Here is a 71,896-nt window from a genome sequence, read left to right as displayed (position 1 = left end):
GAAGAAGAAACTAGGGTTAGGGTTTGTGCACTCATTGTAAGCTTGTAAGCTTGTATTTCTTTACTACCCTTTCTTCTTCTTGTATTGAGTCTTGTAGGGCTTCTCCGCCCTTGGTAGTTACCATAAAGGAGAGTTTCATTAGTGGAGGGTGCGTGCGTTGTGTGGATCCTTGGATTAGTCACCTCCCTTGGAGGTGGATACCAAGTAAAATCCAAGTGTTAGCGTGTTTGTATTTGTTTCTTTGTATTTCTGCTGCACATCCTTGAAGAAACAAGCAACGCCGAGCAACGAGCACGCGAAGAGCTATTCACCCCCCCTCTAGCTACCTTTTGGTCCTAACAATGACCATCCCTTCCATGCTTGTAAACGATCTCAGGATCTCGTCTCGGAGGCATAATATCTAAATACAGTCCAAATTATATATGTAACCAATATGCAATTAAATCTATAACATTAAATAATTAGCTTCTAAGATCTTATACGCATGCATGTGAAATCATAAAATCATTTAAAGCGGTAAAATCTTATAGACTTGGAGTTTGACGACTTGAACTTCCTGGAGCTGGCAGTAGATATACTTTTACAAGAACTTTGACTTTGATACCAACTGTAACATCCCTAATTTCCAATTTACTTAAAATCATTGTGGATTTTTTTTTAAAAAAAACCTTCAACCCATACTATATATTTATAAAGTAAATACTTAAAAATATTTAAACACATGCATCATTAAAATAATTCAACTGAAATAACTTGAAATCTTAAACATAAATAGAAACAGTAAGGCTTCTTAAAATCCAACCTAGGTCTAACAATCTAAAATAAAATAGCATAAATAATGTAATAATATTTTTTTCCTCTCCAGAACCAATCTTAAGCATAAATAGTATAAAGGTCATTTAATCATCAAATCTGCAGAAAACTTGTAAGGTCCTCGGAATGTATACTACCTACCCAGTCCAATCAAGCGTCCGAGCCTCCAATCTCATCAATGCTATCCTCACCCGCATCATCCAAACCTAGTGAGTCTAACGACTCAACATGTCTTAACCATTATAGCAAGTAATACATATACATGCAATAGTGAAAGATACTCTTACATAAAATAACATGAGCTTAAAAACATGAGCATATGCATATATCATAAAAATAAGGGATATCGTGAATCTTTTACAAAATCGTAATCATAGCATAATCCTAAACATGTCATATATCATAGGATATAGCATTTATCATAAAACTTTTTAAGGTGAAGTTTGATCATTGAAAGTGACTAGCTAATCAGGAGGGGGGGGGGGGTCGATTGATCAATCTCAGCTGTAAAACTATGGTACCAGACGGTGGGGTGTCAGCAACTCTCGTCACTAGGTCGTGGTCTAAAATAATAGAAATTCGATATTGGGATCCCTATGGGGACTTCTGCTGTAAATGGACTCCTTCTGGGGCCTTCTCCCTCACGGAAAATCCACAAATCATAATTTGTCACAGTCAACTCACAGACTTCTGTTGGGACCGAAAAGTAGCTAGAGGGGGGGGGGGGGGGGGAATAGCTCGTCGCTCGCTAGGTGCTCGACGTTGCCTGTTTCTTCAAATATGTGCAGCGAAAATACAAGAAACAAATCACACAACGCTAACAAGGTTGGTTTACTTGGTATCCACCTCACAAGAGGTGACTAGTCCAAGGATCCACACCTACTCACGCACCCTCCACTAATAAAACCCTCCTTTTCGGTAACTACCGAAGGCGGAGAAACCCTACAAGTTCACACTACAAGAGGAAGGGGAAAGAATACAAAATACAAGCACAAAGCTTACAATGAGTACAAGAAAACCCTAACCCTAGCTTTCTTCCTCTTACAATAGATCCGCCTCTTGACTTGGAAGAACCTCCAAGAACTTCAAGAACTGGCATGGAGAGCTCTGTGGAGTCGCTGGTGAAGATCTGAGCTCTGTCGTGAAATCAATGCCGAAGGAAATGAACGCCTGCAGCTTAAATCGACGCTAACGGTCGAATCCCGATCGATTGGAATGCTCCCAATCGATCAGGGAGGCTTTGGATCGATCCACGGATCGATCCAGAGCGCCTCTGTGCTCTGGAAAAACGCTTGGATCGATCCACGGATCGATCCAGTGCTTATCGCGCGAAGCAGCAGCGTCCCAATCGATCCACTGATCGATTGGGACCTCTGAATCGATCCACTGATCGATCCAGAGGCTTTCTGTGCGCTGGGAAACTGCCTGGATCGATCCACTGATCAATCCACTGATTGATCCAACTCTTGGTTTTTCCCCAAAACCAAGTCCCAAGCCTCCCAAACCAACATTCGGTCAACCTTAACCTGTTGGTACGTCATGCCTAGCATCTAGTCACTTCCTTGACTTGCTAGGACTCCCTCACTAAGTGTCCGGTCAATCCCTTTGACCCACTTGGACTTTTCTCTTATTGCCAAGTATCCTGTCAATTCCTTTGACCTACTTGGACTTTTCTTCATCATGCCAAGTATCCGGTCACTCTCTTGACCTACTTGGACTTTCACCTGATGTCTGATCAACCTTGACCCATCTGGATTTTCCCCCGTGCCTGGCTTCACTTACCAGGACTTCCATTTTGCCTAGCTTCACTCACTAGGACTTCTCTTCTGCCTGGCTTCACTCACCATGTCTTTCACCTAGCTTCACTCACTAGGATTTTCCTCTGCCTGACTTCACTCACCAGGACTTTCACCTAGCTTCACTCACTAGGATTTTCTCACTGCCTAACTTCACTCGCTAGGTCTTTCACCTGGCTTCACTCACCAGGACTTTTAACCTGCCTAGCTTCACTCACTAGGTCTTTCACCTGACTTCACTCACCAGGATTTCCCTTCTGCTTGGCTTCACTCACCAGAACTTCTCTTCTGCCTGGCTTCACTCACTAGGACTTCTCTTCTGCCTAGCTTCACTCACCAGGACTTTCACCTAGCTTCACTCACTAGGATTTCTCCGCTACCTGGCTTCACTCACCAGGACTTTCATTTCGCCTAACATCCCAGTTAGGACTTCTCAGTCAAGTATCCGGTCAATTCTTGACCTACTTGACTCTTGTTCAATCAACCTTGTATTGTCAAACATCGAAACCCAAACCAAGACTCAAGCTGTTGGTTGCTACTCGGAAAACCTAGAGGTTCCACTGTACAAAAATTTTGTACAAAGGTCTGAACCTTTTCCTAGCTACCATGTGTTCTTTTAAATTAAATTTTGGATCGCCTGCGGAACTTAACACTTTTGATCCAAAACTTAATCTATATGTTCTTTTAGGTTTAGACTTGGATCTCCTGCGAAACTTAACACGTTCGACCCAAATCACCTTAAGTTATTAATTCTATTAAATATTAATTTCCATAATTGGTTCCCAGTACTGACGTGGCGAGGCACACGACCTTCTTGGATATGGGAGCAACCACCACCGACTAGACAAAACCTTTTAGAGAAATATAATATTTAATTTCCTAAAATAACTTTAGGTTAACCGAAAAGAACAATCAAATCACAAGGAAAAGAAAAATCAAAAGAACACAACATCGAAAAACATATTCGAAATTCTAGAACGTAAGCCTCTTGTATTTGGTATTATTTCCATAAATAACTAGCATGATGCGGAAAGGAAAAATTACTAGTTATACCTTGTAGAAAAACCTCTTGATCTTCTACCGTATTCCTCTTCTAACCTCGGACGTTGTGTGGGCAACGATCTACCGAGATGAGAAACCACCAACCACCTTCTTCTCCTCCAAGCAAGGTTCGGCCACAAAGGAAAACTTCACCAAGGAGAAAAACCAAAAATACTAACCAAGTTCCAAGAGATGCTAGCTTTCTCTCCTTCTTCTTCTTCTTCTCCGAGTAGTATCCGGCCACCACAAGAGCTCCAATGGAAGAAGGAGATTCGGCCACCACAAGAGGAAGAGAAAGAGAGGATGGCCGGCCACACCAAGGAACAAAAGAGGGAGAGAAAACAATAGAGGTTGTGTCTCATGAAGGCACCCCTACCCCTTCTTTTATATTCCTTGGCCTAGGCAAATTAGGAAATTTATTTACAATAAAATTTCCTTAATTTCCTTGACATGATTTATTTGAGAAAAATAAAATAAAATTTCCCAAATAAACTCTAATGGCCGGCCACATCAATGAAGGAAAAAATTAGACAAGTTTTAATCAACAATTAAAACTTCCTAATTTGTTTCCGGAAATTTTAAAAATAAAATTTCTCTTTAAAAATCTCTTCATGGCTGATAAAAGGAAATTTCTATAATTTTAATTTTATCAACATGTGGATAATTTTTAAAGAGAAAATAAAATAACTCACTAATCTACAAATAAGGAAAGAGATCTAATCTCTTTCTTTAATCTTTTGTAGATCTTTTACAAGAGAGATATTTTAATTTTAATTCTCTTTAATAAATTATTTCTTCCACATAATAAAAACTAAAATTAAAATCCCTTTTTAATTTAATTTGGTCGACCCCCACTAGCTTGGGTTCAAGCTAGGGCCGGCCACCCAATTTTATACCTAGGCCGGCCCTAGCTTGGTTCCCAATCTAGCTTGGCCGGCCCCTTATTGGTGGGTATAGAAGGTGGGTATAGGTGAGTATAGAACTCTATAAATAAGAGGCTACGATAGGGACCGAGAGGAGGAATTGGTTTTGGTCTCCCGATAAAATTAAGCATCCCGTGTTCGCCCCGAACACACAACTTAATTTTATCAATAATAATTCATTCCACTAGAGAACTATTATTGAACTACCGCACCAATCCCAAATTACATTTTTGGGCTCCTTCTTATTATGAGTGTGTTAGTCTCCCTGTGTTTAAGATATCGAATGTCCACTAATTAAGTGAGTTACTGACAACTCATTTAATTAATATCTTAGTCCAAGAGTAGTACCACTCAACCTTATCGTCATGTCGGACTAAGTCCACCTGCAGGGTTTAACATGACAATCCTTATGAGCTCCTCTTGAGGACATTATCAACCTAGTATCTCTAGGACACAGTTTCTTTCTATAATCAACAACACACACTATAAGTGATATCATTTCCCAATTTATCGGGCTTATTGATTTATCGAACTAAATCTCACCCATTGATAAATTAAAGAAATAAATATCAAATATATATGCTTGTTATTATATTAGGATTAAGAGCACACACTTCCATAATAACCGAGGTCTTTGTTTCTTTATAAAGTCAGTATAAAAGAAACGACCTCAAATGGTCCTACTCAATACACTCTGAGTGTACTAGTGTAATTATACAGTCAAGATAAACTGATACCTAATTACACTACGACCTTCTAATGGTTTGTTCCTTTCCATTTTGGTCATGAGCTACTGTTTATAATTTATAAGGTACTGATAATATCATCTTCTGTATGTGACACCACATACTATATTATCTACAATATAAATTAATTGAACAACTACAACTAAATGTAGAAAATTTGACCAAATGTGATTCTTTATTCATAATGAATGTTTACAAAGCTTAGGCTTTCAGTATACACTCCAACACAAGCTTGGTCAACCAGGTCAACCTTGACCTGAGAGATGTTGCACCAACAATCTTCCCCTTTTTGATGTTTGACAATACCATAAAAACACTTACAATACCACATGTAAGTTAGGCTAATCCCATAGCCTCATTCTTCTTCATGCCACTAGGTAATGAACACATAAGTTAAGCTCTCCATTCTCCCCTTAAGAGGGCAAACTCTCTCTAGGTAATGAAAGCCTAACTTACTCCCATTCACAAGTCCTTTCATTCTCCCCCTATTGGCACACATCAACCCATCTTTGAGCACACATCAACCCATGCCCCAATTGAAAACTCTCCCCCTGAAGAGTTGCTTATCATGGTTCACAACTTCACTCGTTGTGATCAACACGATAATGAAGGGCCCATTCCCTTCATTATCAACAATGCTCGCCCTGGAGCAATAACAAGGTCCAATGACCCAAATGAAGGTCCCATACCCTTCATTTATCCTTAACCCTACATTCTTCCTCAATGTAGGCAAATGCCCATCCTTGAGCATTATCCACTTGAAACCAGTTGAACAATGAGGATATCCACTCCCCAGTAAAGTCCAAATGCTCAACCTTGAGCATTTTCTCACACAGAAGGTTAACCACCTTCCAAGGTTCATGAAAAATAATTTTTATGTCTTTAAAGAGTCCCTCCCCCTAAAGACATGGTGATAACTTCTGTCATTGTACCAACAATGACTTGGAATCCCTAAACCTTTAGGAAACCTAAATTTCGAAGTTGTGACGTTCAAATATTCAAAATTTGAAACAACCTCAACCTAAACTTCAACATAGTCTTCCTTAACCAATCCATCCTTGTTTTCAACATGAAAACTCCCTTTTTATGTATACAAATGTATTTTGAGGGGTTTGGAATGGTTACCTAGACTAACATAGGTTTAAAATGCTGAAATCAGCCAAAATCAACAACTTGGATCGATTGGAGTTGGGTTCCAATCGATTGAACCTTGCTGAATCGATCCACTGATCGATTCAGGAGGGCTGGATCGATCGGTGGATCAATCCAGCGAGCTTCTGCTCGCGAGAATTGCCTTCTGAATCGATCCACTGATCGATTCAGACACTCCAATCGATCCATGGATCGATCGGAGCTCTGATAGTTGCTGAATTTCAAATTCAGCCAACTTCAGAAACCCCTAGAAAATTCTACAAAAATCCAAAAATCATGAAATTTCGTGTAGACATTATTTAGGGCATACTTTATCATGGAAAAATAGTTTTCTATGAAAATATATCATATTTTCAAAGATTGACACAAGTTTGAAAACTTGCTAAAACTTTAGCGTTTTCTTCAAGTTTGTGTCTAACTATTCAATGGTGATTACTATCAAAAGATAGCCTTCACCAAGGTTTTCCAAAAGCCTTTTTAAAATAATTTTCAAAACCAATATCCCATCACATTCCTTGGGCTTAATGCACATGACTTGTACATTAGCTTTCCCAATGATGGGAAAACACATAACTATGTGTTTTGATGAACCTAAAACTCAAAAGAATGCACTAAATCAACATCTTGAGTTTTATTCATCTTCCTAACATCTCACTTGTATCTAATGTGCACTAAAACACATACAAGTCATTTTATGTGTCTTTGTGAGATGTAAAATTTGGTTTTGCCCTAATTTAGGGATCATGCATATCTATCTGGGCATTTTGAGTGGTAAACATCCACCAAGGATGTTACTTGTTGATTCACTTGTTAAACAACTGCCACTTGTTTATTCCACTTGTTAAACAAATGCCACTTGTTGAACTAATGCCATTTGTTCTTAATTTAAAGAAAATAAAATAATGCATGATAATGTTATGGCATACATAAAAAAGAAATAGCTTTCAAAAGAAAGATTCCTATAACTACATGATGTATGTATGACATAACATGATATTTTTGTATTTTTCATAATAAAAGAATGAATGCAAAATACAAACCTAAATATGATGTCATGGAATCTCATGGACAAACAATCATGGCAAGATTTAGCATAAATAAAGTATACCTAGATTACCTATCTAAGTATCTTTAAACCTTAGCTAAACTTAAAAATTAAACCTAGATCACCCTAAATGCTTCAAGAAAATGCCAAAACATAAATTGACATTTCTAATTCTCTTGATTAAATTATGCCAATTGAAATCGAGCTTATTCCTCAAATGTTGGCATATTTCACAAGAGTACCATTTTAAATTAAGGCTTAGATTTGCCTTAAATTACTAAGCAAATACCAAAATCCCAACTTGGTATTTCTTATGTCTTTCCTAAACAGTGCCATTTTAAAATAAGATCAAGACTTCTCAAATTTGGCACATTTTACTCTTTTCGAAGAGTAAAACAATAATCCTTTTCATTCTCAAAGATTAATAATAATCTTGAAAATGCTCCTTGAGTGTCAATTTCTTCAAAGTTGGGTTAACTGTTAGGGTGTATACTAAAAGCCTAGCTTTTGGTATAAACATTTATCTAGTAATAAGAATCACATTGGTCAAATGTCTACATTTATGATAAATGTAGTTGTTCAATTAATTTATATTGTAGATAACATGGTGTGTGGTGTCACACACAGAGGATCATGTTATCAGTACCTTATAAATTATAAACAGTAGCTCACGACCAAAATAGAAAGGAACAAACCATTAGAAGGTCGTAGTGTAATTAGGTATCAGTTTATCTTGACTGTATAATTACACTAGTACACTTAGAGTGTATTGAGTAGGACCATTTGAGGTCGTTTCTTTTATACTGATTTTATAAAGAAACAAAGACCTCGGTTATTATGGAAGTGTGTGCTCTTAATCCTAATATAATAACAAGCACATATATTTGATATTTATTTCTTTAATTTATCAATGGGTGAGATTTAGTTCGATGAATCAATAAGCCCGATAAGTTGGGAAATGGTATCACTTATAGTGTGTGTTGTTAATTATAGAAGGAAACTGTGTCCTAGAGATACTAGGTTGATAATGTCCTCAAGAGGAGCTCATAAGGATTGTCATGTTAAACCCTGCAGGTGGACCTAGTCCGACATGATGATAAGGTTGAGTGGTACTACTCTTGGACTAAGATATTAATTAAATGAGTTGTCAGTAACTCACTTAATTAGTGGACATTCGATATTTTAAACACAGGGAGACTAACACACTCATGATAAGAAGGAGCCCAAAATATAATTTGGGATTGGTGCGGTAGTTCAATAATAGTTCTCTAGTGGAATGAATTATTATTGATAAAATTAAGTTGTGTGTTCGGGGCGAGCACGGGATGCTTAATTTTATCGAGAGACCAAAACCAATTCCTCCTCTCGGTCCCTATCGTAGCCTCTTGTATATAGAGATTTATACCCACCACATACCCACCTTCTTACCCAACCAATAGGGGCCGGCTAAGCTAAGCTTGAAGCTCAAGCTTAGGGCCGGCCAATCCTAAAGGTTGGCCTTAAGGTGGCCGGCCAATAGCTTGGAGCCCAAGCTTAGGTGGCCGGCCACATCATATTAAAAAGGATTTTTTATTAAAATTATTTCTTATGTGGATATCATAGTTTTAAAAGAGAGTTTAAAAATTAAATCTTTCCTTTTAAAAGCTTTCTACAAAAGATTAAGAAAAGATTTGAAATCTTTCCTTATTTGTAGATTGAAAGGAGATTTTATTTTTAAGAAAAACTTTCCTTTTTAACCATGATAATAATTTAAAAGAGAAGTTTAAAAATTAAATATTCTCTTTTATTAGTTTCTACAAAAGATTAAGAAAAGATTTGATATCTTTCCTTATTTGTAGATTGAAAAGAGATTTTAATTTTTAAGAGATAACTTTCCTTTTGGAAATTATCCACATGTTTAAAAGAAGAATTTTAATTTATAAAATTTCCTTAACCACCATGAAGGGAAAATTATTGGAGAAATTTTTTATAAATTTTTGGAGACAAATTAGAAAGTTTTAATTAATTAAAACTCTCCTTGTTTATAGCTTGATGGTGGCCGACCATGTAAATTGAGAATAGGAAAATTGTTTTTAATTAAATAAATTTTTCTTTTTCATGGCAAAAGAATTAAGGAAGTTTTTAATTAAATTTCCTTATTTGCCAAGACCAAGGATTATAAAAGAGGGGGTAGAGGTGCCTTCATGGGTGATCAACTCTATTATTCTTCTCCTCTCTTTTCCTCCTTGGTGGCCGGCCCTAGCTTCTTCCTCTTCTCTTCTTCTTATGGCCGGCGGCAACCTCTCTTGGAGCTCTTGATGGTGGCCGGTTCTAGCTAGGAGAAGAAGGAGAGAAAGGTGGTTTTGTTTCTTGCATCCCTTGGAGCTTGGTGGTGGTGGCCGGACCTCTACTTCTCTTGGAGAATTGTGGTGGCTGAAACTTGTAAGGAAGAAGAAGGTGCTTGGTGGTTCTCATCTCGGAAGATCGTTGCCCACACAACGTCCGAGGTTAGAAGAGGAATACGGTAGAAGATCAAGAGGTCTTTTAGAAGGTATAACTAGCAATTTTTCCTTTCCGCATCATGCTAGTTATTTATGGAAATAATACTAAATACAAGAGGCATACGATTCTAAAGTTTCGAATTCATTTTCGATATAGTGTTCTTTTGTTTTTCTTTTCCTTGTGATTTGATTGTTCTTTTCGGTTAACCTAAAGTTATTTTAGGAAATTAAATATTAGCTTTCTATAAAAGGTTTTGTCTAGTCGGTGGTGGTTGCTCCCATATCCAAGAAGGCCATGTGCCTCGTCACGTCAGTACTGGGAACCGATTATGGAAATTAATATTTAATGGAATTAATAACTTAAGGTGACTTAGGTCGAACGTGTTAAGTTCCGCAGGAGATCCAAGTCAAAACCTAAAAGAACAAATAGATTAAGTTTTGGATCAAACGTGTTAAGTTCCGCAGGCGATCCAAAAATTTAATTTAAAAGAACACATGGTAGCTAGGAAAAGGTTCAGACCTTTGTACAAAATTTTTTGTACAGTGGAACCTCTAGGCTTTCCGAGTAGCAACCAACATTAACTACCCTTCTTCTTAGAGTTGACACTCTCTAACCCATCTATGGGGTAGAGAAGATGCTCCTAGGAACCTAACACCTATTGGTGCTCCTTGGATGCTCTAGGTATTCACTAGGGATAACTTCCCTAGATACCTTCCCAGTGACCTTGTTTGGTTTCTTGGAAGCCTTGGTCACTTTTTCTAGGTCAACTCTAGGGATAGCCTCCCTTGTGACCTTGTTTGTGACTTTCTTAGACTTCTTAAAAGCCTTAGTCACATTTATTGCAAAAATACTCTTAGGGATGACTTCCCTAGTATTCTTGACTTGACCACTATACGTAGGGTTAGTTCCATAACTATACGGAACCCTATGGTACGAAATTTCATCCTTCTTAGCCTTAGGTTTGTATCCCAAACCTCTATGGCCATTGGATGACTTTGATACTCTTAGACCTAGATTTTTACCCTTAGACCTTTGTGTCATATTTGTGATTTTTCTAAGGGAATTTTCTAATTTATCAAGTCTTGACCTCAAGACTTGATTTTCCTTCCATAATCCCTCAACCATAGATTTTTCACTAAAATCATGATTTTTCTTCTTCTTAGGTACATACCTAGAATCCTTAGGGTTCTTACCTAAGTTTCTATCTACCTTTCTAACCCTAGATTGAGAGGTTTTGGCATGATAAGCTACATGATTTTCCTTAATGCTATCATGCTTCCTATTTTCATGGTAAATAGCATTAAAATGATATAAATTTGACCTAGCATGTTTTTTACCATTTTGCAAGGGAATAGGCTCAATAAAAGATACCTTCTTTTTTACCTTGGAGGCTCCCCCTTGAGTTGAACTTCTTTCATGAGCCTTGGCCACTTTCTTCCTATTAGGGCATTGACTTCGGTAATGCCCCTTTTGATTGTAAGAGAAGCACACAATGTGCTCCTTGCTCTTCTTTGTTCCGGGAATGGTCTCCTTGAGCTTCTCCTTGCCCTTTTTTTGCCATTTGGCCCTTTTTCTTGGCCAATTTGGGGCACTTGCTCTTGTAGTGCCCATGTTCCCTACATTCAAAGCATATAATATGATTTTTATTATTAATTGAAATGTTTATACCTTTTTGTGTGGGGATGGCACTTTCTCCTTTGAATCCGGAGGTAGAAGCTTCCTCTTGATCCGAAGATGATACTCCTCCAATAGATTTGACTTGACTCGTGGAGGTGGAAGCTTCTTCATCCTCTTCTTCTCTTGACCCGGATGTGGAGGATCCTTCTTGCTCTTGATCCAGTGTCAATGAAGATTGCTCCCCCTCAATCCTAGAGGTGGAGGCTTCACCTTCTTCTTCATCCCCTTGTGCATGAAACAAGGAATATACTCCTTCCTTGCTTTTTTGATTGCACTCCTTTGAGGATGAAGCTTCTTCTTGGACTTCTTCTTCGGAAGTTGAGCATCTCTCAACTTCGGAGTCCTCCTCTTGGTCTTGCTCCAATGAGTCACCCTCTTTGGATTCCTCTTGGATTGGTACAGTGGAGGAGATCTCTTGAGTTTTTGCCAATTTGCTCCATAGCTCTTGGCATCTTCAAAATCTCCAATTTGCTCCAAGATGTTGCTTGGCAATAAATTGACCAAAAGCTTGGTCACTTTGTCATTGCCCTCACATCTTTGGAGTTGCTCCTTATTCCATTTGCTTTTCTTGAGGACTTTGCCCTTGGAGTTCCTTGGAGCTTCAAAGCCTTCCATAAGAGCAAACCATTGCTCTATCTCCACCATTAAAAAGTTTTCGATCCTTGATTTCCAAAGATCGAAGATTGTAGATGTGTACGGTGCAGCTACCCTTGTGTCAAATCCAAGTCCATCTTGGAATTGCATCTTGAAGTTGAGCTTCTTGATGAAGCCTTCGACTTGTAGAATTTTGCTCCAACTTCTTCACCCTCTAGCTTTGCTTGTTTTGTTTGCCCCTTTCGGCGATGATTCCGGTGAAGAGCGACCTCGCTCTGATACCACTTGTTGGGACCGAAAAGTAGCTAGAGGGGGGGGGGTGAATAGCTCGTCGCTCGCTAGGTGCTCGTTGTTGCCTGTTTCTTCAAAGATGTGCAGCGGAAATACAAGAAACAAACCACACAACGCTAACAAGGTTGGTTTACTTAGTATCCACCTCACAAGAGGTGACTAGTCCAAGGATCCACACCTACTCACGCACCCTCCACTAATAAAACCCTCCTTTTCGGTAACTACCGAAGGCGGAGAAGCCCTACAAGTTCACACTACAAGAGGAAGGGGAAAGGATATAAAATACAAGCACAAAGCTTACAATGAGTACAAGAAAACCCTAACCCTAGCTTTCTTCCTCTTGCAATAGATCCGCCTCTTGACTTGGAAGAACCTCCAAGAACTTCAAGAACTGGCGTGGAGAGCTCTGTGGAGTCGCTGGTGAAGATCTGAGCTCTGTCGTGGAATCAATGCCGAAGGAAATGAACGCCTGCGGCTTAAATCGACGCTAACGGTCGAATCTCGATCGATTGGAATGCTCCCAATCGATCGGGGAGGCTTTGGATCGATCCATGGATCGATCCAGAGCGCCTCTGTACTCTGGAAAAACACCTGGATCGATTCACGGATCGATCCAGTGCTTATCACACGAAGCAGCAGCGTCCCAATCGATCCACTGATCGATTGGGACCTCTGGATCAATCCACTGATCGATCCAGATGCTTTCTGTGCGCTGGGAAACTGCCTGGATCGATCCACTGATCGATCCACTGATCGATCCACTGATCAATCCACTGATTGATCCACTGATTGATCCAACTCTTGGTTTTTACCCAAAACCAAGTCCCAAGCCTCCCAAACCAACATTCGGTCAACCTTAACCTGTTGGTACGTCATGCCTAACATCTAGTCACTTCCTTGACTTGCTAGGACTCCCTCACCAAGTGTCCGGTCAATCTCTTTGACCCACTTGGACTTTTCTCCTATTGCCAAGTATCCTGTCAATTCCTTTGACATACTTGGACTTTCCTTCATCATGCCAAGTATCCGGTCACTCTCTTGACCTACTTGGACTTTCACCTGATGTCTGATCAACCTTGACCCATCTGGATTTTCCCCCGTGCCTGGCTTCACTTACCAGGACTTCCATTTTGCCTAGCTTCACTCACTAGGACTTCTCTTCTGCCTGGCTTCACTCACCAGGTCTTTCACCTAACTTCACTCACTAGGATTTTCCTCTGCCTGGCTTCACTCACCAGGACTTTCACCTAGCTTCACTCACTAGGATTTTCTCACTGCCTAACTTCACTCGCTAGGTCTTTCACCTGGCTTCACTCACCAGGACTTTCAACCTGCCTAGCTTCACTCACTAGGTCTTTCACCTGACTTCACTCACCAGGATTTCCCTTCTGCCTGGCTTCACTCACCAGAACTTCTCTTCTGCCTGACTTCACTCACCAGGACTTCTCTTCTGCCTAGCTTCACTCACCAGGACTTTCACCTAGCTTCACTCACTAGGATTTCTCCGCTACCTGGCTTCACTCACCAGGACTTTCATTTCGCCTAACATCCCAGTTAAGACTTCCCAGTCAAGTATTCGGTCAATCCTTGACCTACTTGACTCTTGTTCAATCAACCTTATATTGTCAAACATCGAAACCCAAACCAAGACTCAAGCTTGGTCAACCAGGTCAACCTTGACCTGAGAGATGTTGCACCAACAACTTCATCTTTTATATATATATATCATGCATTATATTATTTTTCATAAAACCAAACATATATCGTAATGATATATATCATTAAATTTCATAAAAATTTCATAATCATTTAAAATAAATATTTTTATCATACTTATGATTACTCGGGCCACTGTCGGGATTTTTAATTTTTTTTAGGCATAAAATGACAAATTTGGCCTTGAAACCCTAACTTTCTAATTTTACCCTTTAACTCTAACACTTTGACTAGAGCCTATCCAAATCCATCATACAACTTTAAAATAAACTTCTAAACATTATTTTGACATAAACCTGAACCTCTCAACTAAATTTCATAATTCGTTTTAAAACCTGAACGGGAGTCTCGATTTTGACCTGCATCGACTCGGAACTTTCACCGAATTTTCCCAAACTCGAATCGTGCCTTATTAAAACCTATCTAAACCATGTGGGACATAATTCAAATCCTACAAACACCATTTAAACTCCGAAATATTCTTTGCCCCAGAAAAATGCCTCGACCACTAATATTGTTGGACCGTGTTGGCCGGCTAGAAGGGGGGTTGAATAACCCTGCAAAAATAAAACACAACCTTTCTCGAACTATCAAATAAACACTTGCATAAATTAAATAAACAGAAAATAATAAATAGAAAGAGGCTTACAGACTTGACTTGGTTACAACCAAGGAGATTGTTAATCCAAGGAATGAAACATGCACTATAATATCTCCTTCAGGCGGAGAAACCTCTTACAACAGTGAAAGCATAAAAAAAACAGAAGCTAAACTAGTAATGAAAGCACACAAGTGTTGAGAGGGGATAAACTTTTATCCCCTTTGCAACAGATCGCGTTTGACGCGATCCTAGTCAAAACTTGATTCCGGGCGCTCGGAATGGCTCTGGGCGCCCGGACTGGTCCGGACCCTCTGCTCCAATGTTGCTTGCCTCAATCTGGGTCTTCCGCTCTGACTTCGCTCGGTTGGGTGATTTCAGTCAACTGAAATAAGGCTCACCCGAACCTAATTTCGGCCTTCTCGAGTAACCTTCTGCTCCGGCTTCTCGTCCCTCGGAAATGCCGTGCGCCTCCTTCTCGTCCGCCCGCGTACTCTTTCGCAGCGCCTCGTACCTCAGACGCACCGAGCCCGTCGGCTCCCTCCCGTGTCGTCCTTCTCGCTAGCTACGTCTTTTGCACGACTCCCTGTGCTCCTAAGCTCCTGCACACTTAGACACAAGGTTAAAAACACAATAGGATGTAACTTAACTTGTTGATCACATCAAAATAACTTTGGGGTTCCAACAATCTTTCTCTTTTTGATGTGAGCAACCCAAGTTGAGTTAGGGTAAATAGACATAAAAATGAAATAATAACATTGCAATAAAGTGCAAAAAGATAGAAAAAATTGGTCTACCTCCCCCTAGACTTATACTTTTCATTCTCCCCATTTGATCACATAAAAAATGGAGTTCAAAGAAAAATCTAAGGGTTAAAACTTAGAAAATTTTGAAAATTATTTCAATGATTTTTAGAAAACATTTCTAAGTAAAAAAAATCTCAAAGAAAATTTCTAAAAAAAATCTAAGTTAGACAATTTTGCATGAAAAAATATTTTGAAAATTTTCTAAGTTTTTACAATCAAAATTATTTTTGAGAATTTTATAAGAAGAAAACTTAAGCAAGAAAATTTTTCTAAGCAATTTTTTTTAATTTCCAAAAAAAATATTTGAAAGATTTTATAAATCATTATTTAATTTTAACTTTAATGTTTTATCAGAAAGTTAATTAAACATTTCATTTCAATATTTTGGCTTCCAGACAGTGGCGAGACACTAGGTCTTCTTGGTTATTGGAGCAACAACCATTTTCTTAGACAAAGTCTCATAAGAAAATTAGCTGTTTAATTTTCTTGCTGAAAGTGCTAAGTCTAATTCACAGTTTAGGTTAGTGATGTTTAAATTTCCATTTTAGTTTGTCATAATTTCTCAAATTTAAAGTAGAGAATTTTGAACATGCAGAAAATTGTATTAATTTGTTCCTTTAACATGTCATTTTCTCTTGTTAGTTTATCGAGATTCTTTAATCGACAATCTATTGCTATAGTTTCTTTAAATTCACTATTCTTTGTTTTATTTTTAATTTCTAAAAAATGTTTCGATAATATAATTTTTAACTCGAAAAAATATCTTTTGACAGTATTTTAATCGAATTAAGCAATTGGTCAGGAGGTGGAGACCGTACCCGACTTACCTTGTCGACTTTTGATGCTCCTCCTGTTGAGCTGCTTTCTTTAGTAAACTCTCCCCCTTCATTGATGCTTATCTGGGATGAGTTTTCTGTGTCCTCGGGATGTAATTCGGCTGTTAGGGTTGTCCTGGCAATTTCCTCCATATCAGATTCTTCTGATGACGGCTCGGTGTCCATCGAGGAGTCGGCTTCAAATGGTTCTTCGTAGAGCTTCAAGAACATTTCCCAAAGTTCTTTTGCGCTTCTGTATTTTCCAACTCTTTCGAGATCCTGGGTAGGTAGTACACTTAGAAGGAGGGATTCAACCTTACCATTTGTCATGAATTCATCGTGTTGCTCGTCAGTCCATTGATGCTCCTCAAGTTCTTCTCCTTTTGTATTCTTTGGAGCTTCATAACCATATGCCATTATTAATAACATATTAAAATCAATTTTAAAATAAACCTGCATTCGTCGCTTCCAAAAAGCGAACTCCCCCTTGACGTTGGTGGGTAGATGTTCATTCCGGCCATCTCGTTGTTTCAGTCGGCAGTTAGTCCTCTTGAGGCATCCTTGCTCTGATACCACATGTTGGACCGCGTTGGCCGGCTAGAAGGGGAGTTGAATAGCCCTGTAAAAACAAAACACAACCCTTCTCAAACTTTCAAATAAACACTTGTATAAATTAAATAAACAGAAAATAATAAACAGAAAGAGGCTCAAAGACTTGACTTGGTTACAACTAAGGAGGTTCTTAATCCAAGGAATGAAATGCACACTAGAATATCTTCTTCAGACGGAGAAGCCTCTTACAGCAGTGAAAGCATAAAAAAAACAGAAGCTAAACTAGTAATGAAAGCACACAAGTGTTGGATTGCTAATTCTTGAGTTGATTAAAAGCTTCTGGACCAAGGCTGTATTTATAGCCTTGGTCGGGGCGCTTGAAAGAGTTCCAGGCGCCTGGGAGGGGATAAACTTTTATCCCCTTCGCAACAGATCGCGTTTGACGTGATTCTGGTCAAAACTTGATTCCGAACGCTCGGAATGGTTCCGGGCGCCCAGACCAGTAAAGTCAACAAAATTGACTTTTGGTCTGGGTCCTCTGCTTTGGTGCTGCTCGCCTCGGTCCGGGTCTTCCGCTCCAGCTCCGCTCGCTTGGGTGATTTCAGTCAACCGAAATAAGGCTCACGTGAACCCAATTTCGACCTTCTCGAGCAATCTTCTGCTCCGGTTTCTCATCCCTCAGAAACGCCGCGCACCTCCTTCTCGTCCGCCCGCGTACTCTTCCGCAACGCCTCGTACCTCAGACACACCGAGCCCGTTGGCTCCCTCTCATGCCGTCCTTCTCTCTAGCTGCGTCTTTTGCTCGACTCCCTGTGCTCCTAAGCTCCTGCACACTTAGACACAAGGTTAAAAACATAACATGACCTAACTTAACTTGTTGATCACATCAAAACAACCTTGGGGTTCCAACAAATATATCCACTGGCCACCTTCTAAACTTGATCCCTACCAAAACCCAGCCATGGCTAGCCCACACTAGACCATGACGCAACCTCCTAAGACTCCTCTGGACTCACCTGAACCCACGCTGCAAACCAGACACAACCCCATGCACAAGAACATGCGTGGAACATCCAAAACGGTGTGCTACATGGTGATCGCACCCTAGCTAGCCTTCCTCTGACCCTCACCCATGAACCAGATTACACAGGACCCTCCTGTAAGGAACTAGAGCGCTAAACACGCTTATGCGCAGTGGAAACCATCTAGTTCCTCCAGGAGATCCATGCAAAAGGAAAGAAAAATATACTAAGTTTTCTACAAGAGCATGAAAGGTTAGACCTTTGGTGCATGCACACGGACTCCAGACAGCTTGGATCACAGCATGATCACACATTCGCGCCTCTATGGTATCCACACGAACAAGCCTTGCCTTCGTTTGTCTCACAAACTCACAAGTTGGAGAAGGAAACCACCTAAGGTTGTGCTAGCAACCAAGAGAAGGGGTTTCGGCCAAGAGGAGAAGAGAATGAAGATCTACCCAAAAATGAAGAGAAAAATGCTTAAGTATTTTCATCCAATGAAAACACTTAATGAACATTAATTCAATTAATGAGCTTTAACGAGTATTTACACTCCATTAAGGACCGCACTTGAAACTCCTCATTTCAAATTCAATTTCGAAAATTGGATGAAATGATTCATTGAATTTCAAAATTCAATGAATATCTCCATTAATCCTCACTTGAGTCTAACTTAAGTCTAATTCAATCGAGTCTTACTCAATTAATCTCATGCAATTTCAAATTCAATAGATCACATTTCATTAATTTGAATTGACTCCTTGAGTCTAGTTTGAATTGGACTTAATCCAACAATTAGATCCAATTGATTCTAACTCAATAAGTCCAATTCGGATTAGACTTAATCCAATGATTCATCATATGAACCCATCTACAAATCTACTTGTTCTTTGCGTGTGACCCAATAGGTTCTCGTAACGTTGGCAAGTACCCAAATCAATATTTAGATACATAAGCAATGTGTGTCATCTAGCAAGGCATCATTGCTACCCAAGTGACGAGAAAGTCGAGATCTGACCTAACCTGTTCGTGACTATTATCTTGTATGATTTGGTCCCTCTATCCTTGATATCTAGATTGATCAATGAGGCATAGACCGTGTCATCCTCTTATCAATATTTGTGTTTCTTGATTTCTAAGTAGACACACTCAATCAAATAAATTCAATATATCTTATTGACTTATTTAAGCATGACCATATGCTTTCTTGTGTCCTACTAATCAAGGGGCCCGCAGATATCACTTCCGTCATATGGAAGGGATAGATCCCATCTACATCACTCACATCCCTCCGCATAACTCATTGCATACCCAGTGATCGACTTTATTGTCTACCTTGTTACAGGTGACGTTTGCTGATATCAAAGTACACAACTCCTTATGTAGGGAATCGTAGTGACTTCAGGTTTAAGGACTATTCATACCAATAGTCACATGAAAATATTTATGACACTCATATAACGATCCATGAAATATTCTCATAGCGGGTCATTCAGTATATATTCTCTAATATATATCCATGTGTCAATCTGATATCTCATATCCATGACTTGTGAGATTAAGTCATCTGTTGACCAACATACTAGTCTCAACGCATTAATATTGTCCTTGTATATTAATGCTTGACTAGGAATAGTTAAGAGTAGTGTTCTATGTATATCTACAATATCTCACTATCAATTCAACTAATTAATATGCTGTAGATAAGAACTTACTACCCAAGGACATTATTATACTTATTCAATCGACACTGAATTGAAACAAATATAATAACCAACTTTACCTTTTATTAATAATGAAATATGATACAAAATTGAGCCATTTACAATTATCTCATAATTGGTTTGGAACTAGGATTAATACTAACACCTCCTAGGACCCCGACACGAGTCTTTCATACCCTCTGGATGCAACCTACATGGTTACACAAATATCTGCGTCCAAGAGCCTCTAATCCGAACCCCAAACCATGCAAGATCTTCAATATTCGATTGATCCTTTTTCTGCTGATATACCATACCTGCTTGAATACCATCTAGGACTCTTAGACAACCCTCAAATCACATCCATACCCTTCCTAGACCGGCAGCCTCTTGCAACATCAAAATCATGGGTTACATGCAAAAAATAGCAAGTCTTCATGCATACATCAGTAAAAATGAAAATAAACATCATGCTATTGATTTTCCTTATAATAAATCAGATCACACACACACACACACACACACACACACACACACACACACACACACACACACACACACACACACACACACACACACACACACACATATATATATATATATATATATATATATGGCTTAAATGATGAGAAAATGAAGGTTTGAACATGCCTTTGCATGATTCATGCACGAAAATTCGAATCTAGACACGTGGGAACATTGTCGGAGGGATGTGTTGGGACCGATTATGTAACTAGAAGGGGGGGGGGTGAATAGCTCGGCGTGATCTCGTGCTCGTCGTTTCTTGTTTCTTCAAGGATATGCAACGGAAAATACAAAGAAACACACTCAACGCTAACACTAGGGATTTACTTGGTATCCACCTCAAGAAGAGGTGATTAATCCAAGGATCCACACACTCACGCACCCTCCACTAATAAAACACTCCTTTATGATAACTACCAAAAGTGGAGAAGCCCTACAAGTTCACACTACAAGAAGAAAAGGAAAGGGAACAAAATACAAGCAAAAACTTACAAGTTTGCACAAGAAAACCCAAACCCTAGATTTCTTCTTCTTGTTATAGATCCGCCTCTTGACTTGGAAGAACCTCCAAGAACTTCAAGAACTGGCGGTGAGAACTCTGTGGAGAACCTCTGTGAAGATCTGTACTCGCTGGAGAAGAAAGCCTTGAGAACTGTCAACGAAATCGCATGCCAACGTCTTTATCCAGCGCCAATAGTCGGATCCCGATCGATTGGATTGCTCCCAATCGATCAGGGAGGCTTTGGATCGATCGACTGATCGATCCAGAGCGCCTCTGTGCTCCTGGGAATCGCCTGGATCGATCGGTCAATCGATCCAGATCCAATCGCGCGAAATCGCGCCTCCCAATCGATCCACTGATCGATTGGGGGCTCTGGATCGATCGACCGATCGATCCAGAGCTATTCTGTGCGATCGTGCACTTCTCCCAATCGATCCACTGATCGATTGGGAGGAGGCTTTTCATGAAGACTCGCCAATCGATCAGCCGATCGATTGGGCATTAGCCAATCGATCGGTTGATCGATCCAGCTCATGATTTCTCCCAAAATCGAGTCTAAAGCCTCCTAAACCAACATCCGGTCATCTTAAACCAACATCTGGTCAACCATGACCTGTTGGTCCATCATGCCTAGCATCCGGTCACCCTTGACTTGCTAGGACTCCCTCACCAAGTGTCTGGTCAGTCCCTTTTGACCCACTTGGACTTTTCTCCTCGTGCCAAGTATCCGGTCAATCCCTTTGACCTACTTGGCCTTCCACCTCGTGCCAAGTATTCGGTCAATCCCTTTGACCTACTTGGTCTTCCCAATACCAGATGTCTGATCAAAACTTGATCCATCTGGATTTCCTGTGCTTGGCATCACTCACCAGGATTTTCCATACTGCCTAGCTTCACTCACTAGATCTTTCACCTGGCTTCACTCACTAGGATTTTTCCATACTGCCTAGCTTCACTCACTAGGTCTTTCACCTGGCTTCACTCACCAAGACTTTCCATACTGCCTAGCTTCACTTACTAGGTCTTTCACCTGGCTTCACTCACTAGGACTTTCACCTAGCTTCACTCACTAGGATTTTTCCTTCTGTCTGACTTCACTCACCAGGACTTTCAGTTTGCCTAACCTCCCAGTTAGGACTTTCACCTGGCTTCACTCACCAGGATTTTCCAGTCAAGTATCCAGTCAACCTTGACCTACTTGACTCTCCTTCATGATCTCACCACATGAACAATTGCACCTGCAATCTCCATGTCTTGTCTCCATGTATTGTCAAACATTGAAACCCAAACATCAAAACTCGAGCTTGAACCAATTCAAACTCAGTCAACCAGGTCAACCTTGACCTAGGGAATATTGCACCAACAATCTCACCCTTTTTGATGTTTGACAATACCACTTAATAATACCACTTGTAAGTTAGGCTAATCTCATAACCTGAACTTACTTCATGCCAATATGAGAATGAAGGTCTAACTTAATTCTACATTCTCGCTCTATTGGCACACATCAAAAAGAAACTCTCCCCCTGAAGAGTTACTCATCCGTTGTTCACAACTTCACTCGTTGTTCACAACACGATTCAAATAAAGGTCTCATACCCTTTATTTTCATCAAATGCTCATCCTTGAGCATATACCACTAAACAATGAAGATATCTACTCTCCATTGTATTCTAATGCCCAACCTTGAGCATTTTCACTAAAGAAGGTTAACCACCTTCCAAGGTGTATGAAAAATAAATGTCCATGTCCTTAAAGAGTAACTCCCCCTAAAGACATGCACGTAACTTCTGTCATTGCACCAACAATGGCTTAGAATCCCTAAACCTTTAGGAAACCCAAATTTAGAAGTTTTGAGGTTCAAAAATTCAATATTGAAACCAAACCTCAACCTAAACCTCTACTTAGTCTTCCTTAATCAATCCATCCTTGTTTTCATCATGAAAACTCTCCCTAAATGTATACAAATGTGTTTTGAGGGGTTAGGAATGGTTACCTAGACTAAAGGTGGTTCAACATGCTGAAATAAGACTTTACCAGCCAAAATCAGCATTCCCAATCGATTGGAGTTGGGTTCCAATCGATTGAACCTTCTTGAATCGATCCACTGATCGATTCAGGAGGGCTGGATCGATCGGTGGATCGATCCAGGAAGCTTCTGTTCGCGAGAAGCTTGCTCTCAATCGATTGCCCGATCGATTGAGACCCTTCAATCGATCGGGTGATCGATTGAAGCTCTGAAAAAGTTGAAATTCCATTTCAGTCAATTTCAGAAACCCCTAGAAAAATCTATAAAATTTCAAAAATCATAAAATCGTTGTAGACATTATTTAGGGCATATAGTATCATGGAAAAATAGTTTTCTAAGAAAATACTTCATATTTTCAAATATTGACATAAACTTGAAAACTTATAAACACTTTAGTGTTTTCTTCAAGTTTGTGCTCAACTATTCAATGATGATTACTATTAAAAGATAGCCTTCACCAAGATTTTTCAAAAGCATTTTAAGATGATTTTCAAAACCAATATCTAACCATGTTCCTTAGGCTCAATGCACATGACTTGTATATTAGCTTTCCCAATGATTGGAAAACACATAACTATGTGTTTGATGAACTTAAAACTCACAAGAATGCACTAAATCAACATCTTGAGTTTTGTTCATCATCCTAACATCTCACTTGTATCTAATGTACACTAAAACACATACAAGTCACCTTATAGTTCTTTTGTGAGATGTAAAGTTTGATTTTGCCCTAATCTAAGGGTCATGCATATCTATCTAGGCATTTTGAGGTTATGAACATCCACAAAGGATGTTACTTGTTGATAAATGTCATTTGCCCTTAATTTGCAAGGAATTAAAATAATGCATGATATGTTTATGGCATACATCAAAAAGAAATAATTTTCAAAAGAAAATTTCTTATAACTACATGATGTATGTATGACATGACATGGTATTTTTGTGTTTTTCATAATAAGACATAAAAAAAAATGATGTCATGACATATGATGGGTAAACAAAGCATGACAAGTTTTAACATTAATGAAATATACCTAGATTACCTATCTAAGTATTCTAAAACCTTAGCTAAATCCTATATTTGCCCAATTTCATCAAGAAAATGCCAAAATCCAATTTTCACATTTTCTTTGCCTTTTCCTACATTGTGCCAATTTAACTTAAGTATATTCTTCAAAATTTTGCACAAATTACTCTCTAAAGGAGTAACCACTTTAAGTTAAGGCATGTATTGCCTTTAATTTCCTAAAAACATACCAAAATCTCAACTTAGTAGTTCTTTTGATTTTCCCTATTTGTGTCACTTAGAATATCATCCAATTTCTCAAAATGTGACACATTTTAGTCTTCCCAAGAGTAAACATATACCCCTTATCATTTTCAACGGTTAATAATAACCTTGAAAATGCTCTCCGAGTGTCAACTTCATCAAAGTTGGGTTAACTACCCTTCTAATCGGAGTTGACACTCTCTAACCCATTTACTCTAACCCATTTATGCCAAAACCCAATTTTGACATTTTATTTGCCTTTTCCTACATTGTGCCAATTTAACTTAAGCATATTCCTCAAAATTTTGCACAAATTACTCTCTAAAGGAGTAACCACTTTAAGTTAAGGTATATATTGCCTTTAATTTCCTAAGAACATACCAAAATCCTAACTTGGTAGTTCTTTTGATTTTCCCTATTTGTGTCACTTAGAATATCATCCAATTTCTCAAAATGTGACACATTTTACTCTTCCCAAGAGTAAACATATACCCCTTATCATTTTCAACGGTTAATAATAACCTTAAAAATGCTCTCCGAGTGTCAACTTCATCAAAGTTGGGTTAACTACCCTTCTAATCGGAGTTGACACTCTCTAACCCATTTATGGGGTAGAGAAGATGCTCATAGGAACCCAAAACCTATTGGTGCTCCTTGGATGCTCTAGGTATTTACTAGGGATAACTTCCCTAGATACCTTCCTAGTAACCTTGTTAGACTTCTTAGAAGCCTTGATCACCTTTTCTAGGTCAACTCTAGGAATAACCTCCCTTGTGACCTTCTTTGTGACTTTCTTAGACTTCTTAGAAGTCTTAGTCACATTTGTTGCAAAAATACTCTTAGGGATAATCTCCCTAGTATTTTTGACTTGACTCTTAGAACTAGACTCGGTTCGATAGCTATATGGAATCCTATGGTAAGAAATTACATCCTTCTTAGCTTTGAGTTTGTATCCCAAACCTCTATGTCCATTGGATGACCTTTGTGCTCCTAAACCTAGGTTTTGCTCATTTTTTCCTTTTAGGATATTTTTCATCCTTTTTAGGGTCTTTTCTAACTTATCAAGTCTTGACCTCAAAACTTGATTTTTCATCCTTAAGTCCTTAGCTTTAGGGTTTTCAATGAATTCATGAGCATTTTTATTTCTAGACTTATAACTAAAATTCTTAGTTTCCTTGTCTAGATTTTTATCTACCTTTCTAAACCTAGGTGTGGTAGTTTTAGCATGTAGAGCCACATGTTTTTCTTTAAAGCTCTCATGCTTTCTATTCTTATGGTAAATAACATTAAAATGATAAAAATTAGAACTAGCATGCTTTTTACCATTGTTCAATGGGGTAGGCTCAATAAATGATACCTTTCTTTTTACCTTGGAGGCTCCCCCTTGAGTTGTACTTCCTCCATGAGCCTTGACCGCTTTCTTCCCCTTGGGACATTGGCTCCTATAATGTCCCTTTTGATTGCAGGAGAAGCACACAATATGCTCCTTGCTCTTCTTTGTTGTGGGGGCAGTCTCCTTGGGCTTCTCCTTGCCCTTTGGTGTCACTTGGCTCTTTTTCTTGGCCAATTTAGGGCATTTGCTCTTATAATGCCCATGCTCCCTACACTCAAAACATATGATATGATTTTTATTTTTAATTGAATTAGTTATACATTCATGTGTAGGGATGACATCTTCTCCTTTTGATCCGGATGTAGAAACTTCCTCTTGTTCCAACATTGATGCTCCTCCAATAAATTTGACTCGACTTATGGAGGTGGAAGCTTCTTCATCCTCTTCTTCTCTTGACCCGGATGTGGAGACTTCTCCTTCTTCTTGATCCGGTGTCACCGAAGGTCGCTCCCCCTCAATCCTAGAGGTGGAGGCTTCTTCCTCCTTATCTTGTATATGGAACAAAGAGTATGCTCCCTCTTTGCCATTTTCATTGTGCTCCTTTGAAGATGAGGCTTCTTGGACTTCTTCATCTTCGGAAGTTGAGCATCTCTCAACTTCGGAGTCCTCTTGATTTTGATCCAGTGAGTCACCCTCTTTAGATTCCTCTTGATTCGGTACAGTGGAAGGGATCTCATGAATCTTGGCCAATTTGCTCCATAGCTCTTTGGCATCTTCAACATCTCCAATTTGCTCCAAGATGTTACTCGACAATGTTGGACCCTGTGGTAGTTTTGATGTGATCAACCAAGTTGGTTAGGTCCTGCTGTGTTTGATCCCTGTGTCTGAGTGTGCAGGAGCTTAGGAGCACAGGAAGTCGAGCGGAAGACGCAGTTAGCGAGAAGGACGGCACTGGAAGGGAGCCGATGGGCTCGGTGCGTCCGAAGGACGAGAGAGCTGCGGAAGAGTACTCCGGTGGGCGTGAAGAGCGTGTGCGGCGTTCGAGGGACGTTAAGCCGGGACGGAAGGCTGCTCGAGGAGAAGGTCGGGAATTGGGTTCGGGTGAGCCCTATTCCGGTTGGCCGCAATCACCCAAAAGAACGGAGCTTCGGAAGCCAAAGCGAAAAACAAAAGGAGTCAAAAGAGGCTGGAAATTACTGTAGCGGGAAGTTACTGTAGCTTGAAGGCGCCTTAAACAAGCTTGAAGGCGCCCTTGAAGGCGCCTTCAAGCCTGTTAAAGGCGCCTTCAACAGGTCAGTTTTGATTGTTTGCGTGCGGATAAAGTTTTATCCGCTGACCGAGCTGGAGGCGCCTTGAACCTTGTTGGAGACGCCTTGGACCCTCGGGATAGACTTTCCAGGAGCTATAAAAAGGCCCCTGGAGCTAGGAATTCAACAACAACTCAAGCAATCAATCTGTACTCAATTCCTAGCAACTAAGTGAGCGTTCTAAGTGTAAAAAGGCTTCTCCGCCTACAGTAAAGGAGATTCTGATAGTAGAGCTTTTCATCGCCCTGGATTAGCAATCTCCTTGGTTGTAACTAGGTTAAATTCTGTTTCTGTTTCTTTTTCTGTCTCCTTAATTTAGTTGTTATTTTATTGCCGATTTAAATTCTGAGTTGAAATCCGAGGAGGGTATAGTTTGTTTTTGTTTTTAGCAATTCACCCCCTCTTGCCGGTCTCCGCTGTACCAACAGGTGGTATCAAAGCCTGATCGCCTCAGAAGGACTAACCGCCAACTGAAGCACTACGATCAAGACGATGGCCGGAGCGAACATCCATCCCCCGAAGTTCGACGGAGACTTCGCCACTTGGAAGCGCAAAATGGAGGTATTTTTTAAAACGGATTTTGATATTCTTATTACAATGAAATATGATTTTGCAGCGCCGAAAGACAAAGAAGAAAACACATGGAGCAAGAAGGAGCAAGCCGATTTCGTCGCCAACGGAAAGGCAGAGTTCCACCTGCTCAGTGTGTTGCCGCCGCAGGAGGTAAATCGGATCGGAAGCTACGACTCAGCGAAAGATCTCTGGGAGAAATTCCTGGAGCTTCACGAAGGTACTTCCGAAGCGAAGCGCGACATCCTCCGAAACCATTTAACGAACCTCCGGATGAACCAAGGCGAGAAGGTAGCGCAACTCCAAGCGAGAATCAAGGAGCTGATAACGCAACTAACGAACCTTGGAGAAGAGGTAACCAACCGGGATTCTATCCGATACGCGCTCAATGCCTTCCCGAGAACTCCAGAGTGGGCCTCCTTAGTAGATGCGTACTACATCTCTAAGGACCTCGAGGTAAGTACGTTAGAACAATTATTTTTGACTTTTGAACTTCACGAATCTCGAGTTTCAGAACCCAACGGAGCAGAGAAGACAAGTCAGAACATTGCCTTAAAGGCAAAGATGAACAATTCTGACTCCGAAACCTCAGTCGACGAATCCGAAGCGGCACTACTCGTAAGACGCTTCAATAAGTTTTTCAGTTCTAATAAATTTAAATTGCAGAAGCATCATCGAAAGAAGAGGACGGTTCGTTGCTACAACTACAACGAAGAAGGGCACATCAAGGAGGACTGCCCAAAATTGAAGAGAAAGGAGAAAGAAAAGGAAAAGCCAAAATACAAGAAACCAGAACCCTCTAAGTACAAGAATCTGAAGGCTACTTGGTCAGATTCGTCAATATCTGAGTCGGACATCGAAGAATTCTCAGGGTTAGCGCTATTGGCGAACCATCAACCGGAAGAAGACTCGAGCTCAGAAATGAGCATCGATGAAGGGGAGGAACATCAGAAGAAGAAAGCAGCAGTGAAGGGGGAGCGTCACCAGACCAGGTAAGTAAGGTACGCAATCTAACCCCAACTCAATCTTTTAAATTTATCAAGTCTCTTTCTAAAGAGTTAGATCAATTAGAAAAAGAGAATGCTGAATTAAAGTTGAACCTAGCAAGAGCATGCCCGTTAGAAATGTATGATCACCTAAAATCAGAAAATGAAAATTTGAAATTAGAAATTGAAAAACTGAAATCTGATGCATGCTTAAATCAATTTCCAAATTCAAAATTAAGAATTTATGGTAAATTAAATTGGTATATAAGGAAGCATCAAGGTCAACTTAGGAAAATACCAAGAAACTATGTACCCCCTAGATTTTTGATTAATCCTGTAGGAAGGAACCTCTATTGGGTTCCAAAATATGTGCTTAATTAATTTTTTCAAAAATTAAAAGCTTACAGTGAGAAAATTAAACATTGAAATTCTTTATGGAAGTTTTGTCTAAGGAAGTGGTTGTTGCTCCAATAACCAAGAAGGCCTAGTGCCTCGCCACGACCTGGAAGCTAAAATATTGAAAAAAATGTTTAATTAACTTTTTGAAAAAGCATTAAACAAGAATTAAATAATGCTTTGAAAGTTTATCAAATATTTGTTAAAATAAACAAAAATTCCTTAGAATTTTTTTTAAAAATTCTAACTTAATTTTTTGGGTTAGAAATTTTCTTCTGGAAAATTCTAAAAGTTCATTCACTTGACTTAGAAATTTTTTTGGGAACATTTGAACATTTACTTAGGATTTTTTTTTTACTTAGAATTTTTTTTTTGAAAATTTATTTTAACTTAGCAATTTTTTTTCAAAAATTCATTTTTAACTTAGAAAATTTTCAAAAAACTTCAATCTTACTTGAATATTCTTAAAGACCTCATTTTTGCTGTGATCAAAGGGGGAGAGAAAAGTACAAGTTTAGGGGAGTTAGAGAAAACTTAAATTTTTTTTTAAAAAGTGTTGCAATTTTACTAATTGTAAAAAATTATTCTTAACTTGTTAGTTTAATAATTTTTCTTTAAAATTACTATTTTTTTTTGTCTATTTTTAACCCTAACTTGAACTTGGGTTGATGCACATCAAAAAGGGGGAGATTGTTGGACCCCGTGGTAGTTTTGATGTGATCAACCAAGTTGGTTAGGTCCTGCTGTGTTTGATCCCTGTGTCTGAGTGTGCAGGAGCTTAGGAGCACAGGAAGTCGAGCGGAAGACGCAGCTAGCGAGAAGGACGACACGGGAAGGGAGCCGACGGGCTCGGTGCGTCCGAAGGACGAGAGAGCTGCGGAAGAGTACTCCGGTGGGCGTGAAGAGCGTGCGCGGCGTTCGAGGGACGTTAAGCCGGGACGGAAGGCTGCTCGAGGAGAAGGCCGGGAATTGGGTTCGGGTGAGCCCTATTCCGGTTGGCCGCAATCACCCAAAAGAACGGAGCTTCGGAAGCCAAAGCGAAGAAGAAAAGGAGTCAAAAGAGACGGGAAATTACTGTAGCAGGAAGTTACTGTAGCAGAAGTTACTGTAGCTTGAAGGCGCCTTAAACAAGCTTGAAGGCGCCCTTGAAGGCGCCTTCAAGCCTATTGAAGGCGCCTTCAACAGGTCAGTTTTGACCGTTTGCGTGCGGATAAAGTTTTATTCGCTGACCGAGCTGGAGGCGCCTTGAACCTTGTTGGAGGCGCCTTGGACCCTCGAGATAGACTTTCCAGGAGCTATAAAAAGACTCCTGGAGCTAGAAATTCAACAACAACTCAAGCATTCAATCTGTACTCAATTCCTAGCAACTAAGTGAGCGTTCTAAGTGTAAAAAGGCTTCTCCGCCTACAGTAAAGGAGATTCTGATAGTAGAGCTTTTCATCGCCCTGGATTAACAACCTCCTTGGTTGTAACCAGGTTAAATTTTGTTTCTGTTTATTTTTCTGTCTTCTTAATTTAGTTGTTATTTTATTGCTGATTTAAATTCTGAGTTGAAATCCGATGAGGGTATAATTTGTTTTTGTTTTCAGCAATTCACCCCCCTCTTGTCGGTCTCCGCTGTACCAACAGACAATAAATTGACCAAAAGCTTGGTCACTTTGTCATTGGCCTCACATCTTTGGATTTGGTCTTGACTCCACTTGCTTCTCTTGAGAATTTTGCCCTTTGAATTCTTTGGAGTTTCGAATCCTTCCATTAGAGCAAACCATTGCTCTATCTCCGCCATCAAGAAATTCTCGATCATTGATCTCCAAAGATCGAAGCTCATCATTGTGAATGGTGGAGGCACCCTTGTATCGAATCTAAGACCATCTTGGAATTCCATTTGAAGTTGAGCTTGATGATGAAGTCTTTGACTTGATAGAATTTGCTCCAACTTCTACACCTTCTAGCTCTTTTCCCTTTCTGGCGATGATTCCGGCGAAGAGCAACATTGCTCTGATACCACTTGTTGGAACCGATTATGTAGCTAGAGGGGGGGTGAATAGCTCGACGCGATCTCGTGCTCGTCGTTGCTTGTTTCTTCAAGGATATACAGCGGAAAATACAAAGAAACACACTCAACGCTAACACTAGGGATTTACTTAGTATCCACCTCAAGAAGATGTGACTAATCCAAGGATCCACACACTCACACACCCTCCACTAATAAAACACTCCTTTATGGTAACTACCAAAGGTGGAGAAGCCCTACAAGTTCACACTATAAGAAGAAAAGGAAAGGGAACAAAATACAAGCAAAAGCTTACAAGTTTGCACAAGAAAACCCTAACCCTAGATTTCTTCTTCTTGCTGTAGATCTGCCTCTTGACTTGGAAGAACCTCCAAGAACTTCAAGAACTGGCGGTGAGAACTCTGTGGAGAACCTCTGTGAAGATATGTGCTCGCTGGAGAAGAAAGCCGTGAGAACTGTCGACGAAATCGCACGCCAACGTCTTTATCCAGCGCCAGCGGTCGGATCCCGATCGATTGGATTGCTCCCAATCGATCAGGAAGGCTTTGGATCGATCGACTGATCGATCCAGAGCGCCTCTGTGCTCCTGGGAATCGCCTGGATCGATCGGTCAATCGATCCAGATCCCATCGCGCGAAATCGCGCCTCCCAATTGATCCACTGATCGATTGGGGGCTCTGGATCGATCGGCCGATCGATCCAGAACTGTTCTGTGCGATCGCGCACTTCTCCCAATCGATCCACTGATCGATTGGGAGGAGGCTTGTCGCGAAGACTCGCCCAATCGATCAGCCGATCGATTGGGCATGAGCCAATCGATCGACTGATCGATCCAGCTCATGATTTCTCCCAAAATCGAGTCTAAAGCCTCCTAAACCAACATCCGATCATCTTAAACCAACATCCGGTCAACCATGACCTGTTGGTCCATCATGCCTAGCATCCGATCATCCGGTCAGTCCCTTTTGACCCACTTGGACTTTTCTCCTCGTGCCAAGTATCCGGTCAATCTCTTTGACCTACTTGGACTTTCCACCTCGTGCCAAGTATCTGGTCAATCCCTTTGACCTACTTGGTCTTCCCAATACCAGATGTCTGATCAAAACTTGATCCATTTGGATTTCCTGTGTCTGACTTCACTCACCAGGATTTTCCATACTGCCTAGTTTCACTCACTAGGTCTTTCACCTGGCTTCACTCACCAAGATTTTCCATACTGCCTAGCTTCACTCACTAGGTCTTTCACCTGGCTTCACTCACCAGGACTTTCCATACTGCCTAGCTTCACTCACTAGGTCTTTCACCTGACTTCACTCACCAGGACTTTCACCTAACTTCACTCACTAGGATTTTTCCTTCTGCCTGACTTCACTCACCAGGACTTTCAGTCTGCCTAACCTCTCAGTTAGGACTTTCACCTGGCTTCACTCACCAGAATTTTTCAGTCAAGTATCCAGTCAACCTTGACCTACTTGACTCTCCTTCATAATCTCACCATATGAACAATTGCACCTGCAATCTCCATGTCTTGTCTCCATGTATTGTCAAACATTGAAACCCAAACATCAAGACTCGAGCTTGAATCAATTCAAACTCAGTCAACCAGGTCAACCTTGACCTAGGGAATATTGCACCAACAGGATGGGGAATGACTTGGCTTCAATTTATCCTTTGTGGCAATAAGGCGAATACACTTGCCCCCAGCGCCCCCGTCAACCCGTCCCAAGACCAACACGGAGGAGGTAAATCACGGGCGGCTACTAACCTTTGGAATAGTGATTAGCACATAAGGGAGGTATTTACCTTAGTTTTGCCGATATTCGAACCCCAGACCTCATTATGGTAACACCTAATGCGTTAACCACTAGACCCATCCAAGGAGGATGACTTCAATTTATCCTTGAAACTTGATAAAAAATCCTCCGATTTGAAGCACCAACCTCACCGCTGCCATCAGACTCATAACCTTAAGTTTTTGACGTGAAGTTTTGTGGGGAAAAAAAAATAATGCTTGGAAGATAAGACTTTTGGCTTTAAATATTTAGGTCAAGATTAGACCCACTAATCCTAGGTAATTTGGCCCCACAACATCAATTAAAAAAAATATTTTTTTTTTACAAAATCACTATTCATAAAATTAGTATTCAAGCAATTACTATTCACATGGCCTATTCACCGTAAAATATTTGAAATATGTTTTGATAAATTATTAATGAAAAGTTAATTCGATATCATTTGAAAATAAATATTAATTCTATAAATTTAGAAGATTCCTTATAAAAATATTTCAATTGTTCCCGATCTCCTTTCCCCAAATATCGAATATTTTTAAAAGAATCCTCATTATGAAATCATGTGAAACTATTCAATTAAACATTTAAACGTGTCTAAAAGATAACATAATGTTTTTAAAATTATTAAATTAAATTAAATTAAATCATCATTTTACTAGCATTAAAATTATTAAATTAAATCATCATTTTACTAAATTGCATGGACGTGATTTACGTTAATGAATTTTGGATCTTACAATAACAAAAACAAAAAATATCTTTAAATAATAACATAAATTTTAATAACAAAGCTTATTTAAAAAGAAAAATTGTGATCCAGCAACCTAACAAATATGCAATAAAATCAGAAAAATATGCAAATATTTTGATAATCAAAATAAAGCGATTATTTTTATACAGAATTTAAGCTTTCGATATCCATATATGTCTAAATATATAATATCTAAATTCATTCCATTTTTCATCACAGACACTTATTCTCTAAATCATACTCAACTCACAATACTTCACCAGATTTAAGATGTGTATCTTTACCTAATTGAACTGCAGCAGCTTTAGATATCCTTCAAAACTGTATCAAATATTCAAATGCATTCCAAAAGACAAATTAAAAGTTTTAGAATAAAAAAACTTTTTGGTACTCACTGAAGTCTTTAAAGCATCCATATACATCAAGAACTTTTTGCAATGATAGCTGAAAAAGTTGAAAGAATATACCTACTAGAGACTTACAAATATCACGCTTCCATTTGGAATTTTTATGTTATGGCGTTTGACCTTGAACTGAGATTTGTCACAACTCAGATAGCGAAAGGGCAAAACACCATTTCAACATTGTACCAAATGAAAAGGAACATTGGCACGTATACCCCTTTACATTGAAGGTAAATGAAATTAAGTGAATCTGAAGGTCTTCTAGAAAAGATCAGAAGAAGCTTTTACAGTTCATTTCAAGAACAGCACTGAAATCCCCCGGCTCCGCTGTTCATATCACTAGCACCTTCCTGCAAGACCACAGACTTCCCACTACCTAATGATGAGACCTCACGCTTCTGTGCTAGCGATTGAAATACTTTCCTGCTTAAGATGTGGTAGATCTCTTTCACGACAGTCTCGAAGGCTGCTGTGACGTTGGAGGAGTCGAGCGCAGATGTCTCGATGAAGAAGAGACCTTCGGCTTCAGCTATGGCCTTGCCTTCTGCTGTGTCGACTTCCCTTGCATCCTTGAGATCAGTTTTGTTCCCGACCAAGATGACCACGACATTCATGTCAGAATGTGCTGTTGCAACACTAAAAAGTTGTCAACTGAAACCATCCTTCAATACCACTAGATCGAGATGGCGATAAATATGATTATATCAGTAAAAATTTGATTATATATAGTCAATATGAAACTAGCTGGATATAAACCCTTGGTTGACATTCTCTGTGGCAAATCAAGATGTAACAAAATAAAGATGATCAGTCACTACAACATAACAATTAGAGCATTGTAATGGAGACAATTATATTATGTCTCCATATCTAACTAATTTTTGAATTAATACACACTTCAAATTTCACAGATTCACTTAAATCTAATATTCCAGACTAAAAACCTCATCACAAATTCTCGAGTCCTTGTCACCCACAATGACAATAATGACCTGTCCCTACTCCCTACTCCCTACTCCCTACTCCCTACTCCCTTGCCCTTGTTTCCTCTTCCTCTTGTAGTGCCTCCCCTCAAAGATGGTGTACAGTCTTGGTAGGGGTCAAGCCGGATGGCACTGGTGCTAGTTCTGGTGCAAGCCTACCCTAAGTCGCTCCTCTCAGATAAGTGCTTGTGCCAACATTGCAGCTTCATGCCGGCAGCCTACTAACTCTGGCAGTCTCTCCTTTCCTCTGTTTGTCATTGGATCAGCAGACTTCCTTGCTCTCTCACCTTTTTGCCACAGCAGCACTTCACCTGATGCCCGTTGTCACTGCTGCACCTTCCCGTCACCACACATCATCACTGTCATCCATCAACAAATCCCTGCATCCCTCTGCTCTCTTCCTCACAGGAGCATAGAAGAAAATCCCTCCCTCTTCTCCATGAATCTTCTTGTGCAGCAACCACACCATCCCTCCCGATTTCTTGCATGTGTGTGTGTCGGGCCACAAACCCTCAAGTCCTCTTTCCCAGTGTGAGCAGCAGAGAGAGCCTTCTCTTTCATGGGGCAGCATCAGCCCTCTTGGTTCCTGTTTTCCCTTTTTTGAGGTGCGTAGGCATTATGAATATGTTTACCTTTCTGCAGCCTTGGATTACCTCGAGTATCTTCATTTGAAAGCATTGTATCCTTGTTGTTTTCATCTCCAGCAGGAGCGAGTGTGGGTTCTCAAAGGGTAGGGTTCTATAGCTCAGACAACCTTAAATTAACCATTCTGTAAACCTCCTAAATGCAGATACCAGGAAAAGGGAAAAAAAGAAAAGAAAAACAACAGTGTATAATTTTTTATATTCTCATTTCTTCATTTCGATTCTAGTTATTGATTAAACTTGTAGACTGATGTGCTTTGGCATCTTAAGTTGTCCCATTTCTTTTGTCATTCTAGTTAGTTGTACAAAGTTTTTGGGTTTATTACCAACATGAACTTGGACGAATTCCAATTCCAGGACGTGAGAAAGTGATCCTGAAGAGTTTGCATGAACTTTGGCTCTTTAACTTTCTTGGATGAATCTTCTATGGTATCTTAGCTACATAAATGTATACATGTGTTTTCATTTTGTTTGTTAAATTTTTTTTTCCACTTCTCAAACATTCCTCATCCAGCAATTACATACCACTCAATTTTGATGGTACTGCATTGGACTTCTTCAGTGTAAATTTTGTTCTGTTTATTGTTCTTGTAGTGTAGCTGTGAGTGCTTCCTTAGTTTGAAGGCTGGTGTTTTTCTCTTCTTGGCATCATAAATTAGTTTTTCTTTCCCTTGCTAACAATAAATAGATCCTCCTTGCATTCTGATTCAGCTTATACAGAGTTTCAACATTATTTCAATATGGTAACAGAGAAGATCTCAAGACCATTTGGACCATTGTATGTGATCTAGTTTATGTCTCCTAGTTTCTGTAAGAGTGATGTTTCTTTTCAACTCTTGCATTACATGACGTCTCTTTCAATTCATTAGCTCCCCAGTAAACTTCACAACAAAACTTTCTCACTACTACACTACTGATGCATTTCACTTGATCAATCTTTCAAATATCCAACAATTTCATTGGAAATCCATTTTTTTACATCAAATTCCCTGAGTGTTTACCTTCTTGTTTGTAGTAGACAGATAGCAGTTCTTTTTTTACTTCATAATTCCCTGACTGTCTACCTTCTTGTTTGTAGTAAACAGATGGTTGCTATGGTAAGACCTTAGTATCGGTCATCTTCAGTATATAATTCACATTGTGCATTTCTTAGTTGTTAAATGCACTATATTATCTCTATCAGGATCTCAAGTTGCTTTAAAAATCTGTCCTTTTAACTTGACACATACAGAGATCTCAACCACCCGAACCATTTATAATTGTCTCTAAAAAGATCTCTGACTTTCAGAGATATTTGTAGTCATATATATAGAGAGAGAGAGAAAAAAAATTCAATAAAAGCATTGCTAATTTTTAGAGATAATTATAGTTTTCTCCATATATATTTTGGGAGGCAGATTATTAATTGTCTTTAAAAAATATTTGACTTTTAAAGGCAATTATAATTGTCTCTATAAAGATTTTTAGATTTTTAGAGCCAATTTAAAAAATGTCTCTAGTATTTCTAGAGATGCTAACATTAGATGCAAATTAAAAATTTTGCCACTAGAATTTTCAGAGGAAAATTTATGAAATCTAAGGACAAACAACTATGCGCCAAAATATCATTTTGTGCAGCGAGTGTTACCAGTAAAACTCGTACAGAAACTTATTAAGAAGATAAAATAAAAAAACATTGGTGCTTACTGTGTAGTTCATTCAGCCACCGACCAATATTCTCGAAAGTCCGACGCCTACTGATATCATAAACAAGAAGGGCTCCTACTGCACCTCTGTAATATGCAGATGTAACAGCCTTGAAACGTTCCTGACCAGCAGTATCCCAAATCTGAGCTTTAATTTCCTTCTCATCAATCAGCATCTTCTGAGTTTGGAATTCTACCCCGATGGTGGATTTGGAATTTGAATAGAATTCATTCCGTGCAAATCTTGCCAGTAAATTTGACTTCCCAACAGCAGAATCACCAATCATAACAATTTTGAAAAGATAGTCCTCACTTTGATGTTCATCTCTATTGTTGGCCATCTTTCTTCTTTCTCAGTGACAGCCCTCCTGAATATCACTAAAAAATCATGGCCGCAACTGCAAATGCACATATACAGCTTAAGGCAACTAAATGGAGAACAATTAATTTATTTACAAAAATAAATAAGAGAAAAGTAACGCTACGCAAATCCAACAATAACTGGGCATGCTAGCTTGCACAGTTTGTTAGCTAAGAGCTAAAAAGAAGAGGTTGTGGCTTCCGTGATAACATAGAATTAGAAAAAAAAAAAAAAGACAACCTCATGTGGACTTTTTTTCTCCCAGCTGGATAGAAACAAAATGACTAAAGTTTGTAAAAACGTAGCAGAAGATGTCTTTGCTGCATCAAATTTCTAAGTGTGAATTAAAATTAGCCATCAAAATAAAACCCAATATTACTTTGCTTAGATTTTATTTTCATCATGCCTACCTTTAAAGTTTTCTTTGTTCACAATTTACAGTTTGCATGCGGACTCACATTTGTTTTTGCCATTACATCTCACAAATAACTCCTAAGCCATGCACTACTGCCAAATGACAAAACTAGATGAAACAGTCGGACAACCAATTCTCTCCATCAAGATGGAACAAAACAACATGCCACATATGAGCAACAGCAGCACAAACTACTTCTAACACATGAAAAACTTAGTGGACAAGGTGACATAAAAAACACATGCAAGCAATGTGGAACTGACCTTCTCCATTGAGCTTTGTAATACCACTAGTAACTTTCAAACTAATAATATCAATTTTTATTCCATTCACAAATATTTTCTTTTGCCTCCCTTTTCTAGTAACACCTCCCCTATAATCAAGCATCTATCAGACTATCACGTTTAAATAGATATATAATAAAATAAATAACTAAAAAATAAAAGAGTATATATATAAATATAGAAGAAGATGCAATCCTAATTGAACTAACAAAACTTCATGGTTTCTAGATGAAATACTGTCTAAAGGCTAAACCATTATGAGGGGTGTAATTTCTTAACAAGTCAAAAGGTGTCAAGTTTGAATTTCTTAAATTGAATATTTGATAATGCTTAGGGATAAGTTAAAATATGGCTCCAAATTGATCCATAAGTTCTGAAGTTCTTAGTGGAAGGGTATAGGTGATGTTGCTTTCTTAGAAAAAAGCAGGATAATACTTCAGAATAATTAGTCATCCCAACATCCAATTTTGAAGAAATGCAATGTAGCAAACCAATTTCAGAGAAAAGGAAAAAAATGGGAATATATCCCATCTTCAGTCAGTCTTCCAGTTGAAGTGCTGATCCCAACACTGGAAGTGAAAATACCCCCTTTTACCTCCAATGATCATTAACAGTTGAAATGGATTAGTTGTAAATAGGAAGCTTTGAAAATCAAGACAACCACCTTAAACTTAAGAGCCAGTTTAGTCAAGCCATTTTCTATGCACAACATGCAATTAGGTCATCTCAAAATGAATATGAAATATGGGGACAAATGAGATGCATACTTTGTCATTATTGAGAAATTAGATCATATTAATCCTATTGAAGAAAATAAAACATAATAATATGTAATTAAGACAAAATAATAAAAAAATATTTACACATGCTGGATAATAAATACAAGCAAGACCAAAATTTGTATCACACATCAACAAGAAATACATGTTCTTATGCAGAAACTTCAATAGCTAACGTGGAAAAATTAGGAATCGGAGGGAAGCAAAACAATCACCGAGTTTCATAAACTCATGATATGTAGATTTGCACATCTGTGATACTTTAATTTCTATTCCAAGGTATATAAGCCTTTTTAGTTAAATTAGCTGAGAAGCTCTCTAACCTTTTAGAATTAACATTGAGCTTGGTTACAGTAAGAGTTTGACAAACCAAATATATTTTCCTGCCTCTCTATCTGCAGAATTTTGATCCATTAATTTCTCTTTCAAGGTACATAGACCTTTTTAGTTAAAGTAGCAGATAGTTCTCTAATACTTTGCAATTAAATCTCACATTAAGCTTGATCACCTTGTTGGCTGCAACAGCATAAATAACTATTCCTTTAGCATTGTGTCATTTTCAGCCAATAACCTCCTTCCTTCTCGTTCAGGAATTATGTATACCTCTCATCTAAACTAGATCTAACTAAACTAGATCAAACATCTTCATGCCTTCCTTATTCCTGTAGATACTAAGTTGGACTGAACTAATAAACTAGACAAGTGAGTGTGAGCAATTCTCAGAAAACATGTGGGCAATACTGGAAATTTACCATCTACTTCGAAAAAATCCTTCAAAGTGGAGCTAGTGGCCTCTTTCAACAAAAACTGTACCATTTACCACATTCCAGAATCCAGATATCTGAAGACCCAAGATTTTCCATAGCATGAAGAAAAGACCTTTCAATATTCTTCCCATATTATGTAGTCCTACATCGTGTTTCAGATTATCGATTCCACATAATCAGCCCAACTAACCTGATTCAGCTCTGACATTCATGTACAACATTGCATAAAAAACAGAAACAAACATTATGCTACAATTTCTTATAACTGATATTTTCTCCAGACTCCTTGAATGAAGAGAAGACTACAGTCATGAATGAAGGTTGACATTTCTAGAAGCATAAGAGCACTAGCTGCAGACTTGCAGCTAACATCGGTCCAACTTTAATGGTTCTCTCTCAAGGAATGCAAAATGTTTTCTAAACCCAACCTACTGTCTTATCTAATGAAAAACCCATCATAAGCGTCAAACTGCAACGGATTTCTGAGCAAAAGAAATAATTAGCTAGTAAATCATTATATGAATTACTGTGTAATATGCCAAAGAACATATTTGTGGCAGAAAAGAACAAAAAAATATACATGCCATTTCCAGACAAATTCATGCAAAATGATTATGCAATGCAAATATCAGATTCAGGCATGTAGCACAATCCCCACTACAGATAATTTGATAAGTCATCGATGATATGCAAGATCACCAATAGACTTGTCTACTGTGGACAAAGAGCAGTTGATAATGAAGAAAGATAATTAAACATAAACACCTCAGAAGATTACTTTCCCTATTCAGCACGTAGGGCAGATGTATGGACCCATTCATCCACGTTTTCTACCCTCGCCAAAACATGTATTGATAGCACCATAATTCAAATTACAATAGCACATGATACTACAGTCATCAAAACCCCACTAATTGGTACGTGCAAATTTATGTTGGCCACAACTTTGTCTTCTTTTACAAATTAAGCATGGATACGAAAAAGAAGGCATATGTAAAGTCTAGCATCAGGAAAAGAATGTTGCAGGACATTAAAATAATTATGGAAGTAGAAATTTTATTTTATTTTTGTCAATTTTTTTATTAAACTCATGTTGGTCTTCGCATCACTATTTAAGCGATAGTACACTTCAAAATTGCAATTCTATGCACCCTAAGAACACCCTAAGAACATTTACGCAGAAGATAATAGGATGAAGTAACCCAAGCTACGGAAATAACCAATGGCAGCTAAGATATAAAATCTATATATTTTTTTTTTTTGTGTGGTGGTGGTGGGGTGGGTAGCATACTCCACAAAAAATCTATGATGCGAAGATTAGTGTATGACAAGACGAGAAGATTAGTTCACAAGTAACCAACATGCAAGGAAAGGTTTCAGTACAAGACGATGATGAAAAATATCATACATATTAATTTGAATAAATATTAAAAAGGAAGAAGGAAAATGAATCAAATCGTAAAAAAATCAAGCAAAAAGGAAAATTTATTCAACAAAAAAAAATTGCAGTACAGGTTACAATATCAGGACAAAAAAAGGCAAAAAATGGAGGAAGAAAAGAAACCCAACTGGTCAGCCTCATAGAGAAACGGACAGAAATTCGAAGAACAGGCACGAAAACCTACACTTTATCCAAAATTCACAGGAACCAGATAGCAATTGGAAGAAAAATACTCAGAATCTCTCAAAGTAATCGCGGGATTCGTCGAAGTCCAGATTTGGGGCACTAAAATAGATCGTACCATGAGCGGGCGGCAAGAATTGGCGCACCCTCATCAGGTCCGAGATCCGGCCTTCGTTCTCTATCTTTGGGCAACCTTCGGCTACCTCGACGAAGAAATCTCCAGGAGGAGGAGGAGAAGGAGGAGGAGGAGGAGACGCCAAGGCTTCCTACCCTTTCCGGGAAGGGAAAAGAGCAAGGACCGAAGAGGAGGGTTTAAATGGAAAGCTGAATGGGGCTTTAACTTCGTTCGCGAGCGGTAACGTGACTAGAAGCGACGGCGGTGACGGTAATCACGGCGTCGGCGTTAAGAAAATACGAAAAACTGAACGTCGGCGTCGTCGGGCAAGGAATTTTAGAGTCTGGACCTCCGCGGATACGACAACTTGCTGTGTTCTTACCGATATGTTTTGTTAAAAAAAAAATAGGGCAAAAATAAGAGGGCCCTTATTTTTTTGAATTAAAATAACACCCCCATTTTAATTTTTTTTCAAAAGTACCTCCATTTCTCTTGTAAAAACATACCGTTATTATCTCTCTATATAGTTTTATTACTGTTACAATTAAATTGTTATAACCGTCATGATTTCATCACTATTATAATATAGAATTAAAAAAAATAAATTACTGGAAGCCTCCGAAAAGATATTAAATGATATTTTTTAAATTTAAAATCGAACATTATGATTTCTACCTTTTAATTAGTTATAGATTTCAAACTAGATTCGATTTGATATATTGTATGTCTTATGATTCAACTCGAGTCAAAAGTTATAGTCTCAAAATTTAGAGTTTAATATTCACGTTGTAATAGTTATGAAATTGTAACTACTACAACTACGTGACATTTCAGTTGTAGCAGTTACAATTTTGTAGCTACTACAACGTGAACGTTGAACTTTGAACTTTGAGAGACTATGACTTTTGAATCAGATTGAACCATATAATGCACAATATATCAAATTGAAACTAGATGCATAACTAATTATGGGTTGAAATCCATAATAAATTGATTTTAGCTAAAAAAAAAATATCATTTAAATTTTTTCGAGGGCTACCAACAACGTCTGAATTTTTTTTCCATATTATGACAGTTACGAAATCGTAACTGCTACAATTCTATGACAGCTTAGTTGTAGTAGCTATGAAATCATAGTTGTTATAACTATGTATTAAGGTATGTCCGATGCAGTATGTACTTAACACGTTTCATAAAACATACAATAGAAGTAGAAATACGATAATAAAACTATTTTATTACAATACATCACACGCATACATGATCCAATCACGTAAACATAATCATAAAATAAAATTTTAAGAATAATAATTATTTTAGGTATACCTTACGGATGATGCGTAGGGAAAAGAGTACCAACTTTAGCGACGCCCACAAACCTCACCTCTATTTATATCCATGTCGAGATTTTCAAGACAACTCCGGAGAGCCATAAGGTTCGCCTTTGATTGGTACTAACCAAGCATCGAGGCGATGCGATCTAAGAGAAGGAAGAAGAAATGAAAACTTGAGGAAGAAAAACTCTTTCTCTGGCTTTTGGTAGGCGGTGGCAGAGAGAGGAGAGGAGAGAGGCTAGGTTTCTAAAAACCTAAGCTCACGAATAATGAAATTCTTTTATATTCTCTTATATATATATAGATAGGGGTTGGTCTAGAATAACCCAAACCTAGCCCAAATTCCTTAACTAAAATTTGGCCCAATAACCTCTTAGTTTGGTTCTCAAACTAACTAACTTGGTTTAAACCAAACCAATTTAGTTTATTACTAAACCAAATATGATCTGATTCTTCCATAAGAGATGTGGCACATCCACACTTTCGTTCTGACAAAATATCTTTCATATTTACCCTTTGTCTGGTCTAACTAAACATCTCATCTCTAGATCTGAGAATCGAATTTTCAAACTTATTTTATATCTTTTAGATACTCGTAGTGTGTGCAACCCAATATGTTTTCAATTTATCTTTACCATCCATAATTAACTATTTAATTATGGATCGATCATGAGTTATACCTAGTAGTACATCATGATCCCCAATTAATCAGAAAATCACAGTTAATTTCAGAACTAGTTTTGAACCCTCTAGCAGCTACAGAGAAACATGTCTTGTTCCTTTCACTTGTCTTATACCCACTTGGTTCAGGACATGGTTTACGTGTTTGCCCCCATTAGAGTAACTATATCACACCTAGCTCAAGTAATACTTTCTCATCCTTTGAATTCAAATTATTCCTACATGTGACTAAGAGTCTCATTACTCTTAACATGTGATGCTTTGTTTAGGAAATGGTTTATGTGTCTTATACCTACTTGGTTCAAGACATGATTTATATGTCTGCCCCCATTAGAGTAACTACATCACACCTAGCCCAAGTAATACTTTTCATCATGTGAATTCAAATTATTCCTACATATGATTAAGAGTCTCATTACTCTTAACATGTGATGCTTTGTAAAGACTTTGAGTAATAATACTGACAAGTGATTATAGACATCTCAATATCTCCAACTAGTGAGTAATAGCTGCTTGGTTAGACCAAGGAGTAAACCCGTGTTAGTCTCACAGAATTGATGATGTCCGAATACATCAATTCATTAACTAGGGAATGTTTCAATACTTTTATACTTACACATGTAGAGATTCTCACTAGTTATGATCCAATCACAAGTTCTCTCATGCTATGAGTCGTATTGTGGATATTTAGCAAATGAGGTTAAAACCATTCAAACACTTAAATAAAATGCACTCAAACTGTGAATTTATATTTATCGAAATAAATAGTACAAACCATAAGATGATTGCCTTAGGATGCCTCTCAAACATAACACTATGTAGCAACTATGAAATAATAGCTATTATAATATGCCCCAAGTTCAAGATTTAGATGAAAAATATAGAAAAAAATATAATAATGTGAACAATGCAATGAAAGACCGTTGTGTTCTTTTATAAGAGCATAAAACACCCTTTTGATAATTAAAATTTTGTCCCCTCGGGGCGGTGCGATGGTTAAGACATGGGGAGTTGCCACATGAGGTCTTGGGGTCGAAACTCGGCGTGACCGAGCATAACCTCCCCCATGTCTTGGCCATTTGCACTAATGGCTAGTAGCCACCCGTGATTTACCTCCTCCGTGTTGGCCTAGGGACGGGTTGGCGGGGGTGCTGGGAGCGAGCGAATCGCCTTTTGCCACATAAAACACCCTTTTGATAAAAAAAAAATTAAAGTTGGTGTTCTTTTGAGTATTTGACAAAAAAAAAAAGCTCTTTTAATTTTGCCCAAAAATAAATAAAAACATTGTGATTTATTATCATTTTTTTAAGGATTCTCAAATTTTCTTAAAATATCAAAATTATACTTGTCTCATCTTCATTCTACATTTTTTTTAAGAAAAAATAAGTGTAAATTAAAATTATTCAGGCTTAATAAAACTAGTTGATTCTGTTTGAAAGCAAGGAAGATGGTTATGCTATTGATTGTGTGAATACTCCAAGATAGAAAAGATGAATCCGAACGGTCCTGTGTGTTTAAAGGAGTGTTAGCAACCGGGCCAAGGAGGGGGTCCCTGGCACAGACACTCCGACGCTCAATTCAATGATCTAGTTGAAAGCGATGAACAGTAAAATAAACAGTAAGATGAACAGTAGCTATGAGTATGTAAAATTATGTAGCGTCAAATACCTGTGCTTATAGATGGAGACCCTCTTTTACAATGTTACTGCTTGTCTGTGCACGAATCTCAAAATATTTTCAAAAAAGGGCAGACCATAAAGATGCTCTGACACCTTTCCCAAAATGAACCTGCAATCCTTGCATTTGGAGGGTAGAAGTTTCTAATGTACAACTTACATATAGAATATTCTGTATTATCCGTAGCACAAAAGGTCAAAAAAAAATATGAGACTGTTGGGTTGAGGGGCCCTTAATATGCATAACTTGTTAGGGTCGAAATATGCTGGGGGGGGGGGGTGAATAGCTCGTCGCGCTCGGTGATGTGCTTCTTCGATGATGTGCAGCAGAACAAACAACACGAAACACACTCACAACGCTAATGCTAAGGATTTACTTGGTATCCACCTCAAGAAGAGGTGACTAATCCAAGGATCCACACACCACATGCTCTGTAAAATATGACAATAAATATTAATTAAATAATAAGATTAAATAGAGGAATAACCTTAACAGAATTTTTTAGAATTTTTAGAAATTTTCTGAGAATTTTTTGGAGGTCGTATGGTGTAGGTTACGGGGACAATTACAGGGCCACGGGAAAGCTTGCTGAATCTACCCCATTTTAACGAGGAAATGCTTGATTTTTTTTTATTACTTTTCTTTTTCTTTTCTCTCTTTTCCTTCATGCCCTAATCCTCGACGCCAACCCAAAGCCTTTTCCCCTCCCTCACGCGGCGTGTAGCGCCTTCCTCTTCCCCGAGCCGATCCCTTCGTCTCCCCTCTCTCGCGACGCCTCTCCTCCTCACGAGTGCAAAAGCTTCAAGCCGAGCCTCCCCCCTTGCGTCGATTCCCATTTCCTCTTCCTATTCTTCCATGCCCTAGCCCCCTTCTCGACCCCGTCTCCTCCTCCTCCTCTACTCGTCGCCGCTGATCCTCGCGGCTCAACACCGGCTGTTCGGGCCCTAGCGCTGATCACCACCGACAAGTGCTGGTTTTCCCGTTCCGAGGTGCCACCTCTGCACGAGTTGGGTTTCAGCCAAGGGCAAAGATCCAAGCCTTAGTTTCTTCACCCGTGCCCTAGACCTCACCACCAGGTCTTCCTTCTTCGCCACCAGTCGCTGACAGAGAGGAAACGAGGGGTATCAAGTTAGGTAAGGCATAATTGGGTATTTGGATTTTTAATTGGGATCCTGTGCTGAACTTTTTGGCGGATAACTGTGGTACTCATCACTATTTTTCCCACAGTAGCTTCTCTAAAATTTTGGCAGTAAGTTTTTCAGGATTGGAGCAGCGCTGGGGCATCGGAAATTGAGTAAGTTTTGTGTTAAGTTGTGATTAAACTAAATAATGAATTGGGTGAGTTTGGGTTTAATCTGATCAGTGTAAGTGTTTTCAGCCAGTGAATTTCTGTTTTGTAGATCTGGATTGATAGTTGTGTTAGCAAGAAATGTTCATGTAGGTATACATATTGAAATTGGATTATATAGTTAGATGATAGATTTATATTGGGTGAGGTTTGGTTGATTTAAATATATATTTAAATCTAATGGAATAATTAGAGTTAAGGAAACTAATCTTAGTTGAACGTTGAGTTATATATTTAATTAGGGTTAAAATATTGAATCTAATCTAAGCTTTGGATTAGATCCAATTTATTTGGTTAACCGAGAACTAATGAATGAATTAGGGTTTCTGGTAAATAAGAATTTGGATTAGCTATTTGATATATATGGGAGTAGCTAAATTAAATGTGTTGTTACAGGACTCTGATTTGCGACGAGTTACCTTTCATGGGATTACCTTTGGCACGCGCTATATTGGAGGCAGGTACCTTGACTTATCTCTTTTGATAATGTCATATTAATATGCGTAGTAGGTTATAGCCTCTAGTAATAATTATGTTTATCTTTGCTTTGGTATATCACTACATGATACCTGTTGCATGCTTTTATCTGTTCTGCATTTATATTTTATACCCTCTTGTTTATTGCCATGATTATTTATACACATAAAGGTAGTGACATACCGTGCCTTATGATACACCGGACTAGACATTTACCATATCTGACCCATGTACCTAGATCTGTTATTTGTTCCATTTATTTTTGGTACATGTTTTATGGAGGTAGATATGGTCAGGGTTTTCATGCTTAGTTTCATGCACTATCTCGCATAATTGCATGCTGAGCGATTGTCGGCTCCATTATTATTGAGCGCATCGCTAGTTACATGGATTTGCATACACAACCACTCATGAGTTAGTGGTTTTTATTCAGGCAGGATGTGTTACAGCAGGTTACTCTGTTTGGCGTCGTTAGTTCACTCATGGGTAGTAGTGACACATCGTGGTAGCCGGCAAGGATCCCTCCTCTTGACTGTCTTAGGGAGATAAGAGCATTGAGCTCCCCCACTTATGATTTGGGGTAGAAGGATATGTGTACTCCGACAACATCTTGTCCACTCGGTCACTCATCAGGACAGGAGCAGTGATGACAGAGTGCACAGTTGTCAAAGCCCTACCCACTTGGTCTCACCATCTTGTGTGAGATGGCTGACTGGCGTCAGGGGTGACCAGGACATGTCATTAGCATCATATGCATGATTGTATTTATTGCTTGTGTTTGCTGCATTTTATTTACTGCATATTGGATGGATGCATTTGTTTGACATGCATACAGGGACATGTTACCTTTGGTCCGACGACCTTATTATTCTGATAGGAGGTCCTGGTGAGTGCAGCTTCTCCTTTTCTTACATTTTTGTATTTTTATATTATTCTAGGAGACTGTACACATATTTATTACTATTAGTTATTCTTTATTATGCATGTCAGCCTGATATCCACTAAGTTATTGGACTCACCCCATTGATTATATCTATTTCAGGTTGAGGCCGTCAGGAGATTCCAGTCGCTAGTCCCCACTTCGTGTTGCGATGATTTTCAACTTACGGACATGGTTCCCTATTTTTGTGTTGATCTACTTGTTGATCTATATACTTGTGATTGTACTCGAGGATTTTTATCGAGTTTTGGGTCTACTGCATTTATTTTTTCATTGTGTTGGTTTCTTTGTTGTGGTTTTTAAGTTTTCCATCGTTGTAGTGGAGTGTTTTAGTTAATATAAACTGCGTGGTTGTGTCAGCCAGAGGCTGAAATATATAAACTGCGTGGATTGTTAGTTATGTTTATCATTATTGTTCCGGTCGTGTTGGCCGAAGTTTGTGTGGCCCAGAGGGCTTGTAGTAAAGTTTCATATTGTCACCCGTATAAGGAAGATGCTGTCGAAATTTCTTCTGGCAGGGACTACTTGGGGCGGGACACGCTCTCCACTAGTAAAACACTCCTTCTCGGTCGCAGCCGGAGGTGGAGAAGCCTCGTACAAACCCACACAACAAAATACAACACATATAAGAAGAAAAATACAAGAATACAATTGAGAACTCTTTCTACTTGTTTACTTATTGCTTGTTGTTGCCTCTTGAAATTTGGAAGTGCACCAACACTTGTCTCCAAGAGCCTCCAAGAACTGGTTGTGAGCAGTGGAGAATGTTTGTGAATCGTTGTCGAGATTGCCCTTTTATCACTGGAGAGGAATACACAAAGAAGACGCTCGCCAACGGTTATATTCTACGCAACGGTCAGATCCCAATCGAATGAACGACTCTCAATCGATTGGGGAGGTTTTGAATCAATCGACTGATTAATTCAGAGCGCTTTTGTGCTCTCTGGAAAACGTCTAAATTGATTGCCCGATCGATTCAGCCTTTATCGCGTAATTTCCAGCCTCCCAATCGATTGGTTGATCGATTGGAGGTTTCAATCGATCAACTTATCGATTCAGAAGCTCACTGTTCGCTCAAAAACTCTCCTAATCGATTGGGGAAGTTTTGATTGATTACCCAATCGATCAAGAAGGTTTCTGCACAAAATCGCATCAACCAATTGATTGGATGATTGATTGAACCCCCCAATCAATTGGCTAATCGATTGGAAAGTAGAAAAATGTGTAGAGCTTGAAACAAGCTTCGTTTCTCATATGAGATCACCTCATTCCGATATCCGAGTCAAAAGTTATGACCTTCGAAAGTTTACTACGTCCGAACTTCCTAGTTTCATGCCAACTCCCTATTGGACTTACGACCGCTAAGTGTTCGGTCAACTTTTGACCCATCAAGATTTTCTCTTTGCCAACTTCTCGTTGGATTTCTGATCACCAAGTGTGGTCCTCCTTGACCCACTTATATTTACCATCTCGTGTAGTGTCTGGTCCTCTATGACCCACTTGGACTTTCTTCCACTAGATGTCCGGTCACCCTTGACCCATCTGGATTTCCTTGTGCCAAGTATCGGGTCAATCTTTTGACCTACTTGGACTTTTCAATATCAGGTGTTTGATCAACCTTGACCCACTTGGATTTCCACGTGTCTGGCTTCACTCACCAAGTCTTTCCATCTGCCTAGCTTCACTCACTAGGACTTCCCATCTGTCTGGCTTCACTCAACAGGATTTTCACCTAGCTTCACTCACTAGGGTTTTCACCTGGCTTCACTCACCAGGATTTTCCCACTACCTTGTTTTACTCACCGAAACTTTCACTTGTCTGGCTTCACTCACCAAGACTTTTACCTAGCTTCACCCATTAAGATTTTCCAACTGCCTAACTTCACTCACTAGGTCTTTCACCTAGCTTCACTCACCAGGATTTTTCAACTGCCTGGCTTCACTCACTAGGATTTTCCAACTGTCTAACTTCACTCACTAGGTCTTTCACCTGACTTCACTCACCAGGATTTTTCAACTGCCCGGCTTCACTCACTAGGATTTCCCAACTGCTTCCAACTGCTTAACCTCCAGTTAGGACTATCTCAGTCAAGTATACAGTCAACCCTTTGACCTACTTGACTCTTCTTCACATCTAACTGGTCAACCTTGACCAGAGGGGAATTGTATCAACAATCTCCCCAAACGGACGATTGTATCTGCAATCTCCATGTATTGTCAAACATTAAAACCCAAATATCAAGACTCAAGCTTGAGGTAACTCAAGCTTAGTCAACCACGTCAACCTTGACCTAGAGGTATTGCACCAACAATCTCTCCATTTTTGATGTTTGACAATACCTTTAAGTTAGGCTAATCCCATAGCCTCAACTTCCTTTCATGCTAAGGCATGAATGAGGGTTTCCTTTATTCTCCCCCTTTCCTAGAGGGTAAACTCCCTCTTTAGGTAATGAAGGCTTAACTTAAACCCTACATTTTCCTCCTATTGGCACACATAAAAAAACTCTCCCCCTGAAAAGTTACTTACCGTTGTTCACAACTTTACTCGTTGTGCACAACACCACAATGAAGGTCTCATACCCTTCATTATTTTCAATGCTCACCCGTGAGCATTAAATCTCTTCACAAACACAATGAAGGTCACATTCCCTTCATTATTTCCAATGCTCATCCTTGAGCATTTTCCAAGCGAAGGATATACCACCTTCCATGGTTTTGGAAAATAATTTCCATGTCCTTAGTGAGTGAATCCCCCTAAAGATATGTTTCAAACTTCTATCATTATACCAACAATGACTTGGGATCCCTAAACCTTTAGGAAACCTAAAATTAGAAGTTTTGAGATTTAAGTATCAATATTTGAATGCAAACCTCAACCTAAACTTTAACTTAGTCTTCCTTAATCAATCCAACCTTGTTTTCATCATGAAAACTCTCCCTAAATGTATACAAATATGTGTCAAGGGTTAGGAATGATTACCTAATCTAAAAATAGTTTAAAATACTGAAATCAGGCTTTCCCAACCAAAATCAACATTTTCAATCGATTGGGTTGGGTCTCAATCGATTGAAAGTTTGAAACCATTTCAATCGATCCACTGATCGATTCTGTGAGCTTCTGTTCACGGAAATTACCCTTGAATCGATTGGCTGATCGATTCAGCCTGGGTCAATCGATCGGTTGATCGATTTCACGACGTTCTGGTCGCGAAAAATACATTCTCAATTGATCGATTGAGACCTTCCAGTCGATCGACGGATCGATTGGATTTCTAATTTCCTGAAATCCAATTTCAGCGAAATTCAAAAATTCCTTAGAAATTCTATAAAATTCATGGAGACATTACTTAGGATATATACTATCATGAAAAATAGTTTTTTTATGAAAATACTTTCTATTTTCAAAGATTGACACAAACTTGAAAACTTGTAAAAACTTTAATGTTTTCTTCTATTTTGTATCTAACTTTTCAATGATGATTACTATCAAAAGATAGTCTTCACCAAGGTTTTTCAAAGTATATTTAAAATCATTTTCAAAACTAATATTCAACCATGTTCTTTGGGCTCAATGCACATGACTTGTACATTAGCTTTTCCAATGATTGGAAAATACATAACTATGTGTTTTGATGAACCTAAAACTCAAAAGGAATGCACTAAATCAACATATTGAGTTTTGTTCATCATCATAACATCTCACTTGTATCTAATGTGTACTAAAATACATACAAGTCACCCTATAGTTTTTTGTGATATGTAATGTTTGATTTTGCCCTAAACTAGGGATCATGCATATCTATCTAGGCATTTTGGATTATGAACATCCACCTAGAATGTTGCTTGTCAGTAAATGTCATTATCCTTAATTGTAAGGAATTAAAAATAATGCATGATGAGTTATGACATACATCAAAATGAATAATTTTAAAAAGAAAATTTACTATAATTACATGATGTATGTATTGGTGCGGTTAGCACTAACGGTCTAACTCAGGTTTTGATGAATGACAAATCAGGTTAAGTTAGGTTTGTCGTGATCTAACACTCTGACCGAGTGTGCAGGCGAAGTCCAGACAGGTCGACGGGCTGACCGGATGTCTGGCACGAAGTCCAAGCGGGTCGACGGGCTGACCGGACGTTTGGCGAGAAGTCCAGCTAGGTCGACGGGCTGACCGGATAGCTGGCGAGAAGTCCAAGCGGGTCGACGGGCTGACCGGACGCTTGGCGAGAAGTCCAGACGGGTCGAAGGGCTGACCAAACGTCTAGCAGGTGAGTAAAGGTAAGTCACTGGAAGGGAGTGACTGTGAAGACGCGTTCCTGGGAAGGGAACATTAGGCGTTGATCCAGCTTAGATCCATTTCGGATATCTAAGTCGAGATCGTGACTAGATTCCGGTCTCGGAAAGACGGAATCTAAGTCATATGTTTTATATTGAACTTATAAACTATGCTAACACTTTGTCTTGCAGGATATACATTATCTATTTACCTCGGACTAAGCTTGTTTTGCAGGAAAGATGCTCCCTGGAAAAAGGTGGTCCGGGCGCCCGGAGGTCTGGGCGCCCAGGAGGCAATTTTTATCCTATCGCATAATTGCCATGTGGAGCTCGCTGGTTGAACCTGCCACGTCTCACCAGGCCGCTCGGAAGGGATTCGGGGCGCCCCGAGCCTCATATAAAAGGAGGGTCAGGGGTGGAGCTTAAAAAAACAACTCAGAACTCTTAGACTGCTCTACTGTGCTCCTGCAACGCCTCAAGGCTACTTCAACAAAGCACTGTCTTCAGTTTACTTCTTTTCAGTTTGTCGGTATTAATTTTTTTATTAGCATTCCTGTAATTCTTTATTGTAACATTCTTCGAATTACTAGTGAATTGCACAACGAAAGCACCCTTATGTGCGGGCCTTGGAGTAGGAGTCTCCAAAGGCTCCGAACCAAGTAAAATTGGTTCTTGTGTTAGCATTGCATTGTTTTACTTTTCCGCTGCGTTTACTCGACGAATTTTTCGTAATCGATATTCACCCCCCCTCTATCGAACGTCTACGATCCAACAGTATGTATGACATGACATGATATTTTTGTGTTTTTCATAATAAGCATGAATGTAAAATATGATGTCACGGCGAATGATGGGAAAACAATCATGGCAAATTAGCATAAATAAAATATACCTAGATTACTTATCTAAGTATCATTAACCTTGACTAACTTAACTTTAAATCCTAGATTACCCACTTTTTCTCAAGAAAATGTCAAACTCCTAATTTTGACATTTCTTTTGCTTTTCTTAATTTGTGCTAATTTAAATTAAGCATAATTCCTCAAGGTTTGACACACTTTACTCTTTTAATAAGTAATCATTTTAAATTAAGGCCTAACTTGCCTTTAACTTCCTAAGAAAATACCAAAATCCCAACTTAGCATTTCTTATCCTTATCTCAAATATGCTAATTTAAATTAAGTCCAATCCTCAAATTTTGACACATTTTATGTTGGCGCAGCGGGCCAGCAAGAGGGGAGGGGTGAATTGCCTGAAATAGAAAAAATACCCTCCTCGTTCTTTCAACTCTAAAAATGCAACAGCAATAAAATAACAGAACTAAAGAAGACTTAACAGTTGACTTGGTTACAACCTGGGTGGTTGTTAATCCAAGGCGGTTGAACAGCTCATTAAGAATCTTCTTCTTTGAAGGCGGAGAAGCCTTTTACACAGTGAAAGCTCTAAGAGTTGCTAGAAAATTAGTACAAGAGTTGATTGATTATTTCCTAGCTCCAGGGGCCTTTTTATAGCTCCTGGAAATTCTATCTAAAGGCTTGAGGGCGCCTCCCAAGGGGTGGAGGGTGCCTCCAAGGCAAGATGAGTGGATAAACTTTTATCCACTCACAAACTGTCAAGTTGACTAGTTTGAGGGTACCCTCAATGGCATTGAGGGCACCTCCAAGGCATTGAGGGCGCCTCTAAGACATGGAGGGTGCCCTCCCGCCTGAAGAAGGTGGAGATGCCCTCAACATTGCATTGAGGGCGTCTTTAGCTTGCTTTTCTAGCTCCTTTAGACTTTTGGAAGCTTCGATCGCTTGGGTGATTGCGGCCAATCGAAATAGGGCTCACCCGAACCCAATTTATGGCCTTCTCCTCGAGCAGGCTTCTGCTCTAGCTTCTCGTCCCTCGAACATCATGTACATTCTTCTCGTCCACCGGTGTACTCTTCCGCAGCTCTTTCGTCCCTCAGACGCACCGAGCCCGTTGGCTCCCTTCCCGTGCCGCCCTTCTCACCAGCTGTGTCTTCCGCTCGACTTCCTGCACTCCTAAGCTCCTGCACACTTAGACACAGGGATCAAAACCAAATATGACCTAACCTAACTTGGTTGATCACATCAAAACAATCACGGGGTCCAACATTTTACTCTTTCAAAGAGTAAACAATTAATCATTTATATTTTCAAAGGTTAACAAAAAACCTTAAAAATACCTCCAAGTGTCAACTTTATTAAAATTGGGTTAACCACCCTTCCAAATAGAGTTGACACTCTCTAACCCATCTAGGGGGTAGAGAAAATACTCCTAGGAACCCAAAATCTATTTGTGCTCCTTGGATGCTCTAAGTATTCACTAGGGATGACTTCCCTAGATATCTTCCTAGTGACCTTGTTAGATTTATTAGAATCCTTGATCACTTTCTCTAGGTCAACTCTAGGGATAACTTCCCTTATGACCTTTTTAGTGACTTTGTTAGTTTTCTTAGAAGTCTTAGTCACTTTTGTCTTTGCAAAAACACTTCTAGGGATAGCTTCCCTTATGTTTTTGACTTGACCACTAGACCTAGGGTTGGTTCCATAGCTATGTGGAACCCTATGATAAGAAGGAACATCCTTCTTGGCTTGAGGTTTGTATCCCAAACCCCTCCTACCATTGAATGATTCTTGTGTAACTCTCCCTAACCCTAGATTATGCTCATTTTGATCTTTAAGAATGTTTTCCATTTTCTTTAGTGTCTTTTCCATTTTATCAAGCCTTGACCTCAAGACTTGACTTTCTCTCCATAAATCCCTAGATTTTGGTTTGTCATTAAATCTTTGAGTATTTTTATTTTTGGGCTTGTATCTATTATCCTTAGTATTCTTGCCTAAGTAGTTATCTACCTTTCTAACCTTAAGTGAGGTAGTTTTAGCATGAAGAGCTATACATTTTTCCTTAATGCTACCATACTTTCTATTTTTATGGTAAATGACATTAAAATGATATAAACTAGAATTAGCATGTTCTTTACCATTTTTAAGATGAATTGCATCAATAAATGTTACCTTGGGTTTGCTCTTAAGAGCTCCCCCTTGACTTGTGCTTCCTCTTTTGGACTTGACCGACTTCTTTCCCTTTGGACATTGACTTTGGTAATGTCCTTTTTGATTATACAAGAAGTAAACTATTTGCTCCTTGCTCTTCTTTGTTGTGGGGGCAGTCTCCTTGGGCTTCTCCTTGCCCCTTGGTGCCACTTGACCCTTTTTCTTGGCCAATTTAGGGCACTTACTCTTGTAGTGCCCATGTTCCCTACACTCAAAACATATAATATAATTTTTATTATTAATTGAAATTGTTATACCTTTGCTTGTAGGGGTGGCATCTTCTCCTTTTGATTCGGATGCAAATGCTTCCTCTTGATCCGACAATGATGATCCTCCAATTGATTTGACTTGACTTTTGGAGGTGGAAGCTTCTTCATCTTCATCCCTTCTTGATCCAGAGATGGAGGCTTCTTCTTCTTCTTCTTCTTCATCCTCTTGTACATGAAACAAGGAATGTAAAATATTGAACAATTAATAATTAAATAATAAGGTTATTTGAGGAAATAATCTTATTGAAATTTTTAGCAATTTTCTGGGATTTAATCGGAGCTCGTATGGAGTATTTAGAGGGGATGCGTTCATGGGCCCAAGAAAAACCTGTTTGGAATACCCGGAGGTGAGAGTTGATTGAGAAACTAATCTAGGGCTTAATAAAAAATACCTAAGTTTATAATTCCTCTCTTTTCTATTCTCCCCATGCCCTAGTTCCCCACTCACCCACTAACCTCCCTCCTTCTCCTCCTCCTCTCCGCGACCACATTGTGTAGCCGCTGCACGTCACGCGACCGCCACCTCCGTGCGACCCGCCGACTCCGTGTGATCGCTGTCTCCACGCGGCCTCGTCCGCGCTACCGCGGAGCCCGGGCGACTGCCGCGTCTGCTCGCAATGCTGCGCGCGGACCGCTAGAAGCCTTGTCCGATTGCATCCTACCTCTGCTGTTGGCCGGCTTGACCCCACAGCCGCGAACCCAACAATCCCTCTTGACGATGACGCGTGCCAGCCGCCGTGGTTTCCATCGTCGATGCAACCACCGGTTGGCCTCTCCGCGCCTGAGCTCCGCCGTGGTGGTAGGGTCCATCGGAATAGACACCATTTCGAAGTCTGCACACACATCCTTGTCACGCTGCCGCTGGTGTCGTAGCAAGCGTCCGACCGCAATGCCTCAAACCTCCTCCTTCAGTGCTTATTGCCGCCAAGAGCTGAGAGAAGTTGCATGCTCCACGACTGTGCCAAGAGCAACGACTGTTGTTATAACAGTGCACGCTATTGGCGCAGCCACCGTTGACCATCCATAGCAGCCCAACCCTATGCCATCGCTGACAGCGATGAGTCACCGCCGGGAAGGAAAAAGGTATACATAAGTTTTGTTAATCGAAGGTAGTTTGATTAGTTGTGATATTAGATTTTAATAAGTAATAGGTTAATTGACATATTAGTTAATTGGATGATTAAACTGATAAAGCACCAGTGATAAATTGATTACACTGATCTTGTTAGGTTAGTGACTCGTTAGTTAATTAACAAGTTTATTAATCAATTGTTGACGATATAGATATTTGGTTAATGAACACATGGTCTGATCGATTGATAAGTTTGACTAATTAAATAGTTGATTAATTTAAGTAATTGATTTAAATATGAGTTAATGGGTTAACTTGTTAGGATTAATCTATTTAGTTAATTAATTAAGAGAGTAATTAATTAATTGACTTAATTGACTAATGATTAATGAACTCCCTTACGTGGATAATTGATTAGATATCAGCTAAGTGTTAACTAAGTTAGTTTAATTAACTTAATAGTTAACTAAATTGGTAATAGGTTTACTCTAGTACTTAGACTAGATTTGTATCCTATATTTGTAGGATTTGAGCTCGAGGTGATCTCACGGACTTGAAGACGGTTTGGACACGCTACATTTAGATGCGGGTACTTCTTATCTTGATTCTGTAGTTCTTTGAACTTGGTGCATGAACTATCTTTGGATAGAAATTATTTTTACCTTGACTCCACTCTTATTTTCTTGCGCTTGATACTTCCACGCGATCTTTGAGAACCTCATTTTCATATCTATATAGTCTCTCGTTGTTGTTCATGATAGGTAGTAGATACTAGATACCATGGTTGTATGCTTTGACTGTTATTTATTTATGTACTATATTGAGCATGCTGACTTTATGTAGCATACCTAATTTTTACTTATATTGGTATGATGACTGTTGTTTATTTAGGTACCGTATTGAGCATGCTGGCTTCATGTAGCATACCTAATTTCTTCTTATATTTGTATGATGACTATTGCATTTGTCACATCATATCATGGCATGCATGTCAACAACAAATTCTCCCTTGCGGTCGAGAGAGTCGTTGACCAGGGCCGCATCCTCGGCCACTCGAGAGAGTGGTAGCTGGAGTTGATGTCGCTTATCCTGTCATGCTTCCACTCAGTCACTCATAGGTAGTGATAGCTGGAGTTGCGAGCAGTAGGGACCCCCGTCGCAAATGTAGCTAGTTAGCTACTACGCAACTATCCCCTCGACCACTCAACAGAGTGGTAGCTGGAGTGGTGTACAATCTGTCACTGACCCGACCTCTCAACCATACAGGGGTCATGGTGCAGAGAGGTGGGCGGGAGTGACCATCCGTGCATACGCTGTTATTATACTTGTTTTGGCTGCTGCTGTTTACATATGCTGTTATTGCTTACTTACTGCTGTTGTTCACTTATACTGATATGTTTCCTCATGTTGAGATATGCTCTCATTGTAGGTGTTTAAACATTGGTTTATTTATTGGAAATGTTTATATACCTTACATGTTACCTCTGTAGTTATGAGTTGTACTATAGCAGATTAGTATTACTTCTGATATTCTATTACTAGCTTAGGATATGGTTTCAAGTATGAGTATTTATTATGGTTTTATTTTAGTATCTGCTACTTCCCTTATGAGACTGTATTCCTTTTGGCATTCTCTATTTGTTTATTTTGTTCATGCACTATCTTACATTTACCCGATGAGTTCCAATACTCACCACCTCGCAAACTGGCTTTCTTTCGCTAGGTAATAGGTAGATGATTGAGAAGTTGCTTGGAGAATCTCGGCTGCCAGTCCCACATCACACTCGAGGATAGTATTCTTTTTTGTTTTGTTTCTCTTCACTTGCATTTCGCACTCGTTGGATTTGGTGTTCTGAGAACTAACTATGTTTTGATACTTTTCTTGTGGACTTTGTATCTATGATGTTTTGTGGACTTTGCATTTGTGGGGTTTCTTTTCATTATTCCGATGTGTTTTCAGAGCAACCGTGTGGGATGTTAGCGTTTTAAACTGTGTGGGTGTTGTTGTTTTGTTCCAGCTGAGTAGGCTGTATTATAGAAATTGCGTGGTTGTGTTTATATCTAGTCGTGTGGGCTATTGAATATGTTATATATCATGTGCGTATGTATATTCGTCCCAATTGTTATTGGTACAGGGGAGATGCTGCCGGATTTTTATCTGACAGGGACTCCTTTGGGGCATGACAAGGAATATACTCCCTCCTTGCCCTTCTCATTGCACTCCATTAAGGATGAAGCTTCTTCTTCTTCCGATGTTGAGTATCTTTCAATCTCGGTGTCCTCCTCCTTTTGGTCTTGCTCCAATGAGTTGCCCTCTTTGGATTTCGCTTGGTTTGGTGTAGTGAAGGGTTCTTCATGAAGCTTGGGCAATTTGTTCCAAAGCTCTTTGGCATCCTTGAAATTCTCCAATTTTCTCTAAGATGTCGATACAGCAATAGATTAACCAATAGCTTGGTCGCTTTATCATTGGCCTCACATCTTTGGATTTGCTCTTGGCTCCACTTGCTCCTCTTGAGAATTTTGCCCATTGAATTTGTTGGAGCTTCAAAGCCTTCCATTAGAGCAAACCATTGCTCTCTCCATCATAAGGAAATTTTTGATCCTTGATTTCCAAGAATCGAAGCTTGTGGATACGAATGGTGGAGGCACCCTCGTGTCGAATCCAATTCCATCTTCCGAATTCCATTTGAAGTTAAGCCTTAATGAAATCTTTGACTTGTTGAATTTCGGTGCTTCAACTTCTTCACCCTCTAGCCTTGTTACCCCTTCCAGCGATGATTCCAGTGAAGAGCAATCTCGCTCTGATACCACTTGTTAGGGTTGAAATATGCTAGAGGGGGAGTGAATAGCTCATTGCGCTCGGTGATGTGCTTCTTCGATGATGTGCAGCGGAACAAACAACATGAAACACACTCACAACTAACGCTAAGGATTTACTTGGTATCCACCTCAAGAAGAGGTGACTAATCTAAGGATCCACACACCACACGCTCTCCACTAGTAAAATACTCCTTTTCGGTCATAGCCGGAGGCGGAGAAGCATCGTACAAACCCACACAACAAAATACAACACACACAAGAAGAAAAATACAAGAATACAAATGAGAACTCTTTCTTCTTGCTTACTTGTTGCTTGTTGTTGCCTCTTGAACCTTGGAAGTGCACCAGCACTTGTTTCCAAGAGCCTCCAAGATCCGACTGTGAGCAGTGGAGAATGTTTGTGAATCGTCGCTGAGATCGCCCTTTTGTCGCTGGAGAGGAATGCACGAAGAAGACGCTCACCAACGACTATATCCTGCGTAACGATCGGATCCCAATCGAATGAATGTCTCTCAATCGATTGGGGTGGTTTTGAATCGATCGGCTGATCAATTCAGAGCGCCTCTATGCTCTATGAAAAATGCTTGAATCGATTGCCCGATCGATTCAGCCTCTATCGCGCAATTTCCAGCTTTCCAATCGATCGACTGATCGATTGGAGGTTTCAATCGGTCAACTGATCGATTCAGAAGCTCACTATTCACTCAGAAACTCTCCCAATCGATTGACCAATCGATTGGGGAAGTTTTGATTGATTACCCAATCGATCAGGAAGGTTTCTACACAAAATCGCGTCAACTAATTGATTGGATGATCGATTGAACCCCCTAATCGATTGGCTAATTGATTGGAAAGTAGAAAATGTGTATATCTTGAAACGAGCTTCGTTTCTCATCCGAGATCACCTCATTCCGATATCTGAGTCAAAAGTTATGACCTTCGAAAGTTTACTACGTCCGAACTTCCTAGTTCCATGCCAACTCCCTATTGAACTTACGACTGCTAAGTGTTCAGTCAAAGTTTGACCCATCAAGACTTTCTCTTTGCCAACTTCTCGTTGGACTTCTGATCACCAAGTGTGGTCCTCCTTGACCCACTTAGATTTACCATCTCGTGCCAAGTGCCCGGTCCTCTATGACCCACTTGGACTTTCTTCCACCAGATGTCCGGTCACCCTTGACCCATCTGGATTTCCTTGTGTCAAGTATCGGGTCAATCCTTTGACCTACTTGGACTTCTCAATACCAGGTGTCCGTTCAACCTTAACCCACCTGGATTTCCACGTGCCTGGCTTCACTCACCAGGTCTTTTCATCTGCCTAGCTTCACTCACTAGGACTTCTCATCTGTCTAGCTTCACTGACCAAGACTTTCACCTAGCTTCTCTCACTAGGGGTTTCACCTGGCTTCACTCACCGGGACTTTCACCTGCCTGTCTTCACTCACCAGGACTTTTACCTAGCTTCATCCACTAGGATTTTCCAACTGCCTAGCTTCACTCACTAGGTCTTTCACCTGACTTCACTCATCAGAATTTTTCAACTGCCTGACTTCACTCACTAGGATTTCCCAACTGCTTCCAACTACCTAACCTCCAATTAGGACTTTTCCAGTCAAGTATCCAGTCAACCCTTTGACCTACTTGACTCTTCTTCACATCTAACTCGTCAATCTTGACCATAGGGGAATTGTATCAACAATCTCCCCAAACGAACAATTATATCTGTAATTTTCATGTATTGTCAAACATCAAGACTCAAGCTTAGTCAACTAGGTCAACCTTGTCCTAGGGATATTACACCAACATAACTGGCCAACCAACCAAGCCTCTCATGTAATCCGATCGGCTGTCACTTACAAGAGCGACTTGGTCGGATTTGAAGAATGTTGCCGAGGACCTCTCCTTTGCTCAGCCTCTCTGTTTGGTACCAAAGTTTGGTCGGACCAAGTGTCCAATTTATCTGATCAGATCATAGGTTCGATCGGTTAGATCACTCAGCTAAAATAGTTAACCATGCTAGCCCTGAGTGATGAAGTGGACCTTGCTCTGGATGCTGCTTACTCGGCTTAGAGTTTTATCAATACTGAGGGGCTCGACATTCGACCGGCCCAAGGGTTTGGTCGAATGACCTCTCGGTCGGGACGATCGTCTAAGCTGGTCTCAAGTGTTGATCCCCTCTTGACTTTGACTGCTATGTCCGCTGGCCTCTTTGAATTTGACCTGACTCGGAGGTCTCACCTTATTTTCCATATCACAAGGTGGGTTAAATATTTTATTAAATTATGTTAACTCTATTTTGCAGGTTAAATATCTTTCTATTTGACTAAGGGATTTTTGCAGGAGCAAAAACAAAGTAAAGTCTTGAATGAGTAGTATCTGAGGCGCCTCAGAGGGTTGAGAAGGTACCTCAGAGCTGTGCGGAGGCGCCCTCACGTGGATGAACTTTAAGAATAAAAGTTCTCGCTGCAGGGAGGCATCTTGGAGTGTGCTGGAGGCATCTCAAAGTGCATCGGAGGCACCTCGTATGAGGTTAGAGGTGCCCTCAACACTCTTTAAAAGCAGTGCTCGACCAGCACAATGAACACAACTTCCATACGAGCTACTATGACCTTTCTGCTGCTACGTCGTCACGCTTCTGCCATGCTAGTTTGGGCTACTGCTAAATTCCACCGCTGTTGGTAGACCAACACCAACACAATTAAGGGTTCTCAACTTCAATAATCATATGTTGGTAACTTTACATTTCTATCATTTATTTTATTGCTACGGTAGTGTAGTCTGTTACATTGTTCTTCATTCTTGTACTCAATTCATTCTTCTGACCGTTTTGGAAGAGGTTTTTAGTAGATTGTCCATCAATATGATCTGAGGAATTGTGGGTCTTGGAGTAGGAGTAGACGAAGGCTCCGAATCAAGTAAAAAAAATACTTTTACTTTTTTTTACTTGTTCGTTTATTTTTCTGTTGTGCACTCATATTTTATAAAATCATAAAAAGAACAAGTTTTTAAAATTTACATGATTCATCCCCCCTCTCATGTGCATCAATCTTATAATAAACACTGACCCAAGGTATACTATTAGTCAATACAATTATAGGATGAGAACAAAATAAGGGCGTAATTTCTGAACGACTAAGACCAGTCCATACGTCAACTTCTCAAGAGTAGTATAGTGGCATTCAACGTCTTTTAATAAATGACTTAAGAAATATACAGGTTGCTATTCATTGACATCTTGTCATACCAACACTGACAACCCTTGCAATGGTAGACAAGTATACTTACAGTAGCTCGCTGGCTATTCGCCTTGTCACACTCGACATCACATTGGAATTTTGTGACTCAATGAAGTATTTTAAAGAATGGTATATTCTGATCGGATGACCTTGAGATGAAATGAGATAAAGTTGTGACCTATCCGGTTAGGCAGTGTGCTTCCTTCAAATTGAGAGGTAGGAGCATGTCTCGGAGAGCCTTCACCTTGCTTGGGTTGTTTCAATTCCCCGCTCTATCACGATGTAGCCAAGGAAACGTTCGCTCCTGGCCCTAAATAAGCATTTGTTGGGGTTTAGCTTGAGTCCATACCTCATTAGGGTTCGACACATCTCCTTTATACCTACATATAAATCAATACTTTGGAGGGACTTGATTAGTATATCATCCACATATATTTTCATATTTCTACCGATCTGCCTTCAGAACACCTTGCTCATAAGCCATTGGTATGTTACTCCTGTATTCTTTAGTCCAAACATCATAACATTATAACATTATGTTCCTTCAACAGTGATGAAGCTAACATTTTCTTGGTCTTCTTTAGCTAGAGGGACCTAATGATAGCTTTGATATACATCCAGTATGCAAATTAACTCACAATCAGCAGTTAAATCTACTACCTGATCGATGTGTGGCAGAGGATAGCAATCCTTCGAGCATGCCTTGTTTAGATCTCTGAAATCCACGCACATTCGCCACTTGTTCCCGGACTTAAACACCAACACCACATTTGCTAAGCAGCTCAGGAATTCTACTTCATGGATATCTCTGGATTCAAGTAGTTTGTCTACCTCTGCTCGAATAATTTGGTTCTGCCTGGCCTGATTGGAATCACTGTCGGTAGGATCGCCCGCTATCATACCAATGTGAATTGCTATGATTTCCTTCTTCTCACATTAATTGGTTGGGCTATTCTGTAGAGGTTCGAGCTAGTGGTAAGTTATTTTTTGTTGGGGCCTTTGCTGGTTTCGATTGGCCCTCTCAAGGCTTCGTCTGGGGGTCCATTTAGTTGACAATGATGCTAACGGCTAGGAGAAGGAGATTGTTGGTGAAGCCCCTGATTAGTCGATCGACGCATTTCTTGATTATAATGATAACAATCTTTAATGTTGTGCATTCCCGATCGGTGGTAGGTATAAAACATCAGAGTCCATCAACGGGACTCGAGGAATCTCGTCCACCTCTACATGCTGAACTGCATTTGACCTTTGTTCATGGTGATGCGACGGGTGACCCGGTCAGGGCTCTTTAGGTGGCATGGCAGGAGGGAGCGCTTGACGCTCGGGAACAGAGGCAGGAGCAGAAGGAGCAACCTCCCTCTTCCGAGCGGGCTGAGCTTCTTCTATGTTGAAGTACATGGAACGTCATCCAAGCAGATAATCGAAGTCCCTTGGAGGCTTCTTAATGAGGGATCAAAAGAATTCACCATCGGCGAGCCCTTGGGAGAAGGCGCTCACTAGAATTTTTGGGGTGACTGAGGGAACATATATGATCACTTGATTAAACTTTTTAATATAATCTCTCAGCATCTCCTTGGGACCTTGCTTGAAGGGAAATGCCTTGTGAAAATCCTTGAAGTAACAGATGGATTCAGTTCGGAGCCGGTTGAACCATCTCTATGTCGACCAAAAAGAGTGGTGAGGAATACTCAGCATTTAACTCCATCTGTGTACTGATGGAAGATAACTGTGTTTTTAAATTTGAATAGGTGATCCTCAGGATCAGTCGCTCTTCCATATTCTCCAATTGATAGGGGTTCGAAATGAGACGAAGATGATCCTTGAGGTATTTTCGCTTGGCCTATGTCATCAAGGGGTGTGTGGAACAACGCACGGTAATATGCAATTGACGATGGGGGCACAGGTGGAACATTGGTTGGCTACGCAGGTGATTGTGGGAAGGCTGTAGGGGGAGGATGAACCGGTTGAAACCCAGTTGGGCCTTTCACTTGGGTCCTTCACTGGGCCTAAGGGCCGATCATAGATACAACAGGGTCATTGGGAAGAGAGCACTGATAACTAGTATTTAGACAGATTATTTTAGTATTATTTATTGGTATTTTCCTCCTCTTATGTATCCAAATATATATTTTTAGCATTTTTCATGAGTTTGGATATTTTATAGTTTTCATTTCAATTCTTATTCATTTGAGAGATATTATGACTATTATTTGATTATATTTTATTTTGCAGGAATTATGGAGACAACAATTAAGAAGAAGAGCATCGATTTGGTCCAATCTAATTTGATTCAATTACTAAAGGTTTAGAGGAGATTAAGTGAAGAAGAAGCCCAAATTCAAAGCCTCATTTCAAAAGCCCAAAGAGGAGTTTCAATTGAATCTATTCATTTAGGTTTAGTGGTCCGGTTTGGATTCAGTCTAGTTCAGGCCTGTTCAAGCAACCAGCTCCCTAGGAGCTTAAAAGGGAATTTGGTTCAAGGTGGAATTCAACTAGGGCTTCTGTTCTATGTGTGTTTCTTCCTCTCGAGTGCCCCCCGATCCTCTCTAATCTAGCGACGACGACAAACTTGTGATGGCGATGACCTCGATGATGGGTTCTTGCCGGTATGGTAGCTCCAGTGAGATCTTCCATTCATCGCCCCTCTATGCGAATCTTGCAGAGGTGGTTGCGGACGCATGAAGTCCTCTCTGCTGGCGCAGTTCGCGAGTGCAGGAGATTCTGAATCGGGCGACAGCGGCTGTTCATCCACTTCTGCCAAGAAGCTCATTCCTAATTCCAGCACCAAGCGCTATAGAGGACTCCTTGCATACGGGTTTGCGAAGGTAGGAGTCTTCCCCAGTGAAGTCCAGTGCCCACTATTCTTCTCCGGCAAAAAGCTTCAGTGTGCTGCCCTCTTCTCCAGTTCCATCCAATGGTTCAAGTCAGCGTGGTTTGCACTGGTGAGAGCAGCGTTGACGGGGTTGGACAACACCTCCACGTCTCTCAGTCAACTTCCATCGGAGTGGTCCAACTTTGAGGAAGAGTCACTCCATCCCTATCATATATGTGAGCATCCCCGCATCTTCGTCGTTGTCCATCAGAGCTAGTGGTTCTATCTTTGGGCCCTTCGTGTGATAGCAGAGGGTAGTCAATTTGAACTAATTGCGGAAGAGTGATATGGTTAATTTAGTTTACTTTCTTGGTTGATTTAGGTGTTATTTTCTTATCCATAATTGATTGTTTAGCTTCACACTTTGTTTAGTTTCATTATGTATGAATGTTAATCTTGTCTCATAGTGTGATAATGTGGTGCAAGTTTATCAATTATGCATAGTTAGGTTTTGTTTATTGTTGTTTAAGTATATTTAGTTCACTTGCATATTTTAGTTATATGTCTTGCAATTTCATTTATTTTGATATCATGTCTATTGATGGATGTGCTTGTGTTGTAGGGTGATAATGTGGTGCAGGTTTATCTTTGTTAGTTAGATAGGATTTTAGTTGCATTTATGCATGTTTATTCTGTAGAAGGTGATGCTTATAACATAGAATGATAGTGCGCTATGGGTTCATCATTGTTGGTTAGTTAGAATTTCATTTATTGCATTAGGTTTAGAGAATAAACCCCCAAAACAACCCCTTGTTTGCTTTCATCTAAAAACAAACATCCCACCACTGGTTCTGCGAGAGAGACGACCCAAGTTCTCTACTATACTACCTTAATGTAGGTTAAGGGGTTTGGTTGATTAGAAATTGTTAATTTGATTTGCTCATGTGACATTTGTGACCATTATCAAATTTTGGTATTGTTGTTGGGGAACTTAGTGGTGTTCGTTTGTTTTTAGACTATACACTAGTTTTATTTTTTTTTATCTTGTTCTTACTTTTCTACTTTGTTATTTTATTTTTCTATCGACATAACTGTTAGTATTTTCTTTTGCTCTAGAACTTTACAGGTTGAAGGAAAAGGAATATGGGAGTAATACTCATAGCTACGCCATGAATAAGGCCTATTTTGGTCAACTTTTATCATTTAGACCACCTTTTTAATTTTTCAATGTTTTCATTTCATTTTTTCGATTTTATTCTCCCTTATTTATATTTCTGGTGGTCACAAAAATTTTAAAATATTGTTAGGGCTTAATTATTCATCTCATGTATGCATACATTCTATCTTATATAATTTCTGTATTTTTTGATCTTGTTTATGTTAGACCCTAACTTTCTATGCAATAATCATGCTTCTAGAGTGGATACTCTAACTGAATCGTCTTCGACCACGAAAGAAAGTTTTTGAGGAGACGATGGTGAAAGGATCGGTCCTTGCTTCACCTATAATCATCCCACTTTTAGCTTGGCTTATGGAACTGAATCGACTTCGACCATCAGAAATTCAGGAGAGTTTATTCCATCTTACTTTGTCTTTTTCTTTCTATTTGTATATATTGTTCGGACATGATCGATGCAGGTACATGCTAAAACACGTTTCACAAACATGCGCAGTGGAAAATAAAAATGATAATAATTCCTAATTATTACATCACACACACCACATGCATATAAGGATACAACATGCCAAACATGATTGTATAATTAAAATTTTACGAAAAGTAAATTTACGCTAGGTATACCTGACGGATGATGCGTAGAAGATTCCATCAGATGATTCAGAGTGGGAAGGAGATCAACGAAGTGACACTGGGAAGCCTTGCCTCTACTTGTATCCACGTCGAGCTATCTTCGAAACGACTTCAATAAGTCTAAGTCGTGTCTCCGCTTCGATACTAGCTGAAGGTAGGAGACGGTTAGATCCGAGAGTGTAACACTTCAAGTTTCGACAGCAACTATTGCTCGCCGGAACAGCATCTCCGACGCCAGAACAGTGATCCCAGAATATACAAGAGGGTTGGAAATCCACCTGCAGATTTGGAAAGGAGCAACAAGCTTTGGCAATTTACGACGGCAACTCCGACAAACACTCAGGCGGTAGATGCGCTGGCAGTAGCTTGGTGTGCTCACAAGTGCTGGAGAACTTTCCCAGCGGCTGGAATTGCATGACAAGAGCAAGGAGAACATTTCCCCTTGCTATCCAACGGCTCCATGAGTTGATGGACATCTGGAAGTCGTTAGAAGACTGGAAAATGGTCGACAATCGGTTTGGCATCCCTTCTAAAGGGTTGTCTCACGATGGCGCTCGGCTGAGCGACGACGGCGCATGGGTGAGTGACGGCGGAAGGAGAGCTCTTCTCCTTCTTGCTCTCCAACGAAGACAACTTCCTCCCAAGGTCATCGGTGGCTATTGTAGCACCGACATTGAGTTATCCTTTACGGTTGGAGATTTGTTCATTATACTTGGAGGGAGTGGTATATGAGTATGTTGCTTGGATGTTACCCTTGGATGTGAATTTCTGAGTTGAGCAGTAAATTTGAGGACTAAATTTTTATTAGTGGAGGAGAATGTAATATACAGTAAATTTAATAATAAGTATTATTGGAGAAATGATCTTATTGGAATTTTTAGGATTTTTTAGAATTTTTTCAGGATTTAAACGGAGTCCGTATGACTCATTTGGAGGGGATGAATCGGTGGGGCTAGGTGGATGCCTATTTGGATACCCCAATTAAAGTGAGAGTTGATTGATTTAATTAACCCAAAGTTGGATTAATTGACCTAAGTTTATAACCATGCCCTAACTCTTCCTTCACCCCATCTCACCGATGCCCTCTATCCCGATTCTCTTTCTTCTTCTTCTTCTCGATCTTTTCTTCTCGTCACCGAAGCTTCTAGAGGTAAAATTTAAAAATTATAACATAATTGGGCAGCCTGAATTCTAGTGGTAAAATCTTTTAAAAAATAACTTAAAAATTATAACCCAATTGAGAAGCCTGAACCTAGAAATAAAATCTTTAAAAAATATTTTAATTAATTTTTTTAATTCAAAATTAAAAAAACAATATCTATTTTTTTATATTTTGAATTAAAAATTAACATTTCCTTATATAAATCCCTAATACATTAATATATCCCCTAAACATATTATAATACTCCGTAAATACTTAAATTTGTTTCTTTTTTAATTTTTTCCTTTAACTAAACACTATAACCCAATTGGGAAGCCTGAACCCTAAAAGTAAAATCTTAAAAAAAAATTAACTTAAAAATTATAATTCAATTGGGAAGCTTGAACCCTAGAAATAAAATCTTTAAAAAATAATTATTTTTAATTCAAAATTAAAAATATTTAAAAAACAAAAAAGTTGATATAATGTGCGATGCGCAAATTTATATAATCTTCTTATTAGATTTGGATCAAATCCAAACTTGTATCCTTTAACCCGTAATTCATACCAATAGCCTTAATTTTGATTCAAAGTCAAACCATATTGGTTCAATAATCAATCTCATGGTTCAATAACCAAACTTATTTTAATTAAAGAACCAAACTAATTTAGTTCATTAATTAAAATAAAGAGCGTCCAACTCATCTTCAAAAGACGTGACTCATCCGTGCTTCTGTTGCACGATTCTGATTCCATATTTGCCCTTCGTCTGGTCCAACCAGACTTAATCTCTCTTGATCTGAGAATCCAATTCTCAAACTCGTATTATGTCTCTTAGATAAACTCGTAGTGCGTGTGACCTTATAGGTTCCCGGTTATCTTGGTCGTCCATAAGTAATCATTAATTATGGAACGATCATGAGTGACACCTAGTAGTACAACCATGAGTAACATCTAGTAGTACATCATGATCCTCAATTAATCGAAAAATCATAGGTTGATATTGGAACCACTTCCAAACCCTTCAATAGCTATAGTAAGTCGTGGCATGTTCCTTTCACTCGTCTTATACCCACTTGGTTCAGGACATGGTCTACATGTGTCAGTCCCCACTAGGTTGACTACGTCACACTTAACCCAAGTAATACTTCCTTGTTCTACGGATTCAAATTACTTTGACATGTGTCTAAGAGTCTCGTACTCTTAACATGTAATTCTTTGGCCAAAGACTTTGAGTAATAATCCTAACGAGTGGCCATAGGGTTACATTTCCTCGCAAGGAGTGGTGAATCCTTTGTGGACTATCTAAACTCCTTCGGACACTTTGACTTATACCCAATCATCCCAGGTCCACATCTCCAAGGAGATGCGTACTTAAGATGTCAAAGTATAAGTCTCTATGACTAAGTTGACTTGTATACCTCAAGTCAAAGGAAAGTTGCACTTGAGCTGCAGTAAGAGCTTCATTAACATATCTATATATGCAGAGAATCATATGAAGGCTTACAACATGTCACTCCAATGAACTAGTTACCATAACTAACATCCACGTTTAACTCTCGACATTCCAATGTCTCCAGCCTGTGAGAAAACAGCTACTTGGCCGAACCAAGGAGTATAACCCGTGCTAGTCTATCAAAATCGATGATGTCCGAACTCATCAATTCATTGACTAAGGAATATTCTAATACATTCATAATTACACATGTAGAGATACTCACAAATTGTGATACACTCACAAATCTCTCATGCTATGAATTATATAGCGGACATTCAGTACGTGAGTTTAAGATCCAATTATACACATAAAGAATGTGCACCCAAATAGTGAATCTATATTTATCAAATAAACAGTAAAAATCATAAGACGATTACCTTAGGACATCTCTCAAAATCCAACATATATTTCTTTACTTTGTTTGCTTTTGCTTGGTAGTTCATTTTTATTTTGTCTAGTTGGTGTTTATAATAAATTCCCTATGCATTCTTTTTATCATATTAGAAATTATGAAAGTTAGTTAAATTCGATCGTCGAGTTGGAAATTTATTGTCATGATTGGATTCTTGGATGACATGGGGTTACAATTTGGTGATAGATTCTATATTGGTAGATTGAGAAGATAATGTTGATATATCTAGTGAGGATTTTTAAGCCTATTAATCTCATATATGTGTGATACACTTGTGACTAATGTTACTCTAGAACTTACTTTAATTCTTTCTAGACCACGTTATCATAGATTTGCATGGTTTTTATGAAGGTCACTCCACTTGCTCTATTAATCCCTTTGGTTATTTTTAATAATTCTTTTATCTTTGGTCATGTCATTCTTTTTCTCTTCCATTTATTTCCCTTTATTTCACTTTCAGATATGGATATTTTGGATGTTCCATGATGAGCGTTTTGTTCGGGACGGATAAAAGTTTAAGTGTGGAGGAGAGGAGTAGCTTAGAAGAATTTAGGAGAAGCATAGGTGAACTATGCTTGATCATCATAGGTGAACCGTGCTCTTTATCATTTTAGTTGAGCTATTAGTGAAGATGTGTGAGTTATTGCATGATATGTTGAAAAAAAAAATGAGAAACAGAAAACGAAGAGAAAAAAACAAAGTAAAACACAGAAATGAAAAAAAAAACAAAAAAAGGGGAAAAACAAAAACAAAAACAAGAGAAAAGAGAAAAGATTTGATTTTAACATGTCATGCATTTGATATTCATTTATGGTAGAATTTTTTATGAGTGATAATATTTATTGTAGCAATATTGAGATATTATTGTATATCATCATGAGTATAATTTTTATTATGAAAAGTTATAATAAAGGTTATTTACATGTTTATTGGATTGTTGAAAGCTAGCTTGAAAGTTTGGATGAAATACCTTTGGGGCATTGTTTTCTTCTACTTATCTATGTAGCATTCCATTATGTCCATATATTCTACTATTACTTTGCTTTATCTTTCTGATTTTCATTTTCTTATTCAATATCATTTGCTTTTATTCATGTTTTCCTTACATTCCAAATAAACTTTTATTGTTTTATTGTGCATTCTTATGTATATGATAGCGGTGAAGATTAGAAGAAAAGCAAGCATATGGTAGTGCATGAACCATGAATAGCTTGTGTGAGCTCCACCATTGTATGTATACAAGAAGAGAGCCACCATCACTTACCTTATGAGATTTATTTTGTCATCATTCACAGTTTATTCATTATGGATTAAAGTTATTATATTTGTTAATCAATGTATAAATTGAATCTATGAATGTTTGGCTCATTGGAATTTGACAATCCTAGGTAATTTTCTTTTACGATCTTCTAAACATAATTGAGAATTGCTAGGGGAATGCATCTTCAGTTAATTTTTTATTTTATTCACTTGCTCGAGATGAGCAAGAATAAGTATGGGTGATTTGATAACCAGTATTTGGACAAGTTATTTTAGTGTTATTTATCGGTATTTTCCTTCTCTTATATATCTAAATATATGTTTTTAGCATGTTTCATGAGTTTGGATATTTTATAGTCTTCATTTCAATTCTTATTCATTTGAGGGATACTATGACTATTATTTAATTATATTTTATTTTACAGGAATTGAGGGAGACAACAATTGAGAAGAAGAGCAC

General features: G+C 39.1%; 2 protein-coding genes across 5 annotated transcripts; one reads left to right on the top strand and one right to left on the bottom strand.

The window, feature by feature from the left end:
* Positions 1 to 33,611: 33,611 nt before the first annotated feature.
* On the bottom strand, positions 33,612 to 41,509 carry LOC121995609 (ras-related protein RABA5a-like). 2 transcript variants are annotated; one of them, XM_042549338.1, is made up of 3 exons: positions 41,312 to 41,509; positions 36,965 to 37,361; positions 33,612 to 34,276 (listed from the first exon to the last, which is right to left on the bottom strand). In XM_042549338.1, exons 2-3 carry the CDS (start codon positions 37,302 to 37,304, stop codon positions 33,948 to 33,950), a joined length of 669 nt encoding a protein of 222 aa, XP_042405272.1. In that variant the 5' UTR covers positions 37,305 to 37,361; positions 41,312 to 41,509; the 3' UTR covers positions 33,612 to 33,947. The 2 variants fall into 2 exon arrangements, with proteins under 2 accessions (XP_042405272.1, XP_042405273.1); XM_042549339.1 differs by lacking the exon at positions 41,312 to 41,509 and adding an exon at positions 41,195 to 41,252.
* A 23,490-nt stretch (positions 41,510 to 64,999) lies between these two features.
* LOC121995607 lies at positions 65,000 to 68,420 on the top strand. Of its 3 annotated transcripts, none has more exons than XR_006115875.1 (2): positions 65,000 to 65,551; positions 66,734 to 68,420. XR_006115875.1 is itself a non-coding variant. In XM_042549336.1 (2 exons), coding segments are annotated over exons 1-2 (372 nt in total). In that variant the 5' UTR covers positions 65,000 to 65,181; the 3' UTR covers positions 66,434 to 66,640. The 3 variants fall into 3 exon arrangements, 2 of the variants coding, with proteins under 2 accessions (XP_042405270.1, XP_042405271.1); XM_042549336.1 differs by lacking the exon at positions 66,734 to 68,420 and adding an exon at positions 66,432 to 66,640; XM_042549337.1 differs by lacking the exon at positions 66,734 to 68,420 and having other exon boundaries at positions 65,000 to 65,328; positions 65,409 to 65,822.
* Positions 68,421 to 71,896: the final 3,476 nt, after the last annotated feature.

The sequence above is a fragment of the Zingiber officinale genome, chromosome 6A, assembly GCF_018446385.1.
Source record: "Zingiber officinale cultivar Zhangliang chromosome 6A, Zo_v1.1, whole genome shotgun sequence".
NCBI classification, from domain to species: domain Eukaryota; kingdom Viridiplantae; phylum Streptophyta; class Magnoliopsida; order Zingiberales; family Zingiberaceae; genus Zingiber; species Zingiber officinale.
Note: the sequence above shows the minus strand (reverse complement) of the source record. Positions and strands in the feature narration are given on the sequence as shown.

Coding starts and splice junctions, on each gene's coding strand:
- LOC121995609 (XM_042549338.1), bottom strand. CDS start 37,304: ATGGCCAACAATAGAGATGAACATCAAAGTGAGGACTATCTTTTCAAA. Junction 34,277..36,964: donor GTGGCTGAATGAACTACACA/GTAAGCACCAAT, acceptor GTGTTGCAACAG/CACATTCTGACATGAATGTC.
- LOC121995607 (XM_042549336.1), top strand. CDS start 65,182: ATGAAGTCCTCTCTGCTGGCGCAGTTCGCGAGTGCAGGAGATTCTGAA.